Source organism: Camellia sinensis, chromosome 3 (genome assembly GCF_055761805.1).
Source record: "Camellia sinensis isolate YWXY chromosome 3, ASM5576180v1, whole genome shotgun sequence".
NCBI lineage: Eukaryota > Viridiplantae > Streptophyta > Magnoliopsida > Ericales > Theaceae > Camellia > Camellia sinensis.
The window spans coordinates 120,288,629-120,360,717 of NC_138963.1; the positions used below are offsets into that span (position 1 = coordinate 120,288,629).

At 37.4% G+C, this 72,089-nt stretch overlaps 1 protein-coding gene across 4 annotated transcripts; it reads left to right on the forward strand.

Annotated features, from left to right (window-relative positions):
* The first annotated feature begins 3,146 nt into the window (after positions 1 to 3,146).
* LOC114266842 (lysine--tRNA ligase, cytoplasmic) lies at positions 3,147 to 22,289 on the forward strand. Of its 4 annotated transcripts, XM_082920642.1 has the most exons (17): positions 3,181 to 3,402; positions 3,505 to 3,562; positions 3,795 to 3,863; positions 3,995 to 4,160; positions 4,255 to 4,348; positions 8,109 to 8,194; positions 17,091 to 17,209; positions 17,282 to 17,338; positions 17,452 to 17,577; positions 17,695 to 17,977; positions 18,089 to 18,185; positions 18,302 to 18,458; positions 20,905 to 21,048; positions 21,187 to 21,255; positions 21,350 to 21,493; positions 21,748 to 21,879; positions 21,995 to 22,289. In XM_082920642.1, the coding sequence occupies exons 1-16, from the start codon at positions 3,329 to 3,331 to the stop codon at positions 21,835 to 21,837; spliced, it is 1,833 nt and encodes a 610-aa protein (XP_082776768.1). In that variant the 5' UTR covers positions 3,181 to 3,328; the 3' UTR covers positions 21,838 to 21,879; positions 21,995 to 22,289. The 4 variants fall into 4 exon arrangements, with proteins under 4 accessions (XP_082776767.1, XP_082776768.1, XP_082776766.1 ...); XM_082920641.1 differs by having other exon boundaries at positions 3,147 to 3,402; positions 21,748 to 22,289; XM_082920640.1 differs by having other exon boundaries at positions 17,091 to 17,338.
* The last annotated feature ends 49,800 nt before the right edge of the window (positions 22,290 to 72,089 follow it).

Genomic DNA, 72,089 nt, shown 5'->3' on the forward strand with positions numbered 1-72,089 from the left:
ATGGAGTTTTCATTTGTTCCCGTTAAAAAAACTCAATTTAGGGTTTCAAATTTTTTAGCTTTATTTTTTTTAAACTTCTGGCTAATTTAATTTGCCTAAATTAGTTTTAATTGAGAAGAATTTATTGATTTTTTTGTTTTTTTTGAGAAATAAAATAAAATGATTATGATTTAGATGTAATATTTTCTCTTATTACCTTATTTAAACTATTTTATTTTTTTATACTTCTTTAGTTCTAACCCACTTTCAACCATGTTGCCAAAATGACAACTTAATAGGTAAAATTGACACATTGTGAATTTTTTTTTTTTGATACTCATATTAATGATTTGAACAGTTTATTTCATATTACAAACAAATTAAAAAGAACATACACACAGACCTTTTATATTTGATTATTTTTCCATTTTGACTTTTGATTTTTTTTTTCTCATTTTGGACCTTCATATATATATTTTTAATTTATTTATAAAACTAATTTTTATTCAAAATTAGATAAAAAAATGTTATATTAACTGTCACATGACATAAAAATATATTATTATATTCAATTTTCAATTTGTGTCAAAGGTATAAATTATATATAATAAATATTTTTATATAACGTAATTATTAATATATCATTTTCTATATAATTTGAGACATAAATTAAAATGGGTATTACTTTACTAACAGAAAGAAAAAAAAAAAAAATACAAACATTGAGGGTGAGGGGTTCAACTCATAAGGTTTAAGTTGCACCCACTACAGAACAACTTACACCCTTCATATTTGGACAAATTCCCCCCCCCCCCCCCCCCCCCCCCCCCCTAAATTAAATCCAATTAGATTTGTAAAAAATTAATTTTACCATAAAAATTGAAAATTTTAATTTAACAAACTGGGTGGGACCATCAAACTAATTATCAATTAGTTATTTGCATTTTTTAGTTAAAATAGTGAATAAATCACTAAATTTCACCTCTTTCAAACTAATTATCAAGTTAGTCATTTTAGTTTTGATAGTTTTAACTCAACAAATAATCTAGTCAAATTGTGTTGAGTTTAAAAAAAATAATTTTAAATTAAAATGAATAAAATAATATTTAAATAGTATAAAGAATTAATATAGAGTTTGTCAAAAAATATATTTAAAAAGATATAAAATTTAAATAAAAAAATTAATTTTTAAATTAAAATATAATAAAATTTTAACAAGTTTAGTTGGAGAATTCTATTATGCCCATACCTTTAGTTATATAATTTTATTCTCAAATTATAACTAATTTTTTTATTTAATTATCACATTATTTTAAAAAGGAAAATATTTGGTGGCTCGAATTTATATGGTTCGAATGTGTCAAAACGACGTTGTTTTACAAAACGGCGTCGTTTTGAGTGTTACTAACCATTCAAGTCATGTTTTTTCGGATCACCTAGCATTATTGATTTTAAAATTTTAATTATAATTTCACTATATTTAATTATAACTAAAAAAATATAAAATTATATCATTTTCTTTTTAAATTACCAAACTTATTATAAATTAAAAACTGATAATCAGATAGTAGAAATTAAAAATACCCATTCTCTAACTTCTAAGTAATTAACTTTTCTCAATTTATTTAAATTATTTTTACTTAAAATATTATAAACAAAAAAGAAAATGTTTGGTAGCTCAAAATTTTGTGGCTCAAATGCTTCAAATCTGTCAAAACGACGTCGTTTTACACTCATACACTCAAAACGACGTGATTTAAGCCATTTAAATCACAAAATTTTGAACTACTTATATTGTTGAAACAAAAAGGGGGATTTGGTCATAGCTCCCTCACTATCTAATTTCTCTTTCCAAATGACAAGAATTATATAAGTACTTTCAAAACCCCCTGATATTTTAAAACTTGTTTCTTTTACTATATTACCTTCATATATATCAGCTCTCCTATTAAGACATTTTCACTATGTATTTCAGAGTAAAATTTTACTCTGTATGAAAGCAAAATTTTACTCTGTATGAAAGTAAAATTTTACACTCTGAAACTAAAAGTAAAATTTTACTCTGTATGAAAGTAAAATTTTACTATGTATAAAAGTAAAATTTTACTATGAATGAGAGTAAAATTCTACACTCTGAAACTAAAAGTAAAATTTTACTCTGTATAAAAGTAAAATTTTACTCTGAAAAATAAGTAAACTGTAAGACTCTGAAGCTAAAAGTAAAATTTTACTCTGTATAAAAGTAAAATTTTACTCTGATTCTGTCAAATGAAAAAAACAGAGCAATAGAACCAGAGTAAAATTTTACTCTGGTTCTATCAAATGAAATTTGATGTTTACTCTGAAAAATCGATGGAACTTTGAGCTTTGAGCTTTGAGTTTTGAATAAGGCCTATAATCCTTGAATCAATCGATGTTTACTTTGAAAAACATTGAATCATGCCTATAATCCTTGAATCAGGCCTATAATTTGAAAATTTTAGAGAAATCTCAATTTTTCATACCCCGGTTCTTCAGATTTTTCAGACTTTTAAAGTTTTGAGCTTTCAAAAATCTATATATTCGAATTTAAATCTCAAAACACACAAACACACACATATATATAAATATATATATATATATATATTCGAATTCAAATCTCAAAACACATGTATTCGAATTCAAATCTCAAAACACACAAACACACACACACACATATATATATATATATCTATATATCTCGGGAGATTAGAGATCGGAATCGTTCATGGTGCACAGATTTGAGTTGAAACCCTATATCGAAAGAGGGAAGAGAAGCTTGCGGAGGCTCTGGAGGATGATGAAGTCATGGAGAGGTAACGGTCGAGGACGATGTCGATGGAGGGGTTGTCGAAGGCGAAGGTGTTGCCGGCGTTGGAGAAGGTGATGACGGTGGCTTCGGTGCCGCACAAGTTGCAGAGCTCGCCGGTTTTCTTGAAGAGGCCATCTGTGGAAAGGAAGAGAGTGAGGAAGAGAGTGGGTATAATAGTCATATAAAATATTTAAATAACAAATTTGTCCTTTATGCAAGACTTTATAATTATGAGGGGGTTTAGAAAGTATAATTTTTTTCTTAGTCCTTTTAACAATGAAAGAAAGGTAAAGGGAGTTTATAACCAAATTTCCGAAACAAAAATTATACCAAACAATTTGATACAAATTTTTAAATTAAATTATAATTTCACGCTTGATACGCTAAGTGGCTGTACGCGTCGTTTTTAAGCACTCAAAAACCCTACTTCCCTAGAAACAACTCACGCACAAAGATCAAAGGCCTACTCCAAGCCCTACTACAGCAGCTTCATCTCTCTCTCTCTCTCTCTCTCTCTCCATGGAAGGGTCTGCTGAAGAAACATCAAAGGAAGTGTCAGCTCTATCGTTGGAGCCTGAAGTTCGTAGCAAAAAGTGAGCTCTTCCAACATACAATCTGTTTTTCTAATCTCTACAACTGAATTTTGGTTTCGAATATATACATATATTTTTTTTGATTGTGTGGGTTTCCAATAGTGCTCTCAAGAAAGAATTGAAGAATAAGCAGAGAGATGAGGAACGAAAGGCCAAGCAGGTACAGTACATTTACATTCCCTCTGCTTTTCTATTTTTATTTTTCATTTTTTCCTTTTCAAGAGGCTCAGTTTGGTTTCCAGGAAAATGAAGGGAAAAAAGACAGGGAAACATCTTTGTTAAAATCTGAAATTGAGGCTTGAGCGAGCCATTCCTTTTATAATACACTTGGATTTCTGAATTTTTTTGGTCTAGTTCTCCATTCATTTTGACAGTGGTTACATTTTCTTCAGGCTGCTACCATGTCAAGGCCCCATGTTCAGAAGCCCCAAGCTGCAGATGACGAGGACATGGATCCAACGGTAAATCTTTCTTGTTAGTTGCTTGTATATTGTTTCCAAAATACTTTTTTTGCATTGATTTTTCTGCATCCTATTGAATATAATATATGCCTTTAGTTTTTCTTGAACTCTATTTATTGTTTTGCCTGCAGCAATACTTTGAAAATAGGTTGAAAGCCCTTGCAGCTCAGAAGAGTGCAGGAATTAATCCCTATCCTCACAAATTCCATGTTTCATTGTCGATCCTTGAGTATATAGAGAAGTATAAAGGCTTAAGTAATGGGGAGCATCTGGAGGATGTTGAAATAAATTTGGCTGGTATTTAAATATAGGAATTTGACCACATGTAGGGTATTATCCATTTTCGTCATGTTTCTTTCTATTAATGCCTATTATGTTTCTCTTTTGCAAGGGCGAATCATGAACAAACGATCTTCTTCTTCGAAGTTGTTCTTTTATGATCTACATGGTGCTGGTGCCAAAGTCCAAGTTATGGCTGATGCAAGGTATTTAATCCTTATTATTTATCCTGATTGGACTATTGCCCATGTGACTGCCAGATTCTTTTTGGGATGCAAGATCACTTTTCTTGAACAAGTTTTGTTTTGTATGAGGGCTATTTCTCATAGTTGGACCTTTTTTGTTGGAAGTACGAAAATTATGTTATAACTTATAAGCAATCTAATTTTGTCTACTTATAGGACACCATAGTTTTGATTTATGTCCACTCCTAGAATCCTTGGTTATAATTTTTGAGCATCACTCCTCATTTTATGAGTTATCACGTATTTGTTTTTTTATTGATGAAAACTATTTTATTTTATTTTTTTGATGTGACATTTTTTTTAATGATTGGATGGATATGATCTATAAAGGACGGACATGAACATGCGACACGACACGACACGACACGGACGCACTGACACGTCAATTTTTTTTAAAAAATGTACAACACGACACGTGGAGGACATACGCGAAATATATAATTTTATATATTTATTATATGCCATATATATGAATATATCATTCAAAGATGATAAAAAAAAATGTAATATAGCATTTATTATATAAACTTACATTGTTTTTTCATATATTATTGTATCATAAGTTTTTTAGTTCAAACTTATAATTAGTTTTATATGTGTCGAATTGATGGATACGTGTGTGTTTAAGTAATGGACACTAGTGTCCGGATTTAAAAAAGCTTTTTTAAAAGTAGGACATGTTTTGACAAGTGTTTTAAAACATTTTTAGAGTGAATAAGTTGCATTCTAAAGAATATAGAATATTATTACTATGAAGAGATTCATCACATAGGTTGTGTTTGGAGAGTTCAAGAAGTATCATTGAAATGACCGAGAAGTCTGTAAAGTGCCCTATGTTATGAATTTACATTTGTAATGAAGACACGTTGAAGAAGTGTTGGACATGTTTTTAAGAGTGTTTGTAGAGTGTTGTATCCGACACGACAAGCCTCCTCTATAAAAGTGTCCATACTGCTTTTGGACAATGTGTTTGATGGGATTGTGACTGCTTTCTTCACTTTGTACTGCCCCTTCTGGTCCACATCACTCTTCTCTCCAAGCACTCCACCATGGTGTGTAGCAGTCCTATTGTTTATAGAAAGATCCTTGTGTAAGCATGATTAAAGAAGGGGAAGTGACCCTAACCTATTCCTAAAAATAGCATCTGGTGTCAACACCTCCGGCATTGCCTTAATAGAATCATTACTCTTTCCTAAATTGATCTCCCATTTGAACACGTCTTTGAATTTGGGAAGAGCAACCTTAAGTACTTCATTTGAGCTTGAGTTGACCTCAAACTTTGTTTGATCTAATTCAAGTACTAAAATTTAGAAATTGTTTATCCAGTTCGGCTTTAGCTGTTTAAACGAGCAGTTGAGGTTGGCTCGAAGTGGAAGGTTGTTTTGATGCTATAACCTCATTGTTGAAGGTGGTTGTCAAATTGCTATGTGGGGCTGTATACTATACCTATTAGCTCAAGATTGTCTCGACTTGACTTAGTCAAGAAGGATTTTTTCAAAGCTTTTTTGTTTAGGCAATTGAGTTGAGCTCTAAGTAGCATAGATAGGGACACACTGACATGATGGTTTTCAAAAAGTGCAGTACACAGTATGTTTGGAACACGTTAAAAATTTATATTTTTGTAAATTTATTACTAGGGAAATTTCGTGTCAGTGGGAAACGGGGAAAATGTTTACAAATGCTTGGGAATCTTTTTGGGTGCACACTAAAAACTTGTGTCCTCCCCTATTTGTAAATTTTTTTGGACTTCTACACTAAAGTGTTATTTTCACTTTATTGTATGTCAAACATATCAATAGTTTATTAAAAAGTAATGAAAAATGCAACATAACACTAATTAAAATTGAAGAGCCATATACTCCATTAACGTAAATATTAAAATATCATTCATTTAACAATTGCATTATTAAGAATGCAAAATAATCATAGAATATTAAAATACACATGATGTATTGATTTTATAAATATTTCGAAACATAATTGGAGTGTAGAAGTTGCATTCCGAAGATTGTAGAACATTGTTACTTCGGAGAGATTCATCACATAGATCATGTTTGGAGGGTTCAAGAAGTATTAAGTGTCCGTGAAGTATATGTGAAGTGTCTGTTATAATAATATTATATTTTTAATTTACGCACGTTGAAGAAGTGCCTAACGCACTTTTATGAACATCAGTGTTCAACATGGTGCACCTTTTTCATAGAAGTGTTTGTGCTTCTTGGGCTGAGCTAATAATATTGTTTCAAGCTTGTCACTTATATGACTCATGCTTGAACACAAACAATCAATGATAAACATTCACGAATCACCTCCAAAGACCTTAGAAGATGTATATAAAAAAGAATGAAAATGATGTGCTCGATGAGCATTGGATCAATTGATTGTTGTGTTAATCAATTTGGGTAGGTTCTTTGTCACCGCCTTTGTTGGTTGGAGTGAATGCTTCAACTCTTCCTCTTGTTCTCATATATGCGTCTAGGACTCTGTTCTCCATAACAACATTTATGGTTTTATTTGAAATATGACTTTAGACTACATAAAGATGTATAGAACGGCTCATTTTATAAAAAGTGGAAGGTTGGTTTTGCGAGAAGTCAATTTGAAAAGCTACCCAAGGTAGTTTCAGAAAGCTGGGCTAAAGATACAAATTTCTTAATGTCTATTAGTTTACCTAGCAGCAGTTGGTATTAATTTCTTTCTTGGCGTTGCTTAAAGTAGCAATAAGGAAATAAAGAGAGAAGAAATGTGCTCACTTCAGAAGTTCTTGGAGATTTTCCGAGCTGATTCCACAAAGAAAAGAAAGTCTAGAAAAAACTGCGAAAGCCTAATTATACAATTACAACATAAATTCATGGACAAAAAATAATTACACTTCTATTATTCACATATAAAGTAGGCCTTTGATGTTTTTGCTATCTAGATTTATGAGATCATAGTTGTCTCCGTCTTTCATGGCAAACAAAATTGATTTTGCAAGTTACAACCAAGTTAAACCTAACTAAGCTAAGCTCTGCGTCCTACTCAAGTTGGGTTGGCTACTTGAATCCTTTTTCGTCATTTTGCTCTATCAAGGGCTATATCCTTAGACCAAAAATTAAATATGTTTATATATTTTTACTACTGCATCCCATGTTAATTTTGGTCTTCTCTTTCATTTATGGTGATCATATCGCTCTTTCTTACCATTGCTTCTATAGGTCTTTGTTGTACATGACCAAACTATTTTAGCCTATTCTCTCTCAACTTAATTTCAATTGGTGCTACTAACAATTTCATCAATATATTCATTTATAATTCTATTGTCTTTTAGTCTCACCACAAATCCATCTGAGCATTTTCATCTTAGTTACACTCATTTTATGAATGTTTGTTTATTGATTGCTGAATATTCTTCCCCATAAAGCATCATTTGCCTTCTAGATTTTTTATAAAATTTTATTTTCAATTTTGTTGGTATTTGTCAATCACATAATATGCCAGACGTTCTCTTCAACTTGAGCTAATCTACTTTGATTATGTGGATCACATCATCTCCAACCTCACCACCCTTATTAACATTTGAACCTAAGAAACAAAAATGTGCACTATTTGTTACCTATTGGTTTTCTATTTTCACTTCTCCATTATTCTACTTTATTGTCACTAAAATTATATTCCGTATATTTTGTTTTATTTCTACTACCAAAATGAAGAAATTTTGAATTTGTGTTTGCAATTGCAGGACATCAGTGTTGGATGAAGCTGAATTTTCCAAGTTCCACTCTGGCGTGAAGCGTGGAGATATTGTTGGTGTTGTTGGGTATCCAGGTTTAGAATACTTCACATGTTACTAATTGACAGCTTGCGTTGATATTTGATTATCTTGCATTGAATATTGGAAAGAGAAAGCACTGGATGCAATTAATAATTATATCTATTGAAGTTCACGTAAACCTTTTTGCCTCCATATCTGGACAGCAAAATGTTCATCAGATTGTGGCTCCTTGCCTAAGTATTTTTAAGTTGGTTTAACAGAGAGTGATAGTGTATGGATTTAATTGTCCATCAACTTTGATGTAAGACTAAGGCCTCGTTTGGGAACAGGCTAATTTAGTAACTTTTTGGCTATTTGGCTAAAAAGGTAGGTAAAAAAAACTTGTATGTTTGGGATGACTTTTTGGCTAATTACGAAAAGATGTGCAAAAAGTAGAGAGAAAAGAGAATCTTTGACTTTTTGGTATGAGTTGTTGGGTTTTTGGCTAATTTAGTAACTTTTTGGCTAATTGGCTAAAATAGCCTCTTGCCAAACGAGGCCTAAATTGACGTTTATTTTCTTTATTTTCTTTACTAGTAGAAACTTACGTATAAAAACTGTTCAACATCTTGATTAAACATTCCAGTTTGGGTGTAAAGAGGTGTCAATTTCTTTGATAGGCCATATCCTTTTGTGCCACATGGAAGTAGCTATTATAAACAAGTTAAACTCACCAGGACCAATTTCTTGACAAGGATGGGTGGGATCCTAATTGACCTTGATTTTGTTCTTTTTTTAATCAGCAAATTGACATTTAGTCTTGGCCCTTTGAAAAGAATTGAGCTGTGAGGTCATGAGCAGGGGTGGAACAAGAAAATTTATTTTCTCTAAAGTCTTTTTGAGTTGATTTGTGTATTAAGAACTTTGAAACTACAACATAATTAGATATATTGGCATAAAGCACAAAATATTAAGAAAGAGATATTATTGTAAAGTTAAACGTACTTTGAATTGCTCTCTTTGTTTTTAAATTTTAGATTAGTATAAATTTAATATATTTTGATGTTTAAATTGATCTAATTGTAAAATTATAGACAACTATAAGGGATTAATAAAATTACTTTCTACGATTTAATTGATGTTTGTATATATATATATTTTAAAATTTAAAATTTTCTGAAAAACGTTTGTTGTTGATAAAAAATGTAAAATATAGAATTTGAGAAATTCATGTAGTTGATCAAACTTGGAAAATAAAGAATTTAAGTTGAAAGGTGAGATGTATTTTTGTTTATGGAAATTGAAATTGAGTGGGGGTCATGATGACATAGAAAAACCAGAGCTTGGGCCAAAAAATACATAAAGAGTAACATTCTCTTTCTATGCCAAACCAGTGCTGGAGCACACTAATTTTAGTCAATATCTAAGCCTACTGGTTTAGAATGAGGTAGCATTGCTTATTTGCACACATACATTGTTATCAAATCGTGAATCGTTTTGCTAAAATAGTGAATCTTGAATTGTAAGATTCACGTTATTTATTATATTATAATTTTGTATATGTTTATAAATACCAAAGTACACACAGTGTTTAAAATGAAATAAATATCAATAGAACTAATTTGTATATCACATTAATAGAACTAATTTGTATATCACATTGAACTATGTATATCGGTTAATTAATATATATCAATATAATTAATTGATCTCCTTTTATTTCTTGATGGAGGTGACATAACTGAATCATAGTGAATTCCAAATTGAATCACACGATTTACTCAATTTCCGATTACCAACACGATTCTAATTGTTTGTTTGAAACTCATATCGAATCTTGTATGAACCAAATTGTGAATCATACCAATCTAACAACCATGCTTGCATATGTTACCTATATGCAGGCTTGGATATGTTATGCTCAGTTATAAATTTATTTTGTTTTCCATTGGTAAGTTAAGGATACCTCACATATGAATATCTTTATTTGAGGAAAGCAATCTAAGTTGCTGGGGTGTTCCCTAGGGGGCATTTTTTAGAAGTTATAATTATAGGATTTGTTGTCCTTCATACGAGATTCACACTGAATTTGATTTGTTGGAAAACTCTATCTCTTAGGTGGAAGTGTTTATTTTATTATTTTAAATTAAAATCTAGAAATGTGGTGATTAGTTGTTGCATCTGTGCAACTAAATACTCAAAAACATTGAATAATAGGAGATATTATCAGTCTAGATTCATTTGATGAAACTGTGTAGTATGCCTCCTGACATTTCTTGAAATAGATAGACCACCTAGTGGTGATGCTGTTTGTGACTATTAGAGAAGTACTATCAGATTCAAAAATCTTAATCTAGAAGATAATTACTTGAATTATCATTTGTGTAGGAGAAAATAATCTGGGTAAATTTACAGAAGCATTGAACATGTTATCTTTAGTTTCTCTTTTCTTTGGGCAATTCAGAATTGTTGATCCCTGGATTGTAGTATATCCACTGGTAATATTATTCAATTTGTGCTTTTTATTTAATTTTTTAATGGAATTGATTATAGGAGATTAACTAGTCGTAGTTTTACAAAAACTTCCTGAATATATATTCTCATTTTCACATTTCTTTGGGGGATTTAAAGTGTTAATGTCAGCATTATACTATATTAGGTATTAGGTCATTCTCCTGCATCAATGGTGCAGCTTGGGGATGCTTGGTACTTGTAAAGGTCCCCCTCTCCCCCTCTCCCTATCCCTCTTTCTGTCTGGAAATTACAATTTTGTTATGATAAATACTTCAAATGCAGAATTGAGTTTTTTACAAATCAAGTTTGCACCTGGAATACGTAGTAAGTTATGATTAAGGCAAGGGTATTTTAATTGTAGTAATATTAGAAATTATAGATGACTGATGTAAACACTTGAAGAATCCACTGGCCGGCAGTTCACTTCTGTCCCTTGCATATCTTGCTCTGAGATCTGCTCCCTAGAACTTTTTTTAGCTGGTCTATTTCACTACATCTAAATACATCTTGTCATGACCCGAACCCGCCTTTAGAGGTTAGGATCATAACCGTTCAGTAGTCATGAGATTACCTAGGGCCTCAGGCAGAAATCAAATCATATTTAATTATATGGGGTTATAAGCGGAAGTAGAAATATAAAATTTGTCCAATGAGCTTGTGCATAAATGGCATGAACAAAAACTTCTTATATATTAATAACTCACACCATAAATACATGAAAGAATCTTACATGTCCAAGATCATACATAAATCATTGACATACAAACCAAAAGTTATATAAATACATGGTCTAACATGACCAACAAAAGAAAACAAAATCAAAAGACAAAAGCCTCGTGCGTTAGGCATCATTGGCTGACTCCACAAAAATTCGGTATTCCTCCACAGTTTCACTAGGGCTAGATATCTTGCTGCTCACCTACATACATATATATAACGGAGTGAGCGAAAGCCCTGCGAATAACATCAGAGTAAAGAGGTTATATGAATGAGTTCTAATAATAAATAAAATCAATCTCATAACAGTTTCATATCACACGGAACGACCTCGGGTCCAATATATGATAGAACGACCTTAGGTCGAACATAACAGAGATATAGAGCAGAACATATCATACTTGTCGGAACGACCTCGGGCATTATGACCTCGGGTCAAATCAATTACAGCTGTATAATGACCATTAGGTCAACACATAACAGATGTCCAGACTTATTAGATGTGCAGAGAATTAGATAATCGGAACGACCTTAGGTCCATTTCATTACATATACAGAACGACCTTAGGTCCATTTCTATTGTACAGAGTGACCTTAGGTCTATCATATGCCTTTGTGCTTGTCAATCATATTTACAGTTCTTTTATGAATCAGACAGATAGAAGGTTTATTCATAACACAAAATCATAAGTTCAGAAAACTTGCCACACTGGTATCATTTAGAAAATAAGATACATAAAAATATCTTTACTAAGATAATTCTCACAATGATTTGGTTGTTGATATGTTCTCGTGGATGGTCCTACACAATTCATAAACACATACACAAATTGGATCACAATGCTTGTCCAATTCGTTTATTAACTAGTTCAATTCTTTTAGGCTTTTTTCTAACTCAATTCATGCCTAAGAATGCTCAGAAAGGAATGAGAACGGAATTATGAACAAAATATGACTTTTTAAAATATGCTAAAATAGGGTACTTCATTCGAGTGCAACATTGGTCGCTCGAGCAGATCACTTGGTCCTACAAAAGTCCTGGAGGGTCCGAATCTAGGCTCGATAGTCACTCGAGCCAAGGTGCAAAATAAAAGCGGTCGCTTGAGCAGTAACTTGGTCGCTCGAGCCAACTGCAAATGCTTTCAAAACTACTGGATGCATGAGATGTGCGCTCGAGCGACAAACTTGTTCGCTCGAGTGATGTGGTCGAATTTTGGGTTTTCTAGAATACAGTTTGAATTTCAAAACATGTATTCAAAGTGTGTAAACTTGCATGACATGCTCTTGTCTTCAAATATTCAACCATAAGCATAGGTACAAAACTAATTTACAAGTTCAAAGCCCAAAACTTCATGAACTCACCATGCATGACCCAATTAGCATCAAATTCCTTTCCAAAACTCAAAACATGGAATTTAACTTCAAAACATTAATCATGGATGCATGGATGGTATAACTTCAATTCAAATGACATGAACCAAACCAAACCAAACCAAACCAACCAAACCAAGCCTTAAGTCCCATCAAATGGGGTCGGTTAGATGAATCTTTCTTCTCCACGCGGCCCTATCAAAGGCCATTTTATTAGTCAAATTAAGTAGATCTATATCTCTATTTACAATGTTAGCCAACGTTAATCTAGGCCTACCTCGTCCCCTAACACTCCTCTTTTCCGTTACAGCATCGCATCTCTTCATTACTGTCTCTGTTGGTCTCCGTTGAATGTGACCAAACCATCTCAATCGATTCTCGCTCAACTTATCTTCTATCAGTGCTACTCTTACTCATTCCCGAATACACTCATTCCTAATTCTGTCTTGTCTAGTCTTGCCACACATCCACCTTAGCATCCTCATCTCAGCCACATTCATCTTATCTACATGTTGTTTCTTGGTTGCCTAACACTCCGTCGCATACAACATCGCTGGTCTAATAGCCATTCTATAGAACTTATCTTTTAGTCTAGTGGGTATTCGTTTATCGCACAGTACCCCAGACGCACTTCTTCACTTATACCATCCCGCCTTAATCCTATGAGCCACATCCGCATCAATCTCTCCCGCTGTTGTGATAATCGACCATAAATAACGAAAATGTTCACTCTTAGGCTATTCTTGGTTTTCAATCTTCACTTATCCTCTGCTTTCATTGTTACTGTTACTAAATTTGCACTCTATGTACTCTTGTCTTATTTCTGCTTATTCGGAAACCTTTGGATTCAAGAGTTTTTCTCTAAATCTCTAACTTTGTATTAACTCATTCTCTAGTCTCATCTACTAGCACGATATCGTCTGCAAAAAGCATACACCATGGCACGTCATCCTGAATATTTCTCGCCAACTCATCCATAACTAAAGCAAAAAGATAAGTGCTTAAGGTAGATCCTTGGTGTAATCCAACAGTGATAGGAAATTCATTTGTCTCTCCAGCAGGCGATTTAATAGTGGTCACTATCTCTTCATACATGTCCCTAATCACATCAATGTAACTTTTTGTCACCCATTTCTTCTCTAACAACCACTATACTATATCTCGGGACACTCTCTCATATGCTTTCTTAAGGTCGATAAACACTATATGAATGTCTCTTTTCTTTTCTCTATACTTTTCTATTACTCTCCTCAAAAGACAAATCGCTTCCATTGTTGACCTGCCGGGCATAAATCCAAATTAATTCTCTGACACCTTTGTTATATCTCGCAATCGGTGTTCCATCACCCTCTCCCACACTTTCGTTATATGGCACATTAGCTTGATTCCTCTATAGTTGTTGCAATTCTGGACATCTACTTTATTCTTATATATTGGTACTAAAATACTCTTCCTCCACTCATCTGGCATGTTCCTAGTCAACAAAATTTTGCTAAACAACCTACTCAACCAAGCAATCCCCCTTTTACCCAAGCACGTTCAAGCTTCAATAGGGATATCATCGGGTCCTAAAGCTTTATTTGATTTCATCTTCTTAAGTGCAATCTCCATTTCAAAGTTCCTAATCATGCGATAAAACCTATAGTCTTGGTTTATCGTATTACTGGCCATTTTTTCCCCTATTGCCGTACCTCCATGTTCCTCATTTAATAGTTTATCAAAATAATTCTTCCATCTTTCCTTAATCTCTTCATCCTTCATCAATACCTTAGAATCCTCACTCTTGATGCACTTAACTTGATTAAAATCTCTTGTTTTCCTCTCTCGTATCTTAGCAAGTTTGTATACCCTCTTCTCTCCTTCTTTACTATCTAGTCTAGTGTATATGTTATTATAAGCTTTCAACTTAGCCTCTCTCACTATTTTTTTGACTTCCTTATTAGCTAATCTATAGCTCTTAAGGTTTTCCTCAGTTCTATTCTTCTGCCACTTTTTAAAGCACTCTTTCTTTGCCTTAATTACTGCTTGAACTTCTTCCCTCCACCACCAAGTTTCCCTAGTGCTGGGTTCCGTCTCTTTCGACTCTCCAAGCACTTCCCTTGAGATTCTCCTCATACAATAAGCTATCGAGTTCCACATAGTGTTAGTATCATCTTCCAAGTCCCAAGTACTTTCCTTATCCATTCTATTCTTAAATATTTTTAGTTTATTCCCTTTTAGGTCCCACCATCTCGTCCTACGACGCTCACCATCCTTCCTAGCTTGGTATTGCCCTCTAAAACATAAATCTAGTACCAAAATCCTATGTTGAGAGATCAGACTCTCTCCAGGAATCACCTTACAATCATTGCATTTTAGACGGTTCACTTTTCTCACTAAGAAGTAATTTATTTGGCTCTTAACTGACCCACTCTTAAAAGTTATCAAATGCTCCTCCCTCTTCTTATACATAGTATTTGCCACCACCAGGTCAGAAGCCAACGCAAAATCTAAGATACTTTCTCCGGCCTCATTTCTGTCACCAAAACCGTATCCACCATGCACCCTTTCATAGCCTAGTTTATCTAAGCCTAGTTTCTCTATGCCTACATGGCCATTAAAATCTCCACCTATAACCAGGCTCTCTCCTACGGGTATCTCCTGTAAGATCTCATCCATTTGCTCCAAAAAATCACTCTTAGTCTGATCATCTAATCCTACTTGAGGGGCGTATGCACTAAAATGTTCACTATATTCCCTGCAATAACTAGTTTAACTAACATAATTCTATCTTATTTCCTAATGACCGCTACTACATTCTTCACTAGACCCTTGGTAATTATGATTCCTATTCCTACCCCATTCCTGCGCGTGTCCTTACCACTATAATACAATTTAAAATCGGTATCATCAATTTCTTTAGCTTTCTCACCCGTCCGCTTAGTTTCTTGTACGCAAGCTGTACTAACTCTCCTCCTAGTCATAACATCTACCAATTTCATCGTCTTATCAGTTAAGGTTCCTATATTCCAAGTGGCTACCCTAAATCTGTAGTCTTGGACTAGCTTCTTTACCCGCGCTTGTCCAGAAAAACGCGAAAACCTTTGCCCATTTTTCACCGCACCCAGGCGTCGATGTGGCGCCCCTTGCTCACTTTTCAAAACACCCGGAGGCAAGCGCAATGCGTTACTTGAGGGTAACGACCTAGCATTTAGACGATTCAAAGTAGGATTCATTTTCATAAGGGATCCGAACGGTTTTTTTACGTGTTGGCTGTCGACTACTTAACACACAACCCTCCTCCTTAACCCGGGCTTGGGATCGGCGGAGTTGTTAACAACCCTGGCGGAGTTCAAATGACATAAACCATGCTAAAAAAATATGAAACTCTACTAATTTATGCATGCATGTATGAATTTACTCCAATTTCTTCATTCTAAGCTCAATTCTTGCATTTAAATTCATAATTTTCATGAATACACATATTGATGACTTCAATTCACAAATTAAGGCCCAAACTCTTGTCTAACGGCTTCAATGATACAAATTCTAGCAATTTCTTGACTGACTTCACACAATTCTTCAACCTCTAACCAAGTCTTTAAGATCAAGTCTTCTCTCTCTCTAAATTGAAGTTCTCTCTCTCTAAAACTCTTTTCTTGCTGAATTTTGAGTTCAATTATGGATTAAGCTTCTAACTTTTTATATATATAGGCTAGATTAGCTTAATTAACTAATCAAGGATTAGGCTAAGTAATTAAAGATTAAGTTAATTAATCCAAGGCTTAATTTAATTGCTTTAATCTAATTAATTTAAACTGAATCAAATTTTAATCAAACTTCTCATTAGGTTCTAAAAATTATGCCAATCACAATAGACTAATCAATTTTGGTTTTTGACGTCGTTAAGGCCTTCAATTCTAGATTATAATAGAAATCACAACATATATTCCTAGGGTCAACATATATGAATCCAAAAACCATATAAACACATAATTAGCATTCAAATTCACACTAAGCACATAAGCACGTGCAAAAGTAAAGGATTAAAAGCATAATACATGATGGGTTGTCACACATCTCTTCTTCCATGAACTCTGTAAGGTGTGGCAACTCAGGGGCCAAAGAAATGAACCTCAAATATGCAAGCATTTGGTAGATACTGGAAGACTTTTTTTTTCTTTCTTTTTTCCTGTGTTAGACTTTTTCCATTCCGTCATTCTTATATTGTGTCAATGTATTAATGCTTGTAGGAGTGTTCTTGAGTAGATGCTGTGGTGGATAGATACAATCAACGTTAGATTTATATGTTTCTAATGGAGCTTATTATCTTCTTATTGTGTGTGTGTGTGTGTTTTCCTTCTTCCTAATGCCTTTTCCTCCTTTTAGGAAAAAGTAAAAGGGGGGAGCTGAGTGTTTTTCCACGCTCATTTGTGCTGTTGTCGCATTGTCTCCATATGATGCCCAGGCAAAAAGCTGGTCCTGTTGTAGAAAATGCCAATGTGAAGGTGAACAAATTATGTTTTGTGATAATCCAATTGAGTTCTTTTGCTGACATGAGAACTTTCTTTGTCGTACAGGATATATGGGTCCCAGGAAGTGCCAGGAATCCTGACACTTACATTTTAAAGGATCAGGTTTCAAATAGTATTTGAGCAGTATTTTAAGATATTAATTTACCACCCCCCCCCCCCCCCCCCCCCTCTCTCCTTCTCTACGTAGGTGCTGAACTCATTGTGTCTCATGCTAGGAAACTCGGTTTCGTCAACGTTACTTGGATATAATGTTGAACTTCGAGGTTCGACAAATATTCAAGACCCGATCGAAGATCATTTCATATATCAGAAGCTTTCTTGACAATCTTGGTTTCTTGGAGGTAAGTTGTTTGTTCAGTTGTCCTGGTTCTTATGTTTTGATGGCATTATTTTTTTTCCCTTGTGTCAGCTACGTTTTCTCCCCTTTTGGTTCATCATTTGATTTCCTTACTTTTAAGGTTGAAACTCCAATGATGAATATGATTGCTGGGGGAGCAGCTGCCCGTCCTTTTGTGACCCACCACAATGAACTGAACATGAAGCTGTTCATGCGCATTGCACCTGAACTTTATCTCAAGGAGCTAGTTGTTGGTGGACTGGACCGTGTCTATGAGATAGGAAAACAATTCAGGAATGAGGGAATTGACTTGACACATAATCCTGAGTTCACTACTTGTGAGTTTTATATGGCTTTTGCAGACTATAATGACTTGATGGAGCTAACAGAGAAAATGCTGAGTGGTAAGTTATAAATAAGGCTTGTAAACATGCTGGTGCTTTTCTCAAGGCATTAATTGTTTTTAGAAGTATTTAGTTCTCTTGGTTTTTGTTAACAAAGTTAAATTAAAACAGCGATGGTCAAGGAACTTACTGGCGGCTATAAAATTAAATATCACGCAAATGGGTTAGAGAATGACCCAATTGAAATCGATTTCACTCCCCCTTTCAGGTATCTCTGGATGTAGACAATTCTTGTGTTAAATTGACTCAGTATGTTACTACTACCTTCACATCTCTGTGAAAATCACATTTAGAAAAACTTGATATGGTTTTTAACTTTTACAGGAGGGTTGACATGATAGAAGAGTTAGAGAAGATGGCAAATCTTAGCATACCCAAGGATTTTTCAAGCGATGAAACTAACAGATATTTGGCAGATGCATGCATGAAATTTGATGTCAAATGCCCTCCTCCCCAAACAACAACTCGTTTGTTGGATAAAGTAAGTTCATAAGTTCTCTCATTGTAATTTTCATTACCATCAATGGAAATGCTTCGATATCGTAAGGGAAATTATGATTTTTGTGGTGAAAGTAGTGAATGGTGAAGTTATGGTGTGCACCCCTAAAGTTATGTATAACCAAAGTTATGCTTTTGTGGAAAAGGTGTTCCTTTTTGTGAGCAAAAAGATATATTTTTTGTGATAAGAAAAAGTTAATATTTTCTGTGACAATTTGTACATTTTGTGGTAAAAGTTATACTTTTCGTATAAGGTGTATACCGTGTGCACTGGTAGCCTTTCCCTACAATATGTCATGTGCTAACCAGCATCTTCCCTACATGGGTAATATTTATTTCTTCCTGTGAGGAATTACTGAGTTTGACTCTTTAAATTCCCTAGCAGCTTGAGTGGTGTGGTGGGGACGCAATACTCTCAAGCCTTGAGGCATCAAGGCATAAGCATTTTGAATTTTAAATTTTAATATTTAGTAAATGAATTAAATATTTTAAAATAGTGAAAAATACATAAAAAATAAATATAAAGGTGTAAATACCTTTCTTTTTAAGGTGTCGAACATTTTACTACAAAGAATGAAACTTGCCTTTATTGAAAGTGAAATTAACATTCTTAGTTAGTGATTGATCTCACTTGAGCATCAACTTTGTATTTTTTCTTGATTGGTCATCTACTTAATTTTTTGGGCAGATTACAAATACATTCCCTGAGGTTTGCTTAAAATACGGATTGCTCACTATGGTTTGAAAAATTACAAATATCCCATTGTCAGAATTTGTTATTTAACAGAATAAATGGAAAAATAAAATTCTTAACTGCTATACTATACAGTAATAAAATTACTTGAATTATTAATTGAAATATATTTTTGATATCATTAAATACTGTTAATTGACTCGATGATCTATCAATAATAGGGGCCATTTATTATGAAATTAAAAACTTAAAAGGGGTGAGATGTAATTTTCAAAATCACAGGGGACAATTTGTATTTTAAGCAAATCTCAGGGGGGTGTATTTGTAATTTATCCTAATTTCCCCCCCCCCCCCCCCCCTATAAAATGTAATTGCAAGAAGGGTTCTTTTTTTATTTTTTGCTTTTTTTTGTTTAAAACCATCAATTAGACTAAATTTAACAAGATCCTAAGGCAACCTCTCTTCATATGTGTACTCCTCGTATGCTTACGCGCAAAAAGCATACAAGGTGCATGCCTTAGACTGTGATGCGCAAGCCTTCGTGGAGTATAGCTTAAAAAACAAAGCCTTGATGCATTTTACCTTAGACTTGAGGCGAGGCGAGTCTCATCTTAGTAATGCCTTTCAAAACTTTGGTAAGGACCGATGTGGCTCTTATTGTTAGCAAGGAACAAATTCTCCTTTTGTTTCCATCGAAACAGCCAGAATGTTTTTGTTTTCTAGGAAAACTGAAACGAAATATTAGTGAAATATCGAAATGTCAATGTTTCCACTAAAACATACCGAAATGCATTGAAACACAACAAAACAATGAATTTATTAGGAATATGCAAACATTGATCAAGAAAAAAGATATAAGAATAGATGAAACCTTAATTTATTAGAAAATCTGATAAACTAGGAAGTAGAAGAGGAAAGATAGAGAAGAGAAGATTAACAAGCATGATTAAGTCACTTATTCTTTCCTTTTTTTTGTTTTTGTTTTTTGGGTTATTGCAAAGTATTTTTCTCTTTTTATTTTTGTACCTACTACTGCTGGATGTTTTCGTTTTTAAATTTGCTTTCGCTTACAATGCAAATCCTTTTCCCAACTAAGCCTTTGAGCCTTGTGTTCATGAGCTCCTAATATTCATAGACCTACAATTGTCATTTATTTAATTATTGAGAACGTATAGGTTTTAGTTTTTGTTTTCAGACAGTTTCAAACGTTTTCTAAAAGTTTTAGAAACATTTCTGTTTCCAAGCTAATTGAAACAACATACCGAAACGAAATTTTAATCCTTAACTCTGTTAGATATCTAATAAATGGCTGATGGCTACTAGTAATAATTCATTATGGCTGTTTTTGATATTTTATTGATACCATTATTATTATTATTATTAAAGTTAGCCTTTCTAACTTTTAAATTGGTGTTGGTTGCTTCAGCCATTGTTCTCTTTCCATTAATCAGCATATTTGTGATTTTTTAGGTCTTGTTTGTTCCTATGTTTACTTCGATTTGTAGTAGCAGTTTCATTTCAAAATGCATCTGCCACTGCCAGTATAGAAGTAGAATAGTGGTTTGCTGATTTATTTTTCATTTCTACTCATATTGTGTTCTCTGTTGAAATAAATTAGTATGAAATCTAAGTTGACAGAGCATGGATTGTGAGTGATGATGTTGTAAATTAAAATTAGACCAAAATTTTTATGTTATAACGTACATATGATTAATGATTAGATTTCTGAATGCAGCTTGTGGGGCACTTTCTGGAGGAGACATGTGTAAACCCTACTTTCATTATTAACCATCCAGAGATTATGAGTCCATTGGCAAAGTGGCATAGGTCAAAACCAGGCTTGACTGAACGTTTTGAATTATTTGTCAACAAGCGTGAAGTATGTCATGCCAGCTAAGGATTTCTATTTAGTTCTTTATTATTGTTATTTTTTTAAAATAGTGATTTTCTAAGGATTATGTATATATATACTTATATTTATATTTTTTCCTTGCATGCCATCATGTTCCGTACGTAGGTTTGCAATGCATACACGGAGTTGAATGATCCTGTGGTACAACGCCAACGGTTTGCTGACCAACTCAAGGTATTATGATCATTAGGAATTGAATCATTGTGGTATGTTAAGTCATGTTGTGTGGGGTGCCTTGACTGAAGATTTTTGTATGATTAAATTTCAGGACCGACAATCAGGTGATGATGAAGCAATGGCTTTGGATGAAACATTTTGCACGGCTCTCGAGTATGGTTTGCCCCCAACTGGTGGTTGGGGACTGGGTATTGACCGACTAACAATGATGATGACAGATTCGCAGAACATCAAGGTTTGTGTTTTACCTTTGTGTGGTTTGTGTGAAATGTTCATGTGTTATCAGTTTGTGGTTTTGGATTTCCTTGCTGGTGATTTTTCATTTGTTTAATTTATTGGTAGTGTTGGTTTGGTGGGGTTGGGGTTGGGGTTGGGGTTGGGTGTGTTTGGCTGGATGTGGGAAGTTTCACATTCTACAATAGAAAGTTTTTTCGACTGAGCTTTTTTACTCAAGTGTCAATTGTTTGTTTTTTTTTGGTTTGGGGACAGGAAGTTCTTCTCTTTCCGGCCATGAAACCTCAGGATGAACCTTCTGCTAAAGAACACATCCAAACAGCTTCTGGCTTGGGTCCAGTATAGGTTTTCAATCTGCCAATATGCATGCAAATCTGCCTACAGATGGTTTACTACTGTTTTGGTTATGCATTTTAATCTGCCTGCAGAAGGTTTACTTCTGTTTTGGTTAAATTGTTTCTAATTTCATTTCTTTTCATTTCATGTGCTTTTGTTTTGGCAGTGAGAAACAAACATAGGATTGAAAACATTAAAATCGTGTCATGTTTTTGTTAAATCTGGATTGAGGGCTGCTGTTGGCTTTTTGTCAGAATACTATGAAAGTCATTTCCAAATTTTGGTTATAAACTTACATATTGACAACCATTGTTCAGAGGGCTCTCATTGTGGTCTGTTTCTGGCCAGACCATCTCATTTGTCTCTCCCTAAGAAGGTACTGCTGTTATTGTGTAGGGGTTGTCCTCGTACTATGTTTACTATACTATACAATACAATACAATACAATTATTCTGAGTACACTTTTAATTCTTCGCCAATGCAGTTACTTTTGCATAGATTTGAGATGATGTGTTGTTTCACTGCTGATGGTGGTTAGTAAGGGTTGGTTTGGAATGTCTTAAAAAAGTGCACTTTTTGACTTATTGGTGGGTTTGGGTTGGGTTTGATGTGATGTGTTAGAGAGGTGATGTGATTTAAATAAGATGATGTGACTTAAATAAGATAGTGACTTTTTGACTTTTTGGCTTATTTAGTACATGCCAAACTAGTCTTAAATTTCTTTATAAATTGGTCACTGAATTGAGTTATGCGAGGTTTTAATGTGAAATGCTAATCACTACAACACTTTGCAACTGTTACCGGCTTTTCCTGTAGCCATGGAAAGATGAAAATCTATTAATGCAAGTATAAAAAATGATTAGAAACAAGGAGGCTTCAAAATGTGAAAAGGTTTGTAAAAAGAAAAAAGAAAAAACAAACAGATTATTTGATGTTCCTAAGAGACTTACGTTGTTTGAAATGTAGGTATATTTTATTCGCATGTCATTTATTTTTTCATTTCCCTTTACAAATTTATTTTCAAATTTTCTAATCAAACATAAAATAAGGGGTTGGTCGGTGGATGTGGGGTGCTCCTTTACCAAGCTTGGTGTGGTGTGTTCGGATTGGAGGCTCGGTGCTATGCTTTGGCCTGCACTTTTTGTGCTCTTTTCTTGCCAATTATAGGAAAATGCGTACCGTTCCAAATTGCTTGTTATAGTTTGTGTATATATTCCCCTGGGAAAAACTGAGAGATGGGTTGCAGTTGATGGGTAGTTGTGAGGTTCAAGTGGCTTTGTACTATGGAAGCTTGGATTTTCAAAATGTATATGTATGTAGTGTCTTAAGTTAAAAATAGTGTCGATAAAGATAACCAGTTTTAGGTGCAGTTAGCATTTAGGTCTCATTTGACATCATCACTTTTTAGTTTAAAAATAAAAAAGTCAACAATTTATATCAAAAAGTTAAAAATATTATTTTTTTTTAAATTTTTCGCACATCTTTTCGTAAAAAATTAAAAAGTCATTTTAAATATATTAATTTTTTTTTTACATAATATTTTAGTCAAAAAATTAAAAAATTATTAAAAAAATATATTCCCAAACGAAGTTAGTTTAACTTTTTTTTATTTTTATAGTCGGTTAGGTTTTGTGTTCAGATTTTCAGTATTTGTGTGGGGGAAAAAAGGTGAGATAAGAAATAAGTAAAACAAGTGGTGCTGGATTTTATATGCCAAGCACCAAACGCAACATGGCTGGGAGTTAAAAAGTACACTCAACAGCAGCAGGAGCAACACAGCCATATCCTAGTCCAACATATTTGGCTTTGAGACATAATATTCATAGCCAAAGTTTATATTCCAATTTTTATTGTCTTGAAATATCAATACTGTGAATTCAGCACTAACATTTTTTCACAAAGAGAGATGCTATTTATTCTTGGATTTGTTTGATTATTTTATTTCATCTTTTTGTATTCGTGCTGTAGAAGAAGTATATATGCGACTCACTGTATTAAAAAAAGAAAAAAGAAAAAATTTTGGGCTTCCTTTTATGTATATTGTTTATACAAAAATCAATTTGATTCGATAATCATAATATGTTCAATTTATCGTGTTTGTCACCAGAAAGATGGGTGGTCTATTTTAAAAAATATTCTTGTTCATTTTTTTTAAATACAAATGTGATAAATTGAACATGCTATAATTATTTGATTGACCTCTGTGGATGATATACATAATTTTTTTTTTACAAAATGAACAATTTGAATTGTTGAAATGGGACCTGCGGTGGGTCTTATGAGTCCATAAGGAAAGCCAGACCCTTTACAAAGTAGTAGGATTTAAAACTGCATTTCAGGTGAAGAGTCTTGTAAATTTTCCAGTGATATATAACAGTTTTCTTTTTGTGACAATTATCAGTTTTATTGAAGTGTCCAAAGTTATCTTTATTTTTTATCACTTACCATAGAGGGAGGGTTTTTATTTTCTAGCCTTTGATATGAAAGTTTTTCTTATGGGCCTTTTAGGAAAAGAATATTTTTTTTGGTGGTAAATTATTATTTTGTTGGGGGCATTAGACAAAGAGGATTCATTTATTTGGGTGGTGTTATGGTCTCCAAAGATCAAACAGAATAAAAATTTGGGATTTCTTGGAAAAATTGGAATCTTTATTCTCATTTGATAAAATTAAACAATTCAAAGTAAGAGGGTTAGTCCAAACTCAACTAGTTTTTGGTCAATATTATTTTTTCTTTTAGTTTCCCCCATGGGGCTTTGTAGAAGCCCTTTCTTGTTTTTTAGAAGTTTTATTTATTTATTTATTAATTAAGAGAAAATGTATTTTTTAATAATATGAATGAAGTGTATAAGGACTGTAAAGTAGTTGGGGGCCTAAAGCAGGCGAAGCCGGCCATGGTTGGAATGTTGCTGATGCAGCAAGTGATATAATAGTAAGCAAAAAGTAGTAAAACGAATTAGATGTGAATTGAACTTAGACCTTTCACATTCATTTTGTTTAGGGGAATATCAAAAAATGAAGAGTAGAAAAGTAATTTTAAAAAGATGTACAAGTGATTTATGTAACAGCTTGTGCAACTAAATCTTATTCCTCCATCATTTAAAAATTATGTTTTTGACTTTTCACTTTTTTAAAATTCTTCCTTTGTGTAAGCCAAAGATTAATGTGCACAGTTTGGAAGTTTGAGTCCGAAAATGGCCGGTTGCTTAACTTAATTATACTAATAATACTTATATGTATATACATTTAGGTTATCAACAGTGCTCCAGACCCCCGTTGGGGGGACCCCAGCACCCCACATATATGTAGGGGCAGTGAGAGGAAGACTAAAAAAAAAAAAATAATAAAAAAAATGGACCAATCATTATACAGTGAGGGTGGTGGGGTCACCCCCACTGGGGTCTCACTCTTTTTCCTTAGGTTATATATTCAAATTTAAAACTTTTGGACTTTATTCTATATTATTTAAAAGAATAATAACAATTTAAAAAATCATATTACTCATATTTATTGTCCATCTATTTGTTTATTTGTCCACTTGTCTGCTGTTGTTTCTTACTATCCTTGGCCTTTTGTTGTTAGTGACTCTGGGTGGTGAAGTAGAAAGAGAAAGCATAGATAGAATAAGTACAAAAATATAAATGAAAAAAAAAAAAATGTTAAAACAGTGATTTACATTTTTTATCAACATATTTTATTAATTATGTCTTTATGACAAAAGCAAATCAATCATTAGACCTAATTTCATATGCACCCATAAAAGAAGATTTATCACCAAATTTTCTTATAATATTCTATATATTATAAACAATAAGAAAAAAAATATAAATAAAAATATTTTTTTATTCAATTGTTCGTTCATGGTATACATATAAGGAAAAACACATATAAATGTGAATAATTCAAACTAATTGTATTTAAAAGTGCAAGTGTATGTATCTGTGTAAGCAAAAGTTATGATGTGCGAACCAATTTTTATTTTCTTAGATTCGTACATTTATAATTATGTAATTACTTTAATTATTAATCCTTTTATTACAGCACCGATTAGTAGTTCGAATATGAATTTGTTCGAAATCACTTGAATTTTGGCTTGTTGGTTGTCTGATATGAAGGTGATAGTCGCGGTCGATAAGGGTGACAATTGTGATAGACAAATGTTATACTGATCGTTCGAACGATTATCTGATTAGTCGACCGACAAACACAAAATTCAAACTTTTCAACAAATACAAATTCAAACTACCAATCGTTTATGCATATTATTATTCATGTTTGGCTCGTTTCCCATATCATTGTTTCAATAATGTATCATATTTTCGGTGTAGTACAAACTAGACTGAGGACCATTTGTGTATATATATATATATATATTATTTTATGGGAAATGCTATGTATATGTCTATATATATATATATAAGAATTTCTTTTATTTTGGTGGCTTGTACCCTTTTTTTTATTTTTTATTTTTTTATTTTGCCCTAAACTTTTATTTCTATTTTCTGTTTTGTCCTTTATTAGTTGGTGTAATGACCTTGAGTGAAGGGTTTTTAGAAATTATGTAAGATTTTTGGATCAATTATGTAAAGGTTTTGAATTTCCTATTTTGTCCTTAGCTTATTTTTTAATTCTCCATTTTGCCATTTTTTTTTGTTGCTTCTATATATATAAGAATCTGAAGGGCAGGCTTGGCGTAACAGTAAAACTATCCCTTGGTGACTTGGAGGTCACAGGGTTCGAGTCGCGGAAACAACCTTTCCGCTTACGAGGATAACGTTGCGTACATCAACCCTTCCCCAAATCTTGCTTAAGCAAGAGTTTCGTGCATTGGGTACGTCTTTCTTATATATATAAGAATCTCTTTCATTTTGGTGGTTTGTACTTTTTTTTTCCTATTTTGCCCTTAACTTGTGTTTCTATTTTTTATTTTGTCCTTTATTAGTTGGTGGAATGACCTTGAGTGAAGGGTTTTAAAAAATTATGTAAAGTTTTTGGGTCAATTATGTAAGGGTTTTGAATTTCCTATTTTGTCATTGGCTTGTTTTTTAATTCTCCATTTTGCCATTTTCTTTTTGTTTTTGTTTTTTTTTTTTTTTTTGTTTTGGGTGGAATTTTGAGGGTTATTTTGGAAAATCAACTTTCATAGAGGGGTCATATTTGGGTAATTATATTTATACACCGTACAAACTCTTACACATCACAAATGGTGTTATAGACTTTTAAAAATTAATAATTTCGTTCTATTTCACTAAATTTAATGATATTTGGCCTATATTTCAATTAATTAAGTATTAGTTGAGATTATTATCCCAAAATAAGATTTTTCTTCAAAATTGAATAGAGTAGAAGATTAAATAAATCAAACATTCATATTGTAGGATTTGTCGAGCATATCATTTATAAGAAAATTCAAATTAATCCAATATGTTTTGAATTGTTCAAAAGAACTTCATGCTATTTTTTTTTTTAAAAATAAGAGGTATTTTTATCCAACAATTGGAGGGAAAAAGGAAAAAATATGAGAAATTTTATTTACACGTGACATCATACAAACTCTAAGAGGGGAAAAGAAAAAAACAAAACATATTACGAAAAAAATGTCAAAGTAAAAAACATTCGATTTTCCAAAATTACTCCTTTTGAGTAATTATAAATATATTAAAAATTTGAAAAGAAAAGGACACTAGAGAAAAAATATTTTAAAATTTAAATTTAAGTGTAATGATTGCATATCCCTTACAAAGTTGGAATTCTCAAAAGGGGTCAACAAATTGAGACGGAGGGAGATAAATGTACACATATAGATAATACTGTAGTACACACCAAATAATCATTATTTTTTAACCTCTATACCAAATAATCATTATTTTTTTTACCTCTATCATTTAATTAAAATAAATTAATTCTTCTTTAACCTCTACCAAATGATTAATTCACTATATTACTCTTCCAACAAACAAATACTACCTTAAAATAAAATAAAAAATAAATTTTAATAAAAATAAATAAAAACATAGCCGACCCGCCGTTGCCTTGCAAGGGCCTACCGACCTAGTATATATGTAACTTTTACTTTTGTAAGTTTACTTTTAATGTTTTATTTGTGTTTGTTTGCGATTATCTTAATTGATGGGGAGATTAAATTATCCAAAGAAACAGATTGATAAGTCTGTTGGGAAGTACAAACGACACACCGACCAACCTTTGCCGTAGAGTTAAAATTAAGTAATTGTAGCCTTTCACTTTGCCCATATTCCACATAAACCATTGGGTCATGGGGAGAGACTAGTTCATTGTTTAACTTTTATCTTAAAATTTTTTCACTACTTTGACAATATGTTTGGTTGATTTTAGATAAATTGTAATTAAATAATTGACTTTTTTTTTTTTTTCTTTTTTTATAAGGGTTGGGCTTTCCTCCAGTCTGTGATCGGATTAGAGGGTACTGTTGGGTCCGTGGAGGCCTACCACGGATCTCGTTTCGATAATTCGAAAACTGTTCAATGCGTAAAATTCGTCGAGTACTATATTTCTGTAAAAAATCACATTAATCGGATATCGATAATTATCTCATCAGATCAGATTTCTGTTAATTGTTTATATTTACCGTCCATTTTTTAAATACAAAATTGATTTAATCATGTAGCTATCAATATTTGATCAATGTGATTTTTTTACAGACATATAGTACTCGACGAGTTCTACACATTGAATGGTTCAGATTATCGAAACGAGACCCGCCCAACAGTACCCTCCAGTTTGATTACGGACTAATCGGACTGAAGGGAAACCATTCTCTTTTTAATATATATATATATATATATATATCAATTGAGTCGAGTTAAAATGTGCTCAAATGACTTGATTTGTTTTACAAATCTATCATCTCCTTCAAATGGGTGGAGAGAACATAAGAATTGGCATACTTTTGAAAGTGTGTGAACAAAACATACCATCCAATTAGTCAAAAATAGTGGAGTTCACAATTTTTGACGAAATTAATGCACTTCTTAGAAAATGAAAACATAGATTGTGCTGTTTCAAAGCAAGAGTTATTTATACAGAGATTTCTTAAATTATTAAAACTTATCATTTTGGCTTCCTAAATTATAAAAATAAATCAATGATCCTTTTCAATTATTGACATGTTTTACTTTGACCCCTAAACTATAAAAACGTATAAATGAACCCCCAAAGCTATTGGCGTTTCCACTTTGACTCATTCCATTATTGCACTGTGAATTAAACTAAACTTTTGACATTTTTGAGGCACAAAACACTCTGCATATTTATATTCAATTATTATTTTTAATTTTTTTAATATAAGCATTCATCAATTATTATTGTTTTATTATTATTTTTTAAATATTCTTTGTACATATATTCTTACAAAAAGAATATTTAAAAAAAAAATAATAAAACAAAAAAATTCATTATATATATATATATATATAAATTAGTGTTGTTTAAAAAATATCAAAAGATTAGTTAAACTCACGGTGCTTTAACGGAAGGGGTCTGCCAATAATTTGGAGATTCATCTGCGTTTTTATAGTTGTAGAAGTCAAAGTGATATTTTTTAATAATTTAGAAAATCTTTGTAAATAACCCTCAAAATAATCTCATACTCAAAAAAATGTATTAACCCCACCTAAAATTATGGATTCCACTATTTTAAATCAATGAAAATTGGTCTTTTGTTTACAAACTTTCAAAGTATGGAAACAACACCTGACTTCACTTTTTGAGAGAGAAGTTCACTATTTTAAACTAACCACACAATGTGTTTCATTCACGCAATTGAAAAAAAAATTTATTTGAAAAATGTTATAAATTTCAAATTTTTTATCAAATGAATAATCAAATATTTTATATAGTTGGTCATTTATTTAGTAGAAAATTTGGTATTCCCAACATTATTAAATTTATTTTCCAAGAATTGACAAAAATAGCAAATGGGCGGGTGGGTGGGTGGGAGAGAGAGAGAGAGAGAGAGAGAGAGAGAGAGAGAGCTACTCGACAACAAATGGCACAAAGAAAGTAAAACGAACGTCACCAGCCAGACCAAGTCCGGCCATAAGTGGAACTTTTTAGTGTACATTCCACCACAAGCACAGCAAAGGCCCAAGTTGAAAGCTATTGTTCATTAAAGAAAAGTATTCAACTCAGACAGTGTACACAATTCACTTAACCACCGCATTCAGGAGGGACCATGTCATTTCATACAGAATCTATGATTTCTTTTTGTTCTCTCTCTCTCTCTCTCTCATCTCAATTAAAAGTGATCTTCATCAAAAGCCATTGCCAATGCCTAGCTATTTTCAAGAATCATCATTATGGAATAAGATTAATAGAAACATACACACCACCAAAATAAAAATAAAAGCATTGGTTGGTGGGCAGGACTAAAAGCATCCATGACAAATATATATATGGCTTCTTTGGTAGCAATAATTCACCCAAACTCTTTATTCCTTTTCATTCTTCTTTTCATTTTATTTATTTTTATTTTTATTTTTGTTTTGAAACACTTTTGTTTTCTGAATAGAGTCAATAGACCTAAAATGTTTTCTTCACTTTAATTATTATACTATGAACAAAATCATCTTGGGGGGGGGGGGGGGGAGAGAAGTATGGGAATGTGGATCATGAGTTTATGGCCATGCACTTTTAATCTTTTCAGTTGCAAAGATATTCCCAATTGTATATATTATTATTATTATTATTATAAAGTGGGTCTAATGTCACCTATTTTTGTCCTCCATTATACCATCAATACATATGGGTTGGGTATGTTAATTAAGGTGTATTATCCAAGTGCAATAATTTTTCTTAATGATCAATTTTCATATACTAATAGGTATTGTCAAGGTTTACCTTCCCTTGTGATTGACTTAGATTTTGTATTTGGAAGATAACATGGGGATGATAATCTGTCATTTGTGGAGGGTACATATTCTTACATGATCTAACAATTTTTGAAGCCTTTTGAAACCATAGTTGTCAAACATGTATCATACTATACTCGAAAAAAGACAGAATATAAATAGGCTAATACCATGCCAGTTAACTTCTTAGTGAGTACGGCAAATTCCATAAATACCAGAAAATATTGGCCGAAAAATATAATTCCGGTGGATTTGAACAGCACGTCTGAACTTTTTGTTTTATTATATATATATATACACGTTATTTTCTTAAGAAAACAAAACAATATAACTTTAAATGGCTAAATTATATACTTAAATATGTTACATGTTTAAATTATTTATTACTAAAAAATATTTTTAATACATATATAATATTTTCGCGATAATTTTGAAATGGTACCCGAAAAACATACCGTTACCCGAATAGGAGAATTTGGGAATAAACTAACGTGGAGTGAACCCAAATATGTCAATCTCATTAATTCTCATGATTATTGGTGTTGAAGTGAGATATGTGCAAGTAGAGGCATAATTAACAAAGCTTCCCATAATTATTAACTCACCTGAAAATAACTTTTCATTTGATTTAAGGGAAATATTTCCAAACAATAATTATTGGTAGCTTTACAAATTAATGAGTGCATTTGTCCTAAAAGAGTAATATTATACAAATATTGTTTTTTTTTTTTGAAACATTTTCACTAAAATAGGTCCCATTTTAAATATACAAGTTTTAGAACAATTTACAGTCTAGTCTTTATATTTTGGTTTGTTTCTTGTGTCAATTTGATAATTGCATTTTAATTTACTTAATTTTAAACATTAATTTTGAATATGACACTCCGTTTTGGTTAACTATAGTAAATGACATTGCTTTGAGAAAGTTGCCCGATGATGAAAATGAGATAATATGGAACTCTTGATTTAACACCTTTTACCGGGAATCAGATGCCCTTTGATGGATTTTAGCCTAGCTAAACACCTCCACCAACCTTTTCTAGACCTATCCAGCCTTATTGGATTCCCAGGGTTTAGTCCCTTTCATACCCTCCTTTGCCTCTTGCAGTCTCGAAACAGTGTTTTGTTTTTGCACGATTCTTTTTGTAAATTTATTAGTTATTTCTAAAATTGGCCAAATTCAAACCGTAGATTTCAAAGAGTTTTCTAATTATATAAAATTCTTCAAAATCTGATTCAAAATGAAGATTTGGTAGTCATTTTCTAATTGCTCGTCAGTTTTCGATAAATAAAGTGAAATGGCATTTTCACAAAATTTATATACTAGAATTGAACCTTTTTATTTTTTATTTTATTTTTTATAATTTAAATTATTTTAAAGTGGAGCTTATTTAATTGGGGAATTGACCAGTAAATCCTGTTTTGTCATCTTGTAGATCATGTGGTTCTAATTGTTTTCTTTTAAACCGTTTAGTCTGTTGGATTGTTTGTTTACTATTTTGCCATTAAAGTGTTAATTTGAGTTTGTAGACCCGCGTGTATTTACGGGAAGGGGTGTGTGAGATTCACGTTCCAAAAAGAAGGTAATAGTACTCTCTTTGGACGGTGTAGGTTACAGACACGTGATGTGGGACGTGAAATAGATGGAGTGAGTGGGGTTATGTCACGTTGGGGGGTGTGTTGTCACGTGACTCAACCCACCAACCCAGAAATCCAACTTGCATTCATATTTATAGATGGGCAATCATCTCCCATTTGAAAAGATGAATCAGTGGTGAAGGGCCCTACGTTTTGTTACAATTATCCACTTTTGGTAACTTTGAAGATCGAAGGCGAGTACTTCGATTTGTTTGGGAAGATGATCGATAAGTCGGTGATTCTCACTAGGTTTCTTTCGTCGGAAAAACCAAACAAAACTCGAATTGCCGCCACACACGACGGCCCGTGGAGTAAGATCTTCGAATGGTTGGATGAATAGAAACCCAAATCCTTGGTGTTCGTTGGATTCGGAATTGAATGTAAACTCAACAGAGACCACACTTAGGAGATAGCCACCGGGGTAGAGTCATCGGAATTGCCATTTTTATGGGCTTTGAGAAAAAACCAATGGACTTGTAACTGATGAATTCCAGAAATGAAGATGAAGCATATGCTACCAGCTTTAACCTCTGAGTACATGCCTATTCTCACTCTTCTTTAATTTGTTCTCTGTCTCTCCCCCCCTCTCTCTCTCTTCTTGTTTATCTTTCAATTTGATTTTCCATTTTTTCAATTTTGTCTGCTTTGATCACCAATAGTCGAGAAAAACCCGGTTTGTGATCATAGAGGAAAATACTCTCACACAACCATTCAATTTTAGAGTCTTTGGTTTCTGGGTCTCTGCTCCCATAGAAAATAATGGTACTTTGCTTGTGTTTGTTCATGCCTAAGTACTGCCGGAATTCAAACGCCGGACTTTTGGCAGAGGAAGAGTCTGCATCGGATGGGCACCGCAGATCAAGATTTTGGCTCATCCGTCAATCAGAGGCTTGTTGTTTCATGTTGTGTGGGGTTCGATGATTAAAACATTGCAATTTCGGAATTGTATAGATTGAGGGAATATTTGACGATGTTGTTCGTTGTTGGGTTCATGTTGTTGTTCATTGTTGGGTTCATGATGTTGTTCATTGTTGGGCATTGTATAGATCAGAGGCTCGTTGTTTCATGCTGTGTGGGATTCGACAATCTCGATGTTGTTCATTGTTAGGTTCACGTTGTGCTTTCATTTTAATGTTGCAATGTTCACAAAACTCCTTCCACCCACATCCCCTAATGTATCACACCCCAAAACATGAGATCCAAATTACCAAACGTGGATCAGCAAATGTATCCCACAAAATCTGCATTCAATCCCAATAAACACCTCTATAAAAAAAACAAAAGAAGGGATAAACCTGTCCACACACATATTACATAAATTCAAAATGGGACCTGGCTGTCCACAAAACATGCCAAACAGGACTTGTCAATCCAAAAGAATGAATGTGGGACCAAATGGAGTAATAGATTGGTAAATAGGAATTTCTGATAATTTCCCCTATTTAATTACTAAATAAAAGCATTTTCAAAATATTTTGAAGGTTTAAGCCCAAGAATCACATTTTGAAACTTAAAAATCTTAAAAATCACGAAGAAAAACCGTTCATCCCTCTACTGAAGAAGGCTTTCACATGGTTGAACTAGCCATCTCGAAGTGGCAGACTAGTTGTCTTTTGGTATTTTACTAGGTGGCGGTCTATTTTTATGTTTTAAGGCTAGTTGCATGGAAAGTGAAACCCTAAGGCAGTTTAGCCTAATCTCAATTCAATTTTTGAGCCTTCAAACTCCATCATTAGAGGCTTATATAATCCAATCAAGGAAGCTATACTGAAAATAGCATCTAAAAGGTTGTATTGCGCCTTTGTGTGAGACTTGGCCACTTTAGTTCAAAGTTATGTGTTCGAGACATCTTGTGCCCATTCATCCGAAGGTGTGTCAAAGTTCCTCTTTGAAGGAGGAGATGAGGGCAGCGATGGTTTCGTCTTAAGATTAGTAGGTTTTAATGTTTTTCAGTTCTTTTTGAAAAATCTTAAAAATCTCTCAGATATTGATTTGTGATTAATTTCAATTTTAAACAATAAATAATAATCCCAATCAAACAATCAAACATATATCGACATAACGATTTAACGTGAAAAAATCACAATTAGAGCGCAACTAATTGTAATAAAAAAATCACAGGCTAAAGCCACAAAACAATTCACTAAAAAGACAAAAAAGAATTACACAAGTGTACTCTTAATTACCTAGTGAATCCACACCCTAATTGAACCGACCCTAATGTGCTTCTTTACACCACTGTCTTTACCTCGGAATTGTCTAGTCTAACGTTGAATCCACAACGCTGATGTCGAATCCACAATGATGAGGCACTCCAGAATGCACCAAAGTTTCAGGCCCAAGTTCCTCAGAATCCACCGAAGAACCAATCTCGCTAGGTAGCTCGACTATTTCGAGGCTCGAGTGGCCTGACTTTCCTCTCTCCACCTCTTTCCCTCCATCTGTTTCTCTCTTCTTCTTCTTCATCTTCTTCTATATTGCTCCACCACCACAATATCAACTCCCATCTCAAATCCCATCTTCTACAAATACCTCAAATCACTCTCTTGGGTGAAGCTTTTGTCTAGATTCAATTCTCTTTGAAAGCAATGGAGTTGATCATGAAAAAGCTTCTCCAGCTCACATTCAGTTCTCTCTCTCTCTCTCTCTCTCTCTCTCTCAAGTCTAAATATCATTTTATTCTACAACAATGTTCCCTCTTGAACAAATTTGATGAATAAAATGCTGAAGGGTCAGAGATGCTCCCAAAACCCATATCTTTTTTCATATATACAAACAAACATTCAACAAATGGGTCTCATGAATCACAGAAATGAGATGAGTAGCATAAAAACCCATGCTTAAATCAGGCATATAAACAAATCTCTTAATGACAACAACATACCTCAAAATCAAAACAAAATAAAAACCAAACCCACATAATCAAAATCAAAACAAAATCAAAACCAAACCCACATAATCAAAATCAAAACAAAATCAAAATCAAAACCAAAACCAAGCTCTTCCCACTCATGGCGTAACTCTCTCTCTCTCTCTCTCTCTCTCTCTCTCTCTCTCTCTTGTTTTGTAAATCTCTACAGATTGGTGGAAGTTACATGATGGATTTTGGGGCTGTGGGTTTGGAGACCTTGGTGGGTCTAGACAATGGAGTCTTTTCTACTCAGGTTGTTCCAAACTTTGATACCACAAAGCACCATAGCAATGGATTTGGGTTTCTCAAAAAATTGAGATCTGGGTTTGGAAAAGACGACTGAGAGAGAAACGGGAGGAAGAAAGAAGAAAGAAGAAAGAAGAAAGAAGAAAGAAGAAAGGAGAAAGGAAAAAAAAAAATGCCCAAAACGACGTCGCTTTGGATATTTGAGACATTCGAGCCAATGTATTTCGAGCTATGAAACATTTCTCCCGAAGAACAGCTCTCTCTTTTGTGAATAAAGGAAAACAATCAAACTCTTGATGATGTTAATATGAAATACACGGATCCATCGATCACTCTTAAATCATCAAGGAAACACTCATAAAGCACCCTTCAATATAAAACACTTTGTATCTTGTTCCTCTCTGAAAATCTGGATGGCTCAAACCCTAGAAATAACAAACAACTCACTTTATAGAAAACAAAATCATGTAGACCGCTCGAGCATACATTTCACCGCTCGAGTGGTGTGACTAAAGGCAGTATGAAACATATGAGCTGACCACTTGAGCGTAACTTTCACCGCTCGAGCGGTAAAACTTTCTTCCTAGAAGTTCAAGTGCTTTGCAAAAATATTGGATGATCTGTTTCTTCGCTCGAAGGCACAAATGGCCACTCGAGTGGTCAAATAACTTTGACTACATTTTTTCTTTTTGCTTCAGGAGCATTGCCCCTCGTCCCCGCTGTGGCGCTACCCCAAACCCGGCATGGAGCATTGCCCTCTGGACCCTCGCAAGTTGACCCCATATTTAGTCAGCATATTGGAAAACATGAAAGAATTAAGATCACAAACTCTTCTGCATAGGTACAATTTGGGTTGGATTTGCATCTAAACACTCGTAGCCTCACCGAAACAAACGAGCGAATAAAATTACCACTGAAAGGAGTTTTGTCAAACGAGATTTCCAATTACAAAAACCTAACTCTTTTCAATTTTTTATTCTTTCTATTTTTTTGTTTTCTATTCTTAGGCTAGGGTTTCTAGTTTTATGGGACGAAATGTTAGGCAACTAAGAAACAACATGTAGATAAGATGAGTATGATTGACATGATGATGCTAAGATGAATATGTGGGAAGACTAAAAAAGATAGAGTTATGAATGAGTATATTCGAGAATGGGTAGGAGTAGTACCGATAGAAGATAAGTTGAGAGAGAATAGATTGAGATGGTTTGGTCATATACAATGGAGACCAACAGAGGCAGCTGTAGACACCCCATTTTGACCAACCTTAAGACTCCGACGTCATCGATTGAATGCTCGGTGATGGTGTATGTTGTGCTCGTTCTGAGGTTTCGGAGTTTCGGCAGAGAGCCTTACCCTTGGACGTCGGGACACTTTTTGTGCTTTGCCTTGATTTACGAACCAGGTTCTATTTTCTCTTCCCGAAGGGAGGGAGAGGTCTCGTAGACCATCTCTCAGTGGTCGTAGGCTATGTTTCGTGGTTGTAGGCTACTGTTCCCATTTGGAGACCGATTTTCGATTTTCGGAGCCGTCGGTCGTGCACCTCGGTTCGGGACCGCTTAACTTTCTTCGTTTGGCACGGTTTTTGGCACACACCTTGTTTCTTCTGTCTAGAGGGACACTGTGGCCCGGGAGACTACCTTCGTGGTCGCACGCCACTTTCGATGCTTAACAGTCAGTTTTCGGGGCACCCACTGCGCGTTTTGGCCCCCGAACCCTCGTTTTGCATCCGTCTTGGTTCATTTTTGGCATGGACCCTATTTTCATTGTTTGGAAGGTGGTACAAGGGTGGGAGACCACCTTTTCTCCTTGAAGACCACTTTTCTCTCGTCGGCCGATTTTCTTGTCAAGTAGCTGGTCTCCCTCACTTTTGGGCCACAATTACTGGTCTCCCACCACACCACTAGCTTGCACTCACTAGGGAGACCACCAATCAGGGTTGCCGACCACATTTTGCTCACTTGAACCTTTTGAACTGGTCGGCCGACCAGGGGGAGTAGTCGGCCGACCACCTCAACTAGTCGGCCAGCTTCCCCCTTTTCTGTCTCTGTGAGTGTGTGCCAGCTAGGAATGGCAACGGGGCGGGGCGGGGCCGGGGACTACCCTCCCCGTCCCCGATCCCCGAAGCCATAAGATTCCCCGGCCCCGGCCCCGACGGGGAACCCGTCATGTCCCCCACCGCCGTCCCCAAAAGGGGATTGGGTTTCCCCGACCCCGAACAATCCCCGTACAAAAACAATAACCAGCACAATATGAGATTGATTTGATCAAGATAAAACCATAACATCATAGATCTGTTACAAGCTAAGAATGAGATCTGAATATATATATATAAATTGATCAAGATAAAACCATAACAACAAAATCAGAAAAAATCAAAGATCTGTTACAAAAAAACAGATCTGTTAAAACCCTAACAGATAAAACAACAACAATAAAATCAGATCCGAATATATATATATATATATATATATATAGATCAAGACTTTTCAAAAAAAAAAAACATAGATCTGTTCAAAAAACCACGGTGGGAGCGAGATCGGTGAGTCACGTCCCTGCAATGGTGTACGACGACGGTGGCAGCTGGATCGGTTGTGTATGACGACGGTGGTAGCGAGATGCGGTGATGTGCGACGACGGTGGCAGCGGTATCGGTGGTGTACGACGACAGTGGTAGCGAGAGAGAGAGAGAGACACTGAGAGAGAGGAGATCGGTAGTGAAGAAGATCGGCGGTGGATAAGAGAGTGGTGACTGACGAAGATCGGCGGTGGAGGGGGAGAGAGAGAGAGAGAGGATTGGTAGAGAGAGAGAATAAGTGAGTGGAATGAAGATTCAACAGTGAGAGAGAGAGAGAATAAAATGATATTTAGAAATATATTTTATATATAATAAATACGAGGGATGTACGGGGCTCATTCGGGGCCGGGGCTGGAAAACCTATCCCCGTCCCCGGCCCGAAAATTATCGGGGATTTAAATTTTAATACCATCCCCGGCCCTCTGGGGATAATTTTCGGGGAAAAACCGTGTTATTCGGGATCGGAGGGTCGGGTCCCCGTCGGGCCGGGTTTAAATTGCCATCCCTAGTGCTAGCTGTGCCAGCTGGAAGGCACAGACTGCATCCTCTATACAGTGTATGGAGGATTGGCAACCTTGTTTTGGCTTCTTAAAGAAGCTTGGTCCTTTGCTCTAAGCTTCTAAGAGAAGCTTGAACCTTTTTTAGCTTCTTGAAGAAGCTTGACCCTTTGGCTCTAGCTTCTTGAAGAAGCTTGACCCTTTGGCTCTAGCTTCCTCAAGAAGCTTGACCCCTTTTGCTCTAGCTTCCTCAAGAAACTTGGACCTTTGCACAAGCTTCTTGAGGAAGCTTGGACCTTTGTTCCTCTATAAAAGAAGAGCTCCTCTTCCTTTGCAAGGGTTGAGAAGTTGGTTTATGGGCATACACTATATCTCTCCCTTTATCTCTATATTTTAGCTTCAAAGCTCCATAGTTCTTGCCCCTTTTACATACCACCTCCTAGCACAACACCTCCACTATCAACCTAAGCATCTTGGAGCCCATTTTCAAAGGTTGAAGGCTTGCTGTTTCGGTCCAGAAGCTGCTGGTCCCTTTGGCTACAAGGGTAACACTCTATTTCCCTCTTTTTGGCATTGTTTTGTTCCATCTCTTAGCCTAGTTTGCAAGCATATTTGGGTTTTTTCATAAACTAAAAAAAGTCTTATTTTGAGGTCCTTAACACGTTTGTTTGAGACCATTTTTCTGTTGGGGGTCATCTACCCCTTTGCATGCTTCATTTCATCTTGCTTTAAGCCATGCATTAGGGCCTTTGTGTTGAGCTTTGTTGGCCCTTTTGACCACTGAAATCCAGTAGATTTTCAGTGGTTATTATGTGTTTTTGAGCACCAAAATCAGAGAGGGGTGAACCTCTCACCCCTTGTCTTGTTTACTAGCACTTTTGGCCTAACAAAGGAGACCTTATTTGCATGTTTCCAAGCCATGTTTCAGGCCTTTTTTGGTGGGTTCTAGGACCTACATAGGCTTTGTCCAGAGCCCATTTTTCCATTTTAGGTGTCCATCTTGCATGTGTAGAACAACTCTCTTTATAGCCTATCAAAGGAGCCTATCATTCTTGCATGCATAGACCATATTTCAGTGGGTTTTTGGCCTTTATTTGGCATGTCATACCTCTGAATTTTGGTGGTTTGGTGGCCACTTGATTTCCTCATATACTTGTAGTGCAAATCCTCTTTACTAGCTTGCGTTGCATGCTATTTTGGTCCTTGATTCTAGCACCTTTTGGCTATGCTTTAAACTGATTTTGTGCATTTTTTGGACTGCCTTAGCTTTGTTTTTATGCCTCATGGTCAAATAATGCTTGCTATGCATGGTTGTAGTTCAATACCCTTGCCTAGCTTTGAGTTTTGGAGCGTATCGCATGCTTATATTGAGGTGTTTCCATGTTTTGGAGCCATTGTGCATCATATTTCAGAGCTTACATGTATGTCATATTCTCATGTTTTCCACTCTTTAAATGTGTTTGAGAGTCGTGCTAGTTTGCCTCGTTTTTGGACCATTGCATATGCTTCACTTCTATGCATGTTGAGCCATCATTTTAGGCCATTTTCCCACTGTTTTGGACCTGCCTAGGGTCTGCTTGGGACTGGTTTTGCCATTTGTGCATTGCTTTGTGTACCTCTAGTGTAACGCACTTCACTAGTTTTGGTATTCGGGCCATCTAGCATGCATTGTGTGACATATTTGCATGATTTGGGACCATCTTGTATATCATTTCAGAGCTGGAAAATGTATGATTGTATGCCATATTTCATCCCTTGCCATGCTTTGGTAGAGTGGCATTTGATGCCTTAGGTTCAGTCCCTTGCATCAGGCATGTTTGCATGAGTGTTCCTACCTTTCATTCCATCATGTTTGGCCACTAATTTGAGTGTGGCTGAGGCCCATTCATTTTAGTTTAAGTCCATCTCGCATTATGTATGCCATATCCATGTTGTTGCATGTTTGATCGTCGCGTTGTGTATGCCTTGTTCATATCTTCGTGTGTGTCCATCTTCGTATGTGTGCATTGCGTATGCCATATAGTTCATATGCATTGAGTATGTCATTCTTAGTTCATAGCATTGTGTATGCTAGTTACGTGTTTACATATCATCCTTCGTATGCTAGCATGTCTTAGTTGCATTGCATTTAGGGTTGCATGCTAGTCGCATTGTGTATGCCATGTATATTGTATAGTGTTTGGAGTAGGGTTTAGTCCAAACACGGGAAATGAGGGATGTTTCGTACTCAAAGTGACGAAACGTGCTTCGATTCTCGGTGGCCGACACTCCGGATTACCCATGATGGAGTTTAGGCCTTGTTGTGTTTATATGTGCATTCATTTTACATCGAGTTGTGCAATCCGACTCCTCGACCATCATGCATCGAGATGCGTGATTGGTGGTACGAGGATCGAGGACTACACTCCCTAGAGCTTATGCAATGACGGGGAGAGTGGTCGGGCACACATATGTTGAAAATACCTTGCCTTTTCTCTCTCTTGCCTTTGTTGCAGAAAAAGTAGAAACCAAGAAGATGAACTGGTCGGCCGACCAGGTTTTCTGGCAGGCCGACCACCTTTTCTGGTCTTCACCACCAAGGGTGGTTGGCAGGTGGTCTCCCTTGTCCATAGCTTGGTCGGCAGCCTTCCCATAGCTTCCCTGGGTGGAGTTTCATCTCTCTGGAGCCTCGTGCAACTTTCTGAAATCAATTGCAAACAAAGGCGAGTCGAGGCAAAGCAATTCAAGCATGCATGCATTCATTGCCATCCAAGGCAGAGCTGAGGCAGTCCATTTCATGTAGCTTGCACGATAGTTTTATTGCTTGCTTAGTTAAATTTGTTAATTAGTCAGCGTTATGTAATAATTAGTTGTAGTTAGTTATTCATTTCGTTGTGTATTATTTATTCGGACCCTCCGAGGAGGGCAACGTTGTAATAAGTGTGCGTGCGTGTGATGTATGTCTTCCAACCCCACGTCTTTCTCCCTTTTATTTACCAGCTTATGATGGTTAGTTTTAGGGCACGTTTCAATTAGCATCCTTATGCTCGTATGTTTGCATCCATTCATCTGTTTTGCATGCACCAGGCTCGGCGCATCATACTAACTGCATCGTATTTCAATTTCAAGTTGAATACATGTTACCTGTAGCATCTCATATGCCATCTTAGAATAGCTGAGCCTACCTTAGTTGCATTCTTGTATGGGTTGCATTAGGCATTTCAGCATAGTTAGGATTCATGCATGTTTTCTAATTAGTTTCTTTCTTTGGCTCGGAGTACTCGGTAAGTGTTTATGCTTTAGCATCCTTGCATGCGTGTGAGTGACTGCCATGATAGCACGCTTACCATGAGGCTATGTTCTTATGTGATATAACTACCTGAATACCTGTGGGTGAAGGTTGGGTTGCTTAAATTGGAATAATTCGTCGAAACCCATGTTTTAGCCTACTCGCGAGTAGCAAACTTCAATCCATTTTCAAAACAAACGGATATGCGATGCTTTGTTCCAATTTAGGCAATTTAGTCTATACTTGTATGCTGTGCGCATCACATAGTAATTCTAGGCTAATAACCAGAATAAGAGCACATAATGTTTTCAAAACTCGATATCATGGTTAGTAGAGGCTGATCTTTGATTGGGCGAGCGGGGGTGCTCACGAAGTGACCTTCCCCAACCGTGCCCAAGTTCCTGAGCTGAGGCAACTTTGGTGATGACGGACACGTGGCCTTAGGCACGAGTCAGGGTTTCCTAAATTCCCTCAAAATAAAATATTTGGGTGGCGACTCTGTATCTGTCAAAGCAGTCCAAGTTTAGCACTTTTTTCTAAAAATCTGGTTTTCAAAATGATTTGCCGGATTTGGACTCTTTGATGATTCATCGGTCTTGCATTGCACTCTGTGAGATTAGATATAGGACCGTGACATTGAGTTCCGAACTGTAGTAAGCCCAAATAAACAAAACGGGATTCCCTCCCGGGACGTTCGGGGACGTCTACAGTTTCTGGCGACTCTGCTGGGGAGTTAGAGAACCTGACTCGAACTCATGATATCTTATTTTGACTACACTTATGTGTTTTTTTGCATTGCATGTGCATTGGTGCGCCTAGGATACCGTGTTTGCCATCTGCTATTCCTGAACGGTTTGTCGGAGGCTCGCTTTGAGAAGCGTGCCATAAGGCTGACCGGTTACGGGCTCTGCCATGATGGGAACACAAACCCCGATTTTTACCGGGGCACCCTTTTTGACCATTCGACCTAGTGCATGTTCGGAATCCATAGTGACCATTCCAAACTAGGACATGTTGCTTACCCGATTGTAGGTTGTTTGAAACCGCTGTGTGTGTAGTGAAACCCTAGCTCCTAACAAAATAGGACAGGGAAACCCTACCCCAACATAGGGGTGTTTTGGCTCTCACTTGTTTGCTATGCGCTTTTAGAGTGTGTCTCTACAGGAATGCATGTTTCAGTTTACAAGTTTGGGTATCAGGCCTGCGGGCACCAGTTTAGTATTTTGGGAATCAGTTATCTGCGGGTATCAGATTCAGTTTTTGGGGCAGTAATTTGGGAAACAGTGATCAGTGGTTGAATATAGTTATCCAGCCATGCCTATATTTGTCCTAGTGAAATTGGGCTGAGCGGCTGCCTGCTTTCTCTTTCAGTTCGAAGATTCAGTTCAGAGCAGTCAGTATCTTCCTTCACTGAGGCAAAGCAGAGAAAGGCCAGTTAGGGCTCACCGGTTCATCTGATCCGTCAGTCACCAGTCACATCACCTTCGATCAGTTTAGCGGACTGGTGATGACACAGAATTCAGAGGAAATAGTGGTTATGGAAGCCGCATTAAACCAGGGAATCATCATACAGGGTGATATCGACGTTGAAGTGCCACACCCACCTAGGTCACCTGCCGTACATCCGATGTGGGAACCCCAGTTATTTCAAACCCGTAAGCCCACCACTTTCGAGTTGATGGGAATGATTGGCGATCTTCAGAGATCCGTGGCTGATCTAGCCTACGGAATGTCTGCTTCGCCACCAACCACATCATATGCCGGGAACTTCATACCGGAGGAGCCCCCGCTACTGGGGCGAATTGTAATCGAACTCAGCCAACCTGAAGCCATCCCAAGTTCTGACAATGGCATGTCGACAACAACGGGGCTCCACTCTAATGTAGCAACTCAAGCCTTCTACTAAGCCGAGGCGAGTGGTAAGAACAAGGTGAAAGTGGACACCGATCCCTACGAACAACTCCTGTGGGCTATTGAGGCTTTGAAAGTCGGAGGACTGAATAAACAGCAGGTGCTCGTTGTTGCTATAAAACTGTGGATGACACTTTCCCCACTTAGAGTGAGAGTAGTTCAAGCCAAGGGGAAAATCGAGAGAAGGGCCGTCGTACCAGAAACGATCCTTTGAGCTCTAATCCTGCACTCGGAAGAGATCGACAAACCAAGCCAGCACCTGCTGACCCTTTTGCTAGTGCGCCCAGCAAAAATCCATAAACCTCGAAGTACCCACCCCGAGGTCATAGGGTCTTTCATGCCCTCCATATGCCTTTGTCTAAGGCGCTTCAAATCCTTGCTGAAAAGGGGCATCTTAAACCCCTTGAGCCTCGGCCTCTCCCTGCTCATCTTCCACCGAGTCATGCTGCTACCCAGTACTGTGTGTACCATCAGCAGACTGGTCATACCACCGACAATTGCTTCCGTCTTCGCCACGAAGTACAGGATTTGTTTGACAACGGGGTCGTCCTCCCACCAAGCTCAGCAAATTCTATCGTCACTGGATTAGTGAATCTGAAGGATAATGTGATGTGATTAGGGGGTGAACCACCTGCAGGCGGCGCTCGGTTTACTTCAAATATGGCGTATGGCACGCACTGTTTTGAGCATTTGCGGTTTCTGACTTGGGTATTTAGGTCAGTTCAGTTGTGTTGTTTTGAGTCTGTCTCTTTGTTTTGAGTCAGTCTTTTTGTTAAGGTCTGTCTTGTTGTATCGAGTCAGTCCTGTTGTATAGGAGTCGAATGATTCCGGGGATGTTACCTCGGATGCCACTATTTTGTTTTGTGTTTGTCTCTTTGCTTTCTTTTTGAGTCTGTTCCTGCCGTGGAGCCAGTTACACTAGAAGATCTGAATGAAGCAGCAGTGGTTTTTCGTACTTTGTGCTTATTTTTACTTTGAGTCTGTTGTGCCAGCAAGTTTAGAATGAAATGGAAGTACATTTCACCCGCTCTTCTGTGCCTTGAAATTATTGATTGACCTAAGTTTTTCAAAACTTTTTGAACACTATGATGAAAATGAAGAGGAAAGAATTCCTCGGGATTTGCAAAAATTTGATCAATTGAGAGAAAGAGAGGCGTGCTAAGCCCTTAATGAATGAGATCATGCTTGTTAATGTGAGTACTGAGAAGGATCCTGGCTTGATCCAGATTGATTTCACATTGTCTTCCGTGCGAGTGATTAGTCGCTTTCTTAAAAGATTTCAAAAAATGTTTTGCGTAGTCCTGCAAAGACCTGTGTGGAATCGCTCTCGAGATTGTGCAGCTTAGGATCGCTCTCAGCCTCGAGACTCAACCCCTTTGCTTGCAAACCTTGAACCTTAATTCAGAATGTTCAACGGTCAACCATAATGTAAGGCTCGTGTGGCCGGATCAGAAGTAGCCCATGAACTAGGGGCGAGAATATCTGATGTGATCAAAGGAAGCTTGCAAAGCTAGATCAAAAGCAGCCCTTGAACTCGTGGCAAAAATGTCAGATGCGCTTGAAGAGCCGAAGATGGATCATTCTGCAAATCAATGAAGACTGGCAAGAATGCCAAATCCTAGAAGGGAGGAAAGAAGAAAGTTTGTGCTGAAGGACAACTGAGTTCCTATCCACAACACTAGGGGCAAATTCAGCCCCCATTGGATGGACTCCTACATCATCAGTGAACATCAGCCATTCTCCTGGATTCAGATGACTTCAGGATCTCAAAACCATTTGACATGGACAAAGCTACACTTTTACCCTTGAGAGGCTAGCTGGGCCGAAAACTTGGAAGGGCGACCCAAACAAAAGTTAGAGCAAGAAAAAGAAGAAAAAGAACAAAAAAAAGAAAAAAGAAAAATGCAAAGAATAAAAAAAAAGAAAAAAAGAAGAAAAATGAAGAAATTGAAAAGAAAAGATGAAACAGAAAAAAGAAGAAAAGAAATGAAAAGAATTGAAAAGAAAAGAAGAACAAAGCTCGCAAGGTTGAAAACCCAGAAAGGGCGGCCTTGGCAAAAGTTAGAGTACAAAAGGAGAGGTTAATAACCGAGTGTACCTTAACCCCCCGGAACTACGTAAGGCTTGATTCCCATCTTTGGGATACGTAGACAACTTCATTCTGAAGTCCAGCCGTAAAACACTTCAAATTTGACTGTGTCCATGTAATGGTTCTGATCATCGTTGTCTTCTCTGTGTCCGAGAGTTCGGTTGTGATCGTCACCTTGAAAACTGGTTACAGTGTGCTGCGGTGCTATTCAAACAAAGGGGTAACTTTCTATTGCCATACGATGTGCTGCGGTGCCATTCAAACAAGGGGCAACTTTCCGTTGCCATGCAGTGCCATTCAGACAAGGGGCAATTCTCCTTCGGATCTGAGGTTGTGCATCTCGAGAGTAGGTTCCGTGCTCGTTGAGCAGTGTCCGTTTGCAAAAACAGTTTTGAGAATTTTTACTGAGGTTGACTAATTCTCTCGAAAATTATTCCACTTTTCCAAAAATAGACCATTTCTTGGACCCAAAAAGGAAAATTTTCAGTACTCAAAACCTAACTTGCATGATTTCAAATCAAAAAATCGAACAAGTGTGTTAATCTAACCCTCATATTAGCCAAAATTGTTTTAGTAGAAAGCAAAAACAAAAAATGGTCAAAATAATGAACTAGGGGAACAGTTGAGTCAGGTGTTCTGTCTTTTCCCCGTTGTCAACATACTTGCCAGAAAAGGGCACTCTACTTGCCAAAAAGGGCACTCTACTTGCCAAGAAGGGCATTCTATCTGCCAGAAAAGGGCACAATTGAGGATAACAATGAAGGGCTAAAAGCTCTCTCATCCTTCAAACAGTGAGGTATCAAGCCAAGTGCGAAGCACGATTTGGAATGGATCAATGCATTCCACTCCCTGATCCAGGGCACCGACTAGACGTCACTGGAAGAAGTAGCTGCGAGCTGATAATGTTGGGCATAAACCCACAACTATCTTGTTTATCCATTAATCACCCAGGGGGAGGGATAAAAAATGAGAGATTGAAGAATGGAGAGATGTGCTTTGAGAGGAAAAACGAGGAAAGGGATTCGAGAGAAAAATCGAGCTTGAGGACCGAGTGATGTGAGAATCATAAATAAGAAAGGGTGGGAATAATACCTGAAGAAACTGGCTCCTCGTGCACTAAGAGGTCTCTTGCCATTGGAACACGTCTGTGTGTCGTGTCAGTCGTTTTGACTGTCTCGATTCTTGTTTTGAGTCGTTTCGGGTGTCTATAGATGTGTTTAGGTTGTCTTACCTTGTCTTTCTCTTTGTTGTTGAGTCGTGGTGTGTTGTGTTCAGTCGTAGGCTCAATACCCAGTTGAGAATTTATTCTCACTCTCAATTTCAAAAAAAAAAAAGAAAAGAAATCGTTTTGTGCTCAGAGTGCCGTGCTGTTCTCCACATTTGTGCAAAACGAGATTTTGTTCTTTCGAAAACAACAGGGTTCAACCTGGGTCATGTGGGAGCAGTAAAACCAGGACCTATTTGAAACCATATAGGTTCCAGACTTCGAAGCAAAAGAAAAAAAGGGAAAATGTCGGGCATCTTAGTTTGTTTCAACTTCTGCAAGTTCCATCATCGCATCCTGTATGTTCAGAAGGTGCTGTGTGTTCAAAATTAAAAGAATACTGTGTTATGAGCCGTGTGTTCAGATCGAGCAGTGTTGTGTTTTGAGCTGCGTGTTCAAAAATGAAAATGTATGAGCTGCATGTTCAAAGTGAAATTCGTGAGCTACGTGTTCAAAATGAAGTGAAAGAGCTGTATGTTCAGAAATGAAAATTCATGAGCTGCGTGTTCAAAGTGAAATTTGTGAGCTGCGTGTTCAAAATGAAGTATATGAGCTGTGTGTTCAGAATTGAAATGTGTGAGCTGCATGTTCAAAATGAAGTATATGAGCTGTGTGTTCAGAATCGAAAAGTGTGAGCTGCGTGTTCAACATATGAGCTGTGGGTTCAGAATTGAAATGTGTGAGCTGCGTGTTCAACATGAAGTATTTGAGCTACGTGTTCAAAATTGAAAAGTGTGAGCTGTGTGTTCAAACGTATGAGCTGCGTGTTCAGAATTGAAATGTGTGAGCTGCGTGTTCAACATGAAGTGTATGAGCTGTGTGTTCAGAATTGAAATGTGTGAGCTGCGTGTTCAACATGAAGTGTATGAGCTGTGGGTTCAGAATCGAAATAAGCTACATGCCCCCAAATGTGCTGCGTGCCCGAAAAAATGTGCTGTGTGCCCTGAAATGAACTGTGTGCCCGAAATGAGCTATGTTCCCGAAACATGAGCTGTGTTCTCGAAAAATGTGCTGTGTGCCCTAAAATGAGCTATGTGCCCGAAATGAGCTGTGTGCTCCAGATGTGCTGCATGCCCGAAATGAGCTGTGTGCTCAAGATGTGCTGCGTGCCCGAAATGTACTGCGTGCCTGAAATGTGCTGTGTGCCCAAAATGAGCTGCGTGCTCGAAATGAGCTGTGCGCCCAAAAGTGCCGTGTGCTGTGTTTCGAGCTGCGTGCCGAATGAACAGAATATTATGTTGTGAGCCGCGTGCCAAACAAACAAAGTGTTGTGTTGTGAGCTGTGTGTCGAATAAACCGAATATTGTGTTATGAGCTGCGTGTTTAGAATGAGCAGTGTGCTGATCCGAGCTGTGTGTTCAAAGTGAACAGAATACTGTGTTGACTGTTTCACTATTTTAGGCCAGAATGGCGATCAGAAGTGTTCTCCCTGAGTACCACTCCCCGTCAAAGTTATCTCGGCTATGTTTGCAATGAGGGAAAGTTGTGAATATGACCAGGAAGGAAAACGGCATTTGTGGTTTCTGTATGCAGAAGCTACCCCTTGTCAACATTTCGAGACCTTTGTACTGTGAGTTGAAGGTAAGTATTTGAAGAATACAAGAAGAGATCCCCGTCAGAGTAAAGCGGTTTACCGCCACTCATTCCATGAGGTGCTCTCTAAAGTGCCACTTTGTTTGTTTATTGCATTCCCTAAACATCATGCTCTACATTGCTTGTAACATGTACCGTATAATCACACTTATTGCATTTATTTACATCTTGTGTTATCTTGTATCATTTATCCTTTTAAGTCGAGCTGCGTTTAGGATCGTTGTCCTCCGGGACTTTCTCAGGTTGCGCTGAGCACGCACCTGATAGGTTGTTGGACCTCCTCTCACGATTTCAGCGTGGTTTGAGTGTCCCATTCCTTACACGATTTTAGTGTGTTTGGAATTTATCTCAGGAAGCCTGATGTGCGGGCCTGAGTGAGTTTTATCTCAGGTTGCGTTGTAGACGCGCTGGGTAGTTTGTTTTGGACCTCCTCTCACAATTTCAGCGTGGTTTGAGTGTTCTTTTCCTTACACGATTTCAGCGTGTTTGGAATTTATCTCAGGTTGCGTCGTGTACGCACCTGGGCGGTTTGTTTTCGGACCTCCTCTCACGATTTCAGCATGGTTTGAGTGTCCCTTTCCTCACACGATTTCAGCGTGTTTGGAATTTATCCCAGGTTGCGTCGTGTACGCGCTTGGGCGTTTTGTTTTCAAGCCTCTTCTCGCGATTTCAGCGTAGTTAGAGTATTCTTTTCCTCACATGATTTCAGCGTGTTTGGAATTTATTTTAGGTTGCGTCGTGTACACGCTTGGGCGTTTTGTTTTCGAGCCTCTTCTCGCGATTTCAGCGTGGTTAGAGTATTCTTTTCCTCACACGATTTCAGCGTGTTTGGAATTTGTCTCAGGTTGCGTCATGTACGCACCTGGGCGGGTTTGTTTTCGGACTCCCTCTCACGATTTCAGCGTGGTTTGAGTGTCCCTTTCCTCACACTATTTTAACGTGTTTGGAATTTATCCCAGGTTGCGTCGTGTACGCGCTTGGGCGTTTTGTTTTCGAGCCTCTTCTCGCGATTTCAGCGTGGTTAGAGTGTTCTTTTCCTCACACGATTTCAGCGTGTTTGGAATTTGTCTCAGGTTGCATCGTGTACGCACCTGGGCGGTTTGTTTTCGGACTCCCTCTCACGATTTCAGCGTGGTTTGAGTGCTCCTTTCCTCACACTATTTTAACGTGTTTGGAATTTATCCCAGGTTGCGTCGTGTACGTGCTTGGGCGTTTTGTTTTCGAGCCTCTTCTCGCGATTTCAGCGTGGTTAGTGTTCTTTTCCTCACACGATTTCAGCGTGTTTGGAATTTGTCTCAGGTTGCGTCGTGTACGCACTTGGGCGGTTTGTTTTCGGACCTCCTCTCACGATTTTAGCATGGTTTGAGTGTCCTTTTCCTCACACGATTTCAGCATGTTTGGAATTTATCCCAGGTTGCGTCGTGTACGCACTTGGGCGTTTTGTTTTCGAGCCTCTTCTCGCGATTTCAACGTGGTTAAAGTGTTCTTTTCCTCACACGATTTCAGCGTGTTTGGAATTTGTCTTAGGTTGCGTCGTGTATGCACCTGGGCGGTTTGTTTTCGGATCTCCTCTCACAATTTCAGCGTGGTTTGAGTGTCCCTTTCCTCACACGATTTCAGCGTGTTTGGAATTTATCCCAGGTTGCGTCATGTACGCGCTTGGGGCGTTTTGTTTTCGAGCCTCTTCTCACGATTTTAGCGTGGTTAGAGTGTCCCTTTCCTCACACGATTTCAACGTGTTTGGAATTTATTTCCGGTTGCGTGGAATGCGTTCCTGATTGGTTTTCTTTGTTCTTACTTCTCTCACGATTCCAGCGTGGTTGGAGTGTGTTACCCCATTTGCATTTATTGCTCTATCTGTTACATCCATAATTATCAAACCGGCTTCGCGCAGCGTATAAGTCCAATTATCAAACCGGCTTCGCGTAGCATATAAGCCCAATTATCAAAATCTTCCTGCATAACATTTTGCATTTTGCCCCCCGTCTGCGGGCACATCTCTTTTATCTCGCCTGTTTGTCTAAGTCTTCGGCCTTGTAAAAATGGGTCGTCTCTGGGCTTTGACATTCACTTCCGTCATGTATGACTTTCAAGTTCTGTCAAAGAGGGGCAACTGTAGACACCCCATTTTTGACCGACCTTAAGACTCAGACGTCATCGATTGAGCGCTCGGTGATGGTGCATGTTGTGCTCGTTCTGAGGTTTCGGAGTTTTGGCTGAGAGCCTTGCCCTCCGATGTCGGGACTCTTTTTGTGCTTTGTCTCGATTTGCGAACCAGGTTCTGTTTTCTCTTCTCGAAGGGAGGGAGAGGTCTCGTAGACCATCTCTCAGTGGTCATAGGCCACTGTTCCCGTTTAGAGACCAGTTTCTGATTTTCGGAGCCGTCGGCCGCGCGCCTCGGTTCGGGACCGCTTAACTTTCTCCGTTTGGCACGGTTTTTGGCACACACCTTGTTTCCTCTGTCTAGAGGGACACTGTGGCTTGGGAGACCACCTTCGTGGTCACACGCCACTTTCGATGCTTAACAGTTAGTTTTCGCGGCACCCGGTTGTGCGTTTTGGCCCCCGAACCCTCGTTTTGCATCCGTCTTGGTTCATTTTTGGCATGGACCCTATTTTCACTGTTTGGAAGATGGTACAAGGGTGGGAGACCACTTTTTCTCCTTGGAGACCACTTTTCTCCCACCGGCCGATTTTCTTGTCAGGTAGCTGGTCTCCCTCACTTTTGGGCCACAATTGTTGGTCTCCCACCACACCACTAGCTTGCACTCACTTGGGAGACCACCAATCAGGGTTGCCGACCACATTTTGCTCACTTGAACCTTTTGAACGGGTCGGCCGACCAGGGGGAGGGGTTGGTCGACCGCCTGAACTGGTCGCCCAGCTTCCCCCTTTTCTGTCTCTGTGAGTGTGTGCCAGCTGGAAGGCACAGACTGCATCCTCTATACAGTGTATGGAGGATTGGCAACCTTGTTTTGGATTCTTAAAGAAGCTTGGCCCTTTTCTCTTAGCTTCTAAGAGAAGCTTGAACCTTTTTTAGCTTCTTGAAGAAGCTTGACCCTTTGGCTCTAGCTTCCTCAAGAAGCTTGACCCCTTTTGTCTAGCTTCCTCAAGAAGCTTGGACCTTTGCACAAGCTTCTTGAGGAAGCTTGGACCTTTGTTCCTCTATAAAAGAAGCTTCTCTTCCTTTGCAAGGGTTGAGAAGTTGGTTTATGGGCATACACTATATCTCTCCCTTTGTCTCTATATTTTAGCTTCAAAGCTCCATAGTTCTTGCCCCTTTTGCATACCACCTCCTAGCACAACACCTCCACTATCAACCTAAGCATCTTGGAGCCCATTTTCAAAGGTTGAAGGCTTGCTGTTTCGGTCCAGAAGCTGCTGGTCCCTTTGGCTACAAGGGTAACACTCTATTTCCCTCTTTTTGACATTGTTTTGTTCCATCTCTTAGCCTAGTTTGCAAGCATATTTGGGTTTTTTCATAAACTAAAAAAATTCTTATTTTGAGGTCCTTAACACGTTTGTTTGAGACCATTTTTTTGTTGGGGGTCATCTACCCCCTTGCATGCTTCATTTCATCTTGCTTTAAGCCGTGCATTAGGGCCTTTGTGTTGAGCTTTGTTGGCCCTTTTGACCACTGAAATCCAGCAGATTTTCAGTGGTTATTATGTGTTTTTGTGCACCAAAATCAGAGATGGGTGACCCTTGACCCTCTCACCCCTTGTCTTGTTAACTAGCACTTTTGGCCTAACAAAGGAGCCTTTATTTGCATGTTTCCAAGATATGTTTCAGGCCTTTTTTGGTGGGTTTTAGGACCTGCATAGGCTCTGTCCAGAGCCCATTTTTCCATTTTAGGTGTCCATCTTGCATGTGTAGAACAACCCTCTTTATAGCCTATCAAAGGAGCCTATCATTCTTGCAGGCATGGACCATATTTCAGTGGATTTTTGGGCTTTATTTGGCATGTCATACCTCTGAATTTTGGTGGTTGGGTGGCCACTTGATTTCCTCATATACTTGTAGTGCAAATCCTCTTTACTAGCTTGTGTTGCATGCTATTTTGGTCCTTGATTCTAGCACCTTTTGGCTATGCTTTAAACTGATTTTGTGCATGTTTTAGACTGCCTTAGCTCTGTTTTTATGCCTCATGGTCAAATAATACTTGCTATGCATGGTTGTAGTTCAATAACCTTGCCTAGCTTTGAGTTTTGGAGCCTATCGCATGCTTATGTTGAGGTGTTTCCATGTTTTGGGGCCATTGTGCATCATATTTCAGAGCTTACATGTATGCCATATTCCCATCTTTTCCACTCTTTAAATGCGTTTGAGAGTCGTGCTAGTTTGCCTCGTTTTTGGACCATTGCATGTGTTTCATTTCTATACATGTTGAGCCATCATTTTAGGCCATTTTCCCACTTTCTTGGACCTGCCTAGGGTCTGCTTGGGGCTGGTTTTTCCATTCGTGCAATTCTTTGTGTACCTCTAGTGTAACGCACTTCACTAGTTTCGGTATTCGGGCCATCTAGCATGTATTGTGCGACATATTTGCATGATTCGGGACCATCTTGCATATCATTTCAGAGCTGAAAAATGTATGATTGTATGCCATATTTCATCCCTTGCCATGCTTTGGTAGAGTGGCATTTGATGCCTTAGGTTCAGTCCCTTGCATTGGACATGTTTGCATGAGTGTTCCTACCTTTCATTCCGTCATGTTTGGCTACTAATTTGAGTGTGGCTAAGGCCCATTCATTTTAGTTTAAGTCCATCTCGTATTATGTATGCCATATCAATGTTGTCGCATGTTTGATTGTCGCGTTGTGTATGCCTTGTTCATATCTTCATGTGTGTCCATCTTCGTATGTGTGCATTACGTATGCCATAGAGTTCATATGCATTGAGTATGCCATTCTTAGTTCATAGCATTGTGTATGCTAGTTGCGTGTTTATATATCATCCCTCGTATGCTAGCATGTCTTAGTTGCATTGTATTTAGGGTTGCATGCTAGTCGCATCGTGTATGCCATGTATGTTGCATAGTGTTTGGAGTAGGGTTTAGTCCAAACACGGAAAACGAGGGACGTTTCGTACTCAAAGTGACGAAACGTGCTTCGATTCCCGGTTGCCAACACTCCGGATTACCCATGATGGAGTTTAGGCCTTGTTGTGTTTATATGTGCATTCATTTTACATCGACTCATGCAATCCGACTCCTTGGCCATCATGCATCGAGATGTGTGATTGGCGGCACGAGGATCAAGGACTACACTCCCTAGAGCTTATGCAATGACGGGGAGAGTGGTCGGGCACACATATGTTGAAAATACCTTGCCTTCTCTCTCTCTTGCCTTTGTTGCAGAAAAAGTAGAAACCAGGAAGATGAACTGGTCGGCTGACCAGGTTTTCTGGCAGGCTGACCACCTTTTTTGGTCTTCACCACCAAGGGTGGTCGGTAGGTGGTCTCTCTTGTCCATAGCTTGGTCGGCAGCCTTCCCATAACTTCCCTGGGTGGAGTTTCATCTCTCTGGAGCCTCGTGCAACTTTCTAAAATCAATTGCAAACAAAGACGAGTCGAGGCATCACGATGGATTTCCCGACAAAGCGATTCAAGCATGCATGCATTCATTGCCATCCAAGGCAGAGCTGAGGCAGTCCATTTCATGTAGCTTGCACGATAGTTTTATTGGTTGCTTAGTTAAATTTGTTAAATAGTCAGCGTTATGTAATAATTAGCTGTAGTTAGTTATTCATTTCGTTGTGTGTTGGACCCTCCGAGGAGGGCAATGTTGTAATAAGTGTGCGTGCGTGTGATGTATGTCTTCCAACCCCACGTCTTTTTTCCTTTTATTTACCAGCTTATGATGGTTAGTTTTAGGGCACGTTTCAATTAGCATCCTTATGTTCGTATGTTTGCATCCATTCATCTGTTTTGCATGCACTAGGCTCGGCGCATCATACTAACTACACCGTATTTCAATTTCAAGTTGAATACATGTTACCTGTAGCATCTCATATGCCATCTTAGAATAGCTAAGCCTACCTTAGTTGCATTCTTGTATGGGTTGCATTAGGCATTTCAGCATAGTTAGGATTCATGCATGTTTTCTAGTTAGCTTCTTTCTTTGGCTCGGAGTACTCGGTAAGTGTTTATGCTTTAGCATCCTTGCATGCGTGTGAGTGACTGCCATGATAGCATGCTTACCATGAGGCTATGTGCTTATGTGATATAACTGCCTGAATGCCTGTGGGTGAAGGTTGGGTTGCTTGAATTGGAATAATTCGTCGAAACCTGTGTTTTAGCCTACTCGCGAGTAGCAAACTTCAATCCATTTTCAAAACAAACGGATATGCGATGCTTTGTTCCAACTTAGGCAATCCAGTCTATACTTGTATGCTGTGCGCATCACATAGTAATTCTAGGCTAATAACCGGAATAAGAGCACATAATGTTTTCAAAACTCGATATCACGGTTAGTAGAGGCTGATCTTTGATCGGGCGAGCGGGGGTGCTCACGAAGTGACCTTCCCCAATCGTACCCAAGTTCCCGAGCCGAGGCAACTTTGGTGATGATAGACACATGGCCTTAGGCGCGAGTCAGGGTTTCCTAAATTCCTCCCAAAAAAAATATTTAGGTGGTGACTCTGTATCTGGCAGAGCAGTCCAAGTTTGACACTTCTTTCTAAAAATCTGTTTTTCAAAACGATTTGCCGGATTTGGACTCTTTGATAATTCATTGGTCTTGCATTGCACTCTGCGAGATTAGATACAAGACCGTGACATTGAGTTCTTAACTGTAGTAAGCCCAAATGAACAAAATGGGATTCCCTCCCGGGACGTTCGGGGACGTCTATAACAGTAGTGAAGAGATGCGATATAGTGACGGTAGATGGAAGTATTAGGGGAAGGGGCAGACCTAGATTAATGTGGGTTAGTGTAGTAAATAGAGATATGAATCTCCTGAATTTGACTAATGAAATGGCCTTAGATAGAGTCGAGTGGAGAAGAATGATTCATGTAGTCGATCCCATTTGATGGGACTTAAGGCTAGGCTTGGTTTGGTTTGGCTTAGTTTAGTTATTCTTATGCTAGGGTTTCTAGTTTTAGTTTTGTATTTTGTTCTTCTTTCTTTTATTCTATTATCATGGTAAACCTATATGTAATAAAACAATATAGGTTTACCAACCATTTAAAAAGAAAGGTTATTTATACGAAAACTCCCTAAACTATTGAGAAATATCACTTTGATCCTTTAAACTGTAAAAGCGTACAAATAGACTCTCTAAATTATTGAGAAGTATCACTTTATCCCTAAACTATAAAAATGTACAAATTGGACCCCCCTAACAGAAGTGATCAAATTGAAACACGTCAATAATTTAGGAGGTCTATTTGTATACGTTTATTGTTTAGGAAAGTAAAATTATACTTTTCAATAGTTTAGGAGTTTATTTATACGTTTTTATAGTTTAGGAAGTTAAAGTAATATTTTTTTAATAGTTTAGGGGGTCTCCATATAAACAACCCTTAAATTTTTTTTATATAATATTATACCGCTCGTCGCTTCTCTTTCTTTCCATGAACCTTAAATTGTCCATAATAGAATCCTTTCATTGTTGGATTGGTTCTATTATTACTGACCTAATCCCAATCTATCTAAGGGCACTGTTTTAGTGTTACCAAAGTGTTTGAGTTATTTATGTAGTTCAGTTCTTTTATGCACATATTCTGCATGCTAGTGTAGTTAAATTCGTTAGATTGCGATTATTTTCTGTTTGTTATAATGTCTGGGTTCAAATCACTATTGGTTTTTTTACTCGCATTATATTGGGTGAAACCAGTAATATGATTGTATCATTATTGATACAATCATATTTTGTTTATTTTTCCTTAAATAAACAAGAGACAATTTTAGTAAATTGTTCATTTTTGCATTTTGTTTTATTCTTGATATAAACATGCTGTAAATTATGTCCCATTGTTCTTTCCTATTCTTTAAGCCTGTTTCTGATGGTTATTCTCTCTTTCTTGCCTCTATTTCTTTAATCCATTGTTTCTGTGGCTCGTTTTACATCCTTTCTTTCCCCTATCTTTTCTTTCCGTAATTCTGTGGATGAATTTTCTATTTCTGTGTTTTGTGGGAAAATCAATAAAATAGGAATGATTGAAGTTTTGACCAAAAAAATTTCCAATTTAATATAAAATCTCATTTTCAAAATTGGACTCATTCTCATAAAATCTGGTTTTTTTTACATTAAGAGTATTTTTTTCAAAATAAATACAAATATTTTCCTTTGGACAAGGCATCCTCTTGGATTGTCCTATTTGCTTGTCCAAGTTATCTAAGTGTTGTTACTTATAAATTGTCACGTGACAACCCTTGCCACGCACTATACTTTTAATCCTTTAATTTTGAAAGTGCTTATGTGTTTAGTGTGGATTAGAATGCTAACTATATGTATACTATGATTTAAGATTCATATATGTTAATCGTAGGAATATCTGTTGCAACTTCTGTTATAATGTGAAATTGAAGGTCTTAATGGCGTCAGAAACCAAAATTGATTATTTAAGTGTGAATGACATGATTTTTGGAACCTAATGGGCAGTTTGATTAAAATTTGATTAAGATTAAATTAATTAGATTAAGTCAATTAAATTAAGCTTTTATTAATTAGTCGTATACTCTAATTAACTAGGTTAATCCCTAATTAGTGTATTAAGTTAATTAAGCCTATATATATGTTGAGAATGTGATTAAACTAATTTATACACTCAAAATTCTGTTAGAAGAAAGCATTCTAGAGAGAGAGAGAGCGAGCGAGAGAGAGAGAGAGTGAGTCATTTAAAAGAAAGAGAAGAACTTGAAGAATTTGGCTAGGAGGTTTGTGAATTGTGAAATAGAACTCAAGATTCTTGCAAATTCAAGTTTAATTAAAGACCTTAGGCAAGTGATTAGCTCCCAGTTCATGAATTTAAGTCATCCAAGATGTGAATTCAAGAGGTAATGTGATTAAATGTGAGAATTAAGCTAAGGATGATGAACTTAAAGTTAATTCATGCATGCATGCATAACTTTGTTTGGTTTCATCACTTTAAACATGATTCATGTCATCTATGTTGAAATTAAAGGTTATATCATACATGCATCCATGATTCATAAGGTTTTGAACTTGAATTCCATGATTTGAGAGTTCTAGAAAAGAATTTAAAATCAATTGAGTCATGCATGGTGAATTCATGAAGTTTTGTGCTTTGAATTTGTAAATTGGTTTTGTATCCATACTTATGGTTGTATATTTGAAGATAATAGCATGCCATGCAAGATTTTACACTTTAAACACATGTTTTGAAGTTCGAAATCAGTTATAGAAAACCAAGAATCCGACCACATCACTCGAGCGAACAAGTTGTCACTCGAGAGCATATCTCATACATCCAGTAGTTGTGCAGAATTTGACAGATGGCTCGAGCGACTGAGTTGCTGCTCGAGCGACCACCTTTTCATTTTGCACCTTGGCTCGAGCGAGCATCGAGCCTAGATTCAGACTATCCAGCACTTTTGTAGACCATGTGGTCTGCTCGAGCGACTAATGTTGTGCTTGAGCGAAGTGTCCTATTTCAACATATTTTGAAAAGTCATATTTTGTTCATAAATCTATTCGCATTCCTTCCTGACCATTCTTGGGCTTGAATTGAGCATTCTAAATAAATTAAAAAGTTAGAAAGAATCCTAAGAGAATTGAATAAGTTAAAGAACGATTTGAATGAGCAATGTGATTTAGTGTGCATGTTTATGAATTGTGTAGGATCATTCACGAGGACATGTCAGCAACCGAATCATTGTGAGTAATATCTTAGTAAAGATATTTTTATGTATCTTTTTTTCTAAATGATATGAATGTGGTAAGTTTTTTGAAATTATTATTTGTGTTATAAATGAACCTTTTATCTGTCTGATTCGTAAAATATCTGTAAATATGATTGACAAGCATGGAAGCATATGATAGACCTAAGGTTGTTCTGTACAAATAAAATAGACCAGAGGTCGTTCTGTATATCTTATGAGATGGATCTAAGGTCATTTTGATTATCTAATTCTCTGTACATCTAATAAGTCTGTATTTGTTGACCCAACAGTCATTTTGTAGCTGTAATTGAATAGACTCGAGGTTGCTATACCCGAGGTCGTTTCGACAAGTATGTTTTGTTATGCTCTGTATCTTTGTATATGTTAGATTGGAGGTCATTTTGTCATATATTAGACCCGAGGTTGTTTTGTCATGATACAAAACTATTTCGAGAATGATTTTGTTTAATATTAGAACTTATTAGGTGAGCAGTGAGATGTCTAGCCATAGTGAACTTGTGAAGAAATACCAAGTTTTTGTGGGTCAGCCAAGGATGCCTCACGTACGAGGTTTTTGTCTTTTAATTTTGTTTTGTTGGTCATGTTTGGCCATGTCTATATATAAGTTATGGTTTTTGTATAACTATGATATTTGTATGATCTTGGACATATGAGAACCTTTATGTATGCATAGGTGTGAGTTATTAATATATGTATATATGTAAGATGTTTTTGTTTATGCCATTTATGTACAAGCTCATTGGACAATTTTATACTTTTGCTTCCACTTCTAGCCTCATATAATTAAATATGATTTGATTTCTGTTTGAAACCGTAAGTAATCTCATGGTTACTGGCTGATTATGATTCAAACCTCAGGAGTAGGTTTGGGTCGTGACATGTCATTCATACATAATTAAGCTTGCCAATTTTAAATTATGAATTATTGAGATGATGAGCAAATGCTGACTTTGGGTCGAGCAAGACGGTACCTAACATCTCCCTATTTTGTACCTGAAGTCCTGAGCTGAATTCTTTGGTGACTAGTTCCTCAAGGGTCAAATCAAATGGGCTCTTGGAATTTAACACCAAGTGGCGGTTGCTATTTTTTTAACCTTTGGTTAATGGTTATATAGCCTGTGGGAATCTATTTGTGCAATTCGAAATGTGGCTATCTAACTACTAATCATTGCACTATTTTTTAAAAAAATTTATTAATCAGTGGTTTGGTCCTTTCGATGTGTGGTTTAATAGACAAAATATGATTTCAAGACATTGTGCTTATAAGATACTGTATCAAAGTCCAATATAAAAATAATGTTAGTTTTTTAGATGGAAATCACACATATGCCACACAAAGTTAAATTTTTAGAGGCAAAATGGTCCATTTAATCAATCAATTAATTATTTTTTGTGTGTTTCCACCCCCTACAACCACTGTCTGTATTTTTTTTATCAATCCATGGCGACTGCTGCTCGTCATCGCCACCATCGTTCTCTCTTTTCTCTATTTCTCCTTCACTAACCCATTTGAGCACACTTTCTCCCACCATCTTCTGCAACCCAAACCCCCTCTTCTATTAGCTTAAAACCTATCCCACCACACCAATCTCTTCCAAACCCTTTAACAATCAGAACTTCCTTTCTCCACTCAGTTCTTTAATTGCCTTTCTTTTTGCCTTCATTCTCTATAAATGTTTTTATATACATGTAGTCTTAATTCGATTCCAAATCTAAATCTTATATTGAATGTCTTTCATGTTGTGCAGAGAGTCCTTAAGAACTTAACCATTTCAAGATAGTTGATGCCTTCAAATATAGAGTAAAAGAACCATGCAAATTATGCAAATTGACAAGAGATAAACTATCACAAGATGACAAGAGTTATATGGTTTGCGCTAAGCCTGCATCCACAAGCAAAGACAAGGATCCATTAGCAAAGAGAATGATTTCTCCGAATAACTATAATGGTGACAAAACAATCTCTCATAATGCTTACTACCCAAATATTTGTTCTCTAACCAAGCTCAAAGTTCTCTCTCTCTCTCTCTCTATAAAAGACAAGTTTTCATAAGGAGACACCGATAGATTTAGTTAAACATAACCATAGACTTCATGTAAGGAGAAACATCCTCCAATACTTTTGAAGAGCCCAATGGTCTCTCGTTGAAGAGAGACCCCAAGGAACTTCCTATTAGGGCTGAGCACAAAGATTGAAAAAATCTTAAACCAGTCCGATCTAGATCAAACTGCACTGCTTAGTTTGGTTTTCTCAATGAATGGTTCGGTCTTGGTTCTTAAAATAGGTGAATCGCATTTCATGATTCAGTTCGTGATTTTATAGTTATGATTCCGGTTTGGAACAGAACTCGACCGTTTAGATTTATACATTTATATAATTTATTATTTATGGTAGACACTCAAATATTTATTAGTATCCTATGTATATTCATAAATTGTTAATAATTGGCTTACAAGTGTGTTCTTCTATAATAGTATAATTAGTTCTAAACAATTATTTAAACAATTTTGTTTGTAAAACGATAATATATTACTTGATCTTTGAGCAAGTTGTGATTATATTGTGAATGATAACAAAATTCATGAAAACTGTTGTTTCAAACCAAACCAAACCATGGTGTCCTCGATTTTCATGGTTTGGTTTGGTTCTAGATTTTATGGAACTGTAGGTAATGGTTTTGGTCTTGGTTTACCTCAAAATTGAACCAAATCGAACCATTTTCACCCCTATATCCTATAGTTTGATCAAAGGGATTGAAAAGTTCAACTAAATAATTGAGAGTCTCTATAGTGACTCGGGTTAAAATCCGATCCTTTCTACTTTTTATATTAAGTTTATAGTTCTTTTGAGTTGTATTGCATTTTCCTTGAGTTTATTTGTCACAAGAAGCCTGAGTTTTAAACCCAGCAACTAGGTAGAAATGTGATGAGTTTGTAGGATTGTGGTTGCAGAGTTATGATCGCACCTATGACCAAAACACACCTTTAGGTCCCGTTCATAGGAGAAGTTGCGTGGCCCGTGATAAGCCGTAAGGGTAGCCCGTGACCTGTGTGATCACGCCCGCAGTGTGGATGGTCGTGCCCAAGACTGTGTCTTCTACCCCGTGATGTGAAATTCGCGCCTGCAATGGTCCAGACTATAAATATCACCTTAGTGTGAGAAAAAGCTACTTTTTCATCCCTATCTTCTCTTGCATACATTTTTTGTCATTTTTTGAGCCTCCAAGCTATAAAACCTTGGCTTTCATCTATTTTCGTCCATTTCCTTCTCCTAGTACTTGAGTTAAAAAGATGGAGCAAATTGAGGGTTATGTTTTAATCTGGAAATTTGAGTTTTCGCCACCGCCAAATTTTTGGTGATGTTCTTTTCTCTCTTCTATCTTGAGGTAGGGACTTTTGTAATGATTTGCATGTTATTTAGCTTTGTTATTTGCTTATCTTGACAGTTTTGGGATTTTTTAAAAACTAGGGTTGAATTAGCATGTGCTAATGCATAAATTGGGGGAAAACTCTTTGTTTTGGTTACTATTTGAAAATAACCATCTTTTGATGGTTGGTATCTTGGAATTGAAGGAAAAATTGTGTTTTGAAAGGATACCCTAATTTTTATGAAAACCTAAGATATGTTGGGTTTGGTAATGGAAATGATGTTGTTGTTTTTCTTGAGGTTCTTAAGCAGTGATTTAATTTATTAAGGCTATTGAAAAATCATAACGATTTTGTAATGGTGAAGTCAACTAGTGTAATTTGTTAATTGCATCATAACAGATAGACATCCAAAAATTCATAAGCACCAATGTGTGACGAATTCTGTCTTAGGGCTATAACGTTAGACGCTAGCCTTGATCTATAATTTCTTGTTTGTGTAATCACCAAGTTCTATATGTTTTTGTGATCTACAATTTCCTAATTTTTTGGATTTAGTTTCCTCCTATTGATTGAGTTGTTGGAGAAGTAAGCTGATCTTGCCTTTGTTGATGCAGTTGAAAAAGAGTTATCACGATGTAGTAAGGTCTGTTTGCTATAGTCTATGACCTACTAGGAGGCCTTTTTTGCCCCCCACCTAAGCTATGCATGAAAGGCCCAAAGTAACTTCTAAGGTAAAGCTTCACAAGGTCTTTTTGTATAGGTGTAAGTAGTCTGCATCCTCACACACGTCTATTTAACCAAGATTGTTTTCGAGAAGTGCCCAGATTGTTACGCCTTTTGTGCGGGTTGAAACTTACCTGGCTAGGAATTTTGCTATCTTAGAACTGTTATAGTTATGACTGTTGTGGAAGGTGAAATTAACTCCATAGAGAAAGTGAGAGGACATGTCCTGGCCTTTTACTTTGCCAAGAGACACCAAATGTCAGTGATCACCCCCGACCATGTTTTGTCGGGAGGACCCTCTTGTTCGTTCTTGTGCTTTAATTGAAAAGGATGTTTTTGAGTTACCTCTTGTTCGTTCTTGTGCTTTACCTGTTGTCCTTTTGTAGTTGCTTGATTTAAATCTCGTTTGTCCGATCACCTTCTGATCGGAGGGCTGCCTTCATCTAGCTCTAGTCGGGCAAGTTGCTAAGTTACTCTTATCCTTGACTATTGGATTTTTGGCAAGAGGATGGCTTAGTTCGTATTAGATGTTAGTGGCTAACCTGCCAAGCATTGTATGTGTAAGATCAAGTTGATCGGATGACCTTGCCTTCTATTATCCTCAGTCTATGCTCCTTGTAGCTCAACTTTTCGTGCCCCCTTTCGAAAGACAAATAGCCCTACAGTATCGGACTCTCGTGGTTCTGAATCTGATTCTACAAGTGCAATGTGAAATAGACAAACACCAAAGAGTACAAATCCAGCAAATCATTTGGAAAATCGATTTTGAATCAAATTGCCAAAAATGGACTGCTTTGCCAGATACAGAGTCGCCACCTAAATATTTTTGAGAAATTTAAGAAACACATGACTCGTGCAAAAGGCCACGTGTCCGTCATTACCAAGATTGTCTCGGCTCAGAAACTTAGGTACGAGAGGGAAAGGTCATGAATTGAGCACCCCTGCTTGCCCAATCAAAGATCGGCCTCCACTAATCATGATATGAATCTTATCTACATTATATGCTCTTGTTCCGATTATTAGGCTAGCATTACTATGTGATGCGCACACACACAAGTATAGAATAACTTGCAAAAATTGGAACACTTGATCTCATGTTTGTTTGCAAATTTTTTTTGAATATGTACCACTTGAAAAAGTGATCACATATAAACATTACTTAAATTATTCCAATTCAGGCAACTAGCCTTTATCCACAGGCATTCAAACAGTTTATCCTTTCAGCAATTAGTCTCATGGCAAGCATGCTAGACATGGGGACAATCACATTCATGAAATATGCTAAAGCACAAAAGAGCTCACCTAGTACTCCAAGGCAAGCCAAAAGAAAAGAGTTAGAAAAATGTATGCTCTAACTAGTACAACATGACTAATGCAACACATGTGATATGCAATTACTAGGCTCGGCTACTAATATGACATATGAATCGATTTGATAGCATGCGGTCTAAGCACGTATTCAAAGAATGTGTTTAACTAACAATGCAAGTTAGAATGATGTGCTGAGCCCAATGCATGTAATACAGGTGGATGCAAACATGAAGGATGCTAAACAAAACATGATGCCCTAAACTAACCATCATAAGCAGTTAAATAAAAGGGAGAAAGACATGGAGTTGGAAGACATACACATTATTACAACATTTGCGCCCTTACGCAGGAGGGTTCGAATAAACTAACTAGTTAAGCTAATTAACTAGCTATTACAAAATGAAATGAATAAATAATAAACTAAACTAGCTAATTACTTATTACAACGAATTTAACTAAGTAATTGAACCACTAATTAATTAATTACAAACTAAAATGAACTAATTAATTACATGAATACAACATGAAAAGAGTGCAAAGCTAGTTATTCTAATTACTCCGTCTCGGGAGACGAGGAATGCTCATGCATGTACAGATTTCCACCTGAAAAAGACCATTGTCCAGCTGCCAGGAAGCCCCTGTTGCACAGTAGAAAACTTGCATTGTTTTTCCTTCTAAAAAACAACTCTATTTCATTTCAAAAAGTTACTGCTAGATTTTGCAAAGGTGGCTGGTAGGCTAGAAGTGGTGGCCTGCCGGTCACTGATGGCTGGTTCTTTCTACTGCAACAGAGAACAAACAGAGCAAGCATAGGGTATTCTCAAGGTTTGTTTGCATAACTTAACCCTCTTTATCATCAAATAGCTCAAAGAAATGGTAAACTTGATTCACAAACCATCAATCGATACAATCATTGCATCATGGCTCATGAACCAAAGTGTGCAAGTTCAAAAAATGCAACAAAATAAGGACTCTCAAAGCCCCTCCCTATCATGGATTTATCAAGGGAAGTGGTTGACAATGACTCATGAACTATTTACATCACTAGCAAGTATGAAATGATCTAAGACTCAAGGGTTCAATTAACACCCGATTGAACCCAACCAAGTTATTATCTTGCATCATTTTTTAGTCCCCAATTTTATTTCTCCATTTTAAATTTCCAACCATTCCTTAGTAAATTAAGTCCAAAGGTGAGCTTCAAGTCCTCTAATGGAAAGAAGTACCAAACCAAGTGTTGTTTTAGGCATGAGAAAAGTGTCATGCTGTTGGTAATGAACCCCCAAAGGGATTAAACCATTAAGCATAACAACCTCAATCTCAAGCTTAAACAAGCAAGTAGTTTGAAACAACTTTCAAAGAAAAGAAAATGCCAAGAAAGGAGGGAGGATGTAGAGGTGATTAGAGGTGAAAACAAGTATGAAAAGCCATAAATAAGTGCTATTAACTCAAATAGGATGGTGGCTAAGGCCTAGACCACCAAACCTATGAGGCCAATTCAATGAACACTTAAAAATAGTCCTAAAACAGTGCTAAATAAGTCCTAACACATGATGGAATTAAGATAAAAAAAGCTAGAACAATAAGCTAAAACATGGAGCATGCTAGGCTAGTAAGCAAGATACAAGGAGGGGAAGCTACCCCCTCCAATTTTGGACTTCAAAAAAACATTTTAGCTACTAAAATAACTCTGAAAATCAGTGTTTAAAAGCTCAAAAAAAAAAAGATAATGTAAAAGTGGGAAACACAATGGTAAAGGCTAGAGAAGCAAGGTGGAAGGAGAAGTGAACCACCCCTCCACCCTTTAAGGTCTTAAACCAAAAGTTTCAGCCCATAATTGCAGAGCTTACATAGCCAAAAAATAGTAGAAACATAGTAAGAAAATAACAAACAAAACCAAGGAAACAATTTAAGCCTTATACCTCTTGAAGAGGAGAGCACTTCCAAGTAACAATACAACACAAACACACCCTCAAAAGCTCAAAGAGGGCTCAAGAGTACCTCAGCTCAAAGATGGTAAGGTTTGGTTTAGAGTGTATAGACAAAGGTTCAAGATATTTGCAAAAGAGAGAGGGAGAATTGTAGAAAGAGAGGAAATAATTTTGCTCTAAAATTTTTTAACCTTGAAAACAAGAGGGGAGGTCCTCTATATATATAAAAACATCACACTCCTTCAGAAATATCAATACATACACGCGTAAGAAGGTGCATGCATATGTGCCAATAGCTGGCACAGTTGGCAAAGAAATATCTGCAAAACACACTTATGGTTGGCAGGCCACACCGGTGGTTGATAGCCAAAAGCAGTGGGCAGCAGCCAAAGGTGGTGGCCGGCAGGTCACAAGGGTCTGCAGGCTTAAAGAACTCTGGTTTTGGACCAAAACAAGGCAAGAGGTGTGTAGGGTTTGAAAGGCTCAAAGCTGTGGTGTTCCGCTGAGGACTTCCGAAATACTTAACAAGCATACACACATTCATCATTTGGTGTGCAAGTGGTGACGTCCAAGTCGTAAGGGCAGCCAAAAATGGGGTGTCTACAGTTGCCCCTCTTTGACAGAACTTAGAGTTATGAAATGACGTGAGTGAATGTCAAGCCCGAAGATGACCCATTTTGACATGGTCGTAAGACTTGGACAAACAATCAGAACAAAATAAATGGTTGCCCTCGCAAGCTGCCTACGTATCCCTTTGTAAGGAATCAAACCAATGTAGTTCTGGGGTAAGATGTAAATGATATGCACAAAGAAACTTTGAAAGCTGGACTCACACATTTTGCGAAGCCGACTATTTTGAAAACTCATGATCATGCAAGATGATACAATAAGCAATAACAGATGCGAAAAGTAATAACAAGTGCAATAAGTAATAACGAGCTAACAACATATGAATGAGCAACTTCCAGCTTATGCATTGCCTTTCATCTGATTCACCTGTTCTCTGCCACAGGGAAACTCCTGTGCCTATAGGGGGTATGGTGCGACGACGGCGAGAGATTGGTATGATGAGCTCTCCGCTGCGGTCCGCGACATCGTTGACGAGGCTGGCCTCATCCTATTATGCTCCGGACTATCACGCTTCATAGCAAGCTGGCCCCTCATTGGAGCGTTGGTGGAGAGGTGGTGGGACACCACCAACTCCTTCCACCTCTCTATTGTTGGGGAGATGAAGTTGACTCCTTACGACTTCGCCATGATCACACGCTTAGGAGTAGGGGGTGATCCAATCCCCTTTGACATAGACAGGGGCGAGTGGGAGGCTACTTGAATCCACCTGTTAAGAGCGCGCCCACCTCTATACCGGCTGACCATGGAGAGATACAGTTGGTTCGCTGAGCGGTTCCGCAGGAGGGAGCCCGAGACATTGGAGGAGATAGAGCAGTATGCCCGAGGCTTCCTGATGTTTGTTCTCGATACCACCTTGTTTTCGAACAGGTGGAACACCATGGATTTATACCTGCTGAGCACCCTGGGGTGACACTGCCCCGGGTTCGGTTCTATGATTGAGGCGGAGCTGGCCTTGCCACCCTTTACGGTTACATGAGCTCCACTTCCTGTATGAGTGGAGAGCGGGTCGAAGGCTACTGGTGAGCCTGGGAGGTATGCAGTCCACTTTCTACTTTATGCTTATGCTTTATATTCCACATTTTCTGCTTTATATCTGTTCAACACATGTGCTTTCTATTTTGCACTTTCTATATTTGCTCATGCCCTGTGCTTTCTACTTTGCACTTTTTACATTTGTTCATACCCTGTGCTTTCTACTTTGCATTTTCTATATCTATTCACACTGTTGACAACACTGTTACCATTTCCTTACAGGTGTGGGTTTACGCGTATTTTTCAACTCTTGCTCTAGAGCCGATGGAGGAGATCCCCTCTGTTGTCCATTACTCGCGATGGTACGATGGTTGGTGCCGGTGTTAGCGTCGGAGTCGTGAGACCTTCGCCTTCTTCCGCCGCTACTTCGATATAGTGGTTGCCGATGAGGTAACCCAAAACTCACAGTCATTTTTGCCTTAATACTATTCTGATTCATACTTTGGCAACTAATGGCAACTAACAATCTGTACATTCTCTGTTTGAAGATCATGTGGTAGTCCTGGGCGACGATGTCGATCGGGGTAAGAGACCAGTATGCGGGAGCTTGGGGCACATCTCGCTTCCGGATTCTGCTGGAGGGCCCAGTCTGTCGGGCTTGGTTTTTGAGCAAGCAGTTTGTATGCCAGACCGTGGGCTCGCCTGATCCAGTCATTTTGATGCGACCCCCAGCATCTATGAGGACAGCGGATAGCCTACCGGTCGATGCAATGATACAGTTCATGGTAGGCCTAGACGCTGACTTTTTCAGAGGAGAGGGCGACTACATTACAGTCATTTAGACTCATCTTATGCCTTCTCTGATGGGCGCTCACGCAGGTGAAAGAGCAGGGCGACCAGGGCCCACACTAGAGGAGCTCTTCCCGTTGAGCAGACTACTTGTTGGTCGGAGCTTCCCACTGTGCTCATATGTTGGTGGCCGACTGGGACTGTCTATCAGATTTCGATCGAGCCGGTAGAGACAGGGCACGAGTATGCCGGAGTTCGAGGCACGTCTCAGGTATGGACCACACTTTACAATTTGCACCCCACATTTCCATTTCAGACAAGTTTATTCTAGACATTGATCATCCAAATGCACTTGCAAGCACCTATAGAGTACAGAGAGCCTCCTCGAGCTGGTCGCTTCTCTGATGGGCATGGTGTAGAGGAGGGAGATGCTGCTTGGTCTCCACGGTATCCAGGTAATTTCCTTCAGTTCAGCATGCATTTCATTACTAACTCTGTTGTGCATCACGCTATCATGTTTTCACTGATATGTCAGCATTTCAATTGTAATCTTTCCCAAACTGCATTGATACACTGCATTAGCACACTGTACTCATGCTCTATCTGATTTCTGCATGACACTCATTCTGTATACTATGCTTGTATCTGATACACACACTGTAGTTGATATATTGACAACAGTTTTTTTCTTTTTCTTTTTTTAGATTCCATTTGTGCCGAGGATACCAGCACTGGCAGTAGCACCAGCACTGGCAGTACCTTCTCCAGCAGCAGGGAGGAGAGAGAGGCAGGCCCCAGCACATGACCAAGATATGCGTCGCAGTTGAGGTAGGGATAAAAGTAACTGAGGCCAGAACAGTCCTTCAGAGCCTATTTTAAGCGACGATGATGTTGAGACTAGTGACTTCGAGGAGGCAGTGAGTCGACATTCTGAGTCATCGGAGAGTGGAGATGATGATGCTGGCTCGGGGTCCGAGAGTGGAGATGATGTTGAGACGGGCTCTGAGGCAGGGAGTGGACATGATACCGACGCAAGTTTAGAGCCTGATTCTGACAGTGGTGTGGAGACAGTGCCCCCGAGTTCCCTCCAAGGAAGAGGACGAAGAGGGCATCTTGAGCTTGAGGCGACTGGGGCTGATTTTTTTTGTACTTTTTGCTTAGTTTCTTTTTGTTTGGTGGCATTAGCAAATGAATAGCTTTAGATAGGCTTTTTTTTTTTCTTTTTAAACTTGTACTCCTCTTTCATAAAAACCATGATCAGAATAAAACCTCGCAGTTTTTATGAAAAAAAGTGTTATCATTTTTGCATCATGAGCACCATATTTGCATGAAATGGACATGGAATTGAATTTGCCAAGAGAGCGCTTGATTGAAACAATGTTCTTAATCGGGTAATGAGCTAACCAACAACCAAAATACAAAATATAAAATACAACTTGATAATCAAAGTAAAAACAACTCAAATACAATTATAAACACTTGCTAAAACTGAAAGACTCAAAACAAGGCCTCAAAACACAAAGAACGAGACAAAACACATGCTGTCAACACTGCCTAGCACACAAGTGGACAGCAGGCCAGAAAAGAGAGCTGTCGGCCACAAAGGAAGTTGTCGGCTAAAGGAGGTGGCTTGCCAGCCACAAGTGTGAGGAACCTCCAGATTGTTGGCAACTGGCTTCCACTCATAGCCTTATTTTTTACAAAAGATTCTCCTTTGTGATTTTTTCTCTAGAACCTCATTTGAGCTACTATTTCTTCCACAAATGGAGATATTCATTGCTGAGAAGCTCACGGATTGGATGACTACTTTAGACGGCATGGAAAAGGTAAATTTTTGGGGTTTCGGCATAAATGCACTTTTCTCGTTGAGCCATACTCCGCTTTGCTTTCTATTCCTCTGTGCCGTGGCCCGATGCTGTGACCCGATTATGCATGTATTTCGCTTTGGAACACAAGAAATGTGTCCAACTCTTGAAGAATTTTAGGCATTGATGGAAACCTGATGCGATGAGAAAATCATGCCTCAGCCCCATTTTGGACGCACCCAAGCTTTGGGACGGATGTGTGGGCTCACTTTGCACGAGGATTGATCTTTGGCCAATAATGAGAGCTAGATATACTTAGCTTGATTCATCGATTTTCCAACATCGGTGATAGAGGTGACCTTCTCTGGCGAGGTTTTTGACAACATGCCCTCTGTTTATGCATGCTTGCACACTTCCTTCTTGCCCCTAGTTTTGGTAGATCCATCATTCGATTGATCAAAGTAGCCCAAGGTCTGAAATAAGGTAAGAGTTACATTGGTTTGGCATTGGCCAAGACCCTGATGGGCTTGGATGCCTTTCACCGGTGAGAGACTACCAGATTTGCGGGGAGTCCACTACTTCTTCAGGTATTGTTTCCCAATCTTTTCTCATATGTGCTTCTCACATCACTCGGCACTCATGCTCTATTTTTCTTTTCAAGCCCTTTTCTTACTTTTCTCTCAACGTACAACTCTCTATTCTTTAATATTTCTTATTTTTCATCCCTTCCCAGGTATGGCTTATGGATAAGCTAAGATAGTGGACTCTTGCCCCGAGTACTCAGCTCGAGCTTATTTCTTCCGCCAACGACTAATGGATTTTCCCAACGAGGGATGGTGGTGCAACTGGTTGTGCAGCAGGTCTACAACTAACATAGCTTAATGCTGCCCCTGGCTTCATCTGATTGACATGAGTTACAACATGGCTCTGCAGCCTGGCATACAGTTGATTAGCCTCATGCATTGCGTGTTCTACTTCCCTTTCTAGTTCAGACTCCAGTTCAGGTACGATCAGACCTGCCCAGATGAGGGGTATAATACCTAACTTCATTTGATTCATGCTTCACATTTGGCTAGGTACCTTGATGCTTGGAGGACGAGAGAGCTTCTGGCCCCTGCCTTTAGTTTCAATTATGCCCTTTCTAGCGAGTGCTTGGCTTGGCTCGAGGATGAGGCACAGGCCAGGCCCACTCTAGCTTTAGAAGCTTCTACAAGCACGAGCAGAGGACGCAGGAGCACTTGACTCACCTATGCCCCTAGTTTATTTCTTTGACCTTTCTTTTCAAGTTTTGTGATGTAAAAGCAACTTTGATTTGTATCAAAGAGTTGGAGAACTTTATGTTGAAATCAATGGAATTAAAGTTGTGGGCACTAAAAATATTCCTTTTGGTCCAAAAAAGGTCTAAGTTGTAAAAGGGAAAATTTTAAACAAAATCAACTTTTATTAAAACTTTCCAAAATCATTTTCGAAAGTGATCACGACCTGACACACACAAGATCAATCCTCAAGGTGTACAACCCCGAATCAACAGATAAAAATTGCCCCTTGATTGAATACCATTACTGCTTGGCATTGTAACCAGCTCTTCTTCCCAGAATGAAGATCACAACCGAACTAATAGATGATGAACAAGGATGACCTGATCAGAAAACATGGATAGGACAGTTGAGTTAGGGGTGATTACGGCCGAACTTCAGGATGAAGTTGCCTACGTATCCTGAAGATGGGAATCAACCCTTACGTAGTTCAGTTCAGATTCACTCGAGTATTAACACTCTCATTTTACGCTCTAACTTTTGCCAAAGTCGCCCTTTAGGGTTTTCAATCTTGTGAGCAAAGTTTTTCTTTATTTCTAATTTTTCATGCTCTAACTTTTGCCTAGGTTGCCCTTTCGAGTTTTTGGCCTAGCGAGCCTTTTAGGGATATTATTCCTTTCACTTGTGCATGTTGATCGGTTGTGAAAATTCCAGGCTATCTAGGT

Bases quoted from the DNA above. Each gene is read 5' to 3' on its own strand.
- LOC114266842 (XM_082920639.1), top strand. From the start codon at position 3,329: ATGGAAGGGTCTGCTGAAGAAACATCAAAGGAAGTGTCAGCTCTATCG. The intron at 3,563-3,794 runs GTACAGTACATT...CATTTTCTTCAG, and splicing joins AGGAACGAAAGGCCAAGCAG to GCTGCTACCATGTCAAGGCC. The intron at 4,349-8,108 runs GTATTTAATCCT...TTGCAATTGCAG, and splicing joins CAAGTTATGGCTGATGCAAG to GACATCAGTGTTGGATGAAG.